The 70,704-nt window shown below is 49.7% G+C and overlaps 2 protein-coding genes and 2 long non-coding RNA genes across 4 annotated transcripts; 2 read left to right on the plus strand and 2 right to left on the minus strand.

The window, feature by feature from the left end:
* The first annotated feature begins 5,143 nt into the window (after nt 1-5,143).
* On the plus strand, nt 5,144-16,951 carry LOC122695093. The gene is made up of 3 exons (XR_006341309.1): nt 5,144-5,237; nt 7,724-7,830; nt 16,822-16,951. It is a non-coding gene; the product is annotated as an uncharacterized LOC122695093 (long non-coding RNA).
* A 9,186-nt stretch (nt 16,952-26,137) lies between these two features.
* On the plus strand, nt 26,138-35,225 carry LOC122695092. The gene is made up of 3 exons (XR_006341308.1): nt 26,138-26,294; nt 31,271-31,276; nt 35,215-35,225. It is a non-coding gene; the product is annotated as an uncharacterized LOC122695092 (long non-coding RNA).
* Nucleotides 35,217-41,473, minus strand: KRT9 (keratin 9). The gene is made up of 8 exons (XM_043904571.1): nt 40,811-41,473; nt 39,084-39,166; nt 38,807-38,963; nt 38,367-38,528; nt 37,548-37,673; nt 37,193-37,416; nt 36,542-36,810; nt 35,217-35,441 (listed from the first exon to the last, which is right to left on the minus strand). The coding sequence occupies exons 1-8, from the start codon at nt 41,471-41,473 to the stop codon at nt 35,422-35,424; spliced, it is 1,704 nt and encodes a 567-aa protein (XP_043760506.1). The 3' UTR covers nt 35,217-35,421.
* Nucleotides 41,474-50,597: 9,124 nt separating this feature from the next.
* Nucleotides 50,598-54,999, minus strand: KRT14 (keratin 14). The gene is made up of 8 exons (XM_043904576.1): nt 54,285-54,999; nt 52,963-53,045; nt 52,270-52,426; nt 51,958-52,119; nt 51,749-51,874; nt 51,430-51,650; nt 51,291-51,337; nt 50,598-50,858 (listed from the first exon to the last, which is right to left on the minus strand). The coding sequence occupies exons 1-8, from the start codon at nt 54,942-54,944 to the stop codon at nt 50,764-50,766; spliced, it is 1,551 nt and encodes a 516-aa protein (XP_043760511.1). The 5' UTR covers nt 54,945-54,999; the 3' UTR covers nt 50,598-50,763.
* Nucleotides 55,000-70,704: the final 15,705 nt, after the last annotated feature.

Below are 70,704 nucleotides of genomic sequence, written 5' to 3' on the forward strand. Positions count from 1 at the left end.
AGCTACAGTCCCAACCACAAACACTGTCCCCCGTCTCGTGGGTTGGGGGTCAAGGTGCTTTCTTCCACTGGTCTGGAGAAAGGGTCATCAGGTTGGGAAAGGCATAGTATCACCTGCCAAGGTCCTAACTTGTCCTCCCTGCTTGGATACACAAGTATCTATTTGGTCAGTCAATGGGTCACACAAGCAAGTTTCAAAGTTCAGCCTCAAAGAAGAGATGGGGCATCTGTTTGTGAATAGAGCAGGAGTCGTAGCTGAAGGAAAGAAAGGAAAAAGATGCAAGACTTCATGAACTTGCCTGTCATGAATTGTTGCCTTGCCTCTATAAATTGTTAACCCTTCCCTAAGCACCATCCCCTTCCCAAGGACCGTCATCACGAGATATTCAGGTACTTTCTCACTGGCTTCTCTGAAAGTGTATCAAGTATCCCCACCTCCATTTTCCAGGCAAGATGCTAGGACACAAAAGTAAACACAAGCCTTTCCTGCCTCTAAGAGGCTGACAGTCTGGCAGGGGATTATAGAGACATTCGTTCTGATGAAATATGGTAGACTGAATACCCACATTAATTTTGCTCCTTCTTAAAACCCTGTTAAGCTGACCATAAAGAAATAGTTTTTTAAAATAGAAGAGATGGAGAAGGAAATGGCAACCCACTCTGTCCTGGGAAATTCCATGGACAGAGGAGGCTGGCGGGTTACAGTCCATGGGGTTGCAAAGAGTCGGACACGACTGAGCAACTAACACTTTCCATTTAAAAAAAAATCCACTGCAAGCCCCAGTTCCACTCTTCCATATATATTCCTAAAGAACCCCTTGTTCATATATTCAGGAAGGTATATAGAAAAATACGCACTGAAGCATTGCTTATAATAAAGGAAAGCCAGAAAAAAACACAGGTGGGGGGACATTGAGTAAACTATGTACCATTCACATTGTGTGAGAAGAAATTAAACAAATGAGTCATGTCAATATTTAGTGATGTGGAGAACCTCAAAGAACCAGCTGTTGGGTAAAATAAAAGCATCAGGAGAGCAATGCATATAACATAATTAATACTGACATACACTTAAAAGAAGACTTCTCTACAGGTACATATGAGTATGCATCTAAGCACATAAACAAGAAGGAAACAAACCAGACTGACATCAAGGATTTCCCTGGAGAGAAGCTGATCGAAGGATAATAGTCAGGGGAACCCAAGCTTGTCTCTGCTATTCTAATTTTTACAACAAGAATGTGTTTACATATTATTTGTTAATTAAAAATGATTAATGGCTAATTAAAAATAATTTCTTAGGAGACACTACATGATGGACTTTTACAACTGGGTATTTGTAATATGGGCTTCCCCAGTGGCTCAGTAGTAAAGAATCCCCCTGCAATGCAGGGGCCACATGATGCATGGGTTCGATCCCTGGCATGGGAAGATCCCCTAGAGGAGGGCATGGCAACCCACTCCAGTATTCTTTCCTGGGAAATCCCATGGACAGAGGAGCCCGGCAGGCTATAGTCCATGGGGTTACAAAGAGTCGGACATGACTGAAACAACTTCACATATATGTATTATAGCAAATCCCTCTTCCCCGCCCTGAACACACACCACCGACCTCTGTGTCCCCACTCATGCATGCTGACATGCTAATCTTGAGTTAGGGAAAGAGAGAGGAAGTTTTGGAAAGGGTAACAGCATATGTGGGGAGAAGAGATCACCCCACAAAAGGTTTCCAGGCTCCTGCCCCTACCCCAGGTCCTTTGCTTTGATTTTCCTTCTTTATGAGGCAAGGGGGTGAAAAGGGAAGAGAAGGCATCAGAACTTTTCCTTCTTTCTTTTTTTGGCTACAATGGGAGGCATGTGGGATCTTAGTTCCCTGAGCAGGAATCGAACCCCTGCCCCTTGCAGTGAAAGCTGGGTGTCTTATCCACTGGACCATCAGGGAAGTCCTAAGACAGAACTTTTTAAAAGGGACTTGGAAAGAGTCTGGGTGCAGGAAGGCTTCTTCAGCTGGGATGACTTGGACCTGGAGGGAGGTCCTCCTGTTTTGGGTACCAGAGGATGGGAAGCCTTAGGGACACCCTGGTGTCATCCTCTGGCAGGGATCTAGGGATTCTCACGATGAGCAGGCAGCCTCCCTGAGTATTGCACGTGATGTGGACAGGTGGGCTGGACCTGGAGTGACCGCCCCCACCTGAGCCTGCAACCAACAGCCACCTTGAGAGCACATGGGAAGCATTTTGGGGGAACTTTCTGAAACAACTGGGGGGTTTCTAGGTGTGCTGGAGCGAGCAGCCACTATGTGCCACCATTCTAGAACTTTTGAGCCAGTAGGCATGTGGATCTCAAACAAATCAGTATAATCAAGTGTGTGGGTGCTGAGAATTGTTCTGGAGAAGGGGTAGTTGGGAGCAAAGGGAGGGAGCCCTCATGTCTGCCTGGGAGTGAGACGCTTCACAGAGGGCACCCCCCTCGAGCAAGAAGCTGAAACACCTGTTGGTGTTTGTCAGGCAGGAGGTCCTGGGAGAGTGGGATCACTGGGGCCAGTGGTCATTTGGTTTGTGGGGACATGCAGGGGAGGGGAAGACCAAGGAAGAGGTCCCAGGTGCTGTAAGCTCAGCCAAGGAGTTGATTTATCCTGAAGATAGTGGAAAGTCACCTTAACCAGGGATGTGATGTGGTCAAATTCATATTTTAGAAATTGCCAAGAGTTCCAAATGTTGAATGGGTTGGTGGGATGAGCGAGGCATGGCCAAGGGTAGGGAGACCAGGTTAGGGCCTGTTGAAATAGTTCCCACTAGAGACAAAGAAGATCCATCATCCTGGAATGATGATGGAGAGTAACGCAGAGACAAGAAATGACTGGCCGTGCTACGAGGAACTCAAGGCCTTGCTCAGGCCAGGTAGCTGATGTCATGGGGACCGAGGCCAACAGTGGGGGCGGGAGCTTCCCCCCAGTCCAGGTCCAGCTCCATCTGCAGCAGCTCATCACTGTCACTTCCCCCAAGTGGGAACCCAGGGAAGGTGGGTCACGGCTGTCTGGGCCAGCATGACCCCTTGGTGTTCCTCTTGGAGTCCCCAGGGGAAGAAAAACCAGCCTGACGGGAACCAGGGCCAAGCATGGGGGAAGGCAGGGAGCGCTGAGTCTTAGGGAACTGTCTGAGGTCCAGGCCAGTGGGGGAGGGAAAGGGTCAGCCTCCCCCCAGGTGCCACATTCCACACTCAGGAAGACAGGACTGGCCTCTCCCTCCCTGTCATCCCCCACAGGGCTGAGTGTACGTGACCAGGTTCAGCTCCTCTCCACACAGGGAGGGCGCTGGCTGGTCACTTAGCCAGCGGTGCTGCTCTCTGCCTCCTCCCTGACCCTGGGCTGCCTGGCCCCCATTTGGAGCCCTGTACCAAACCTCAGCCCGTACCACATGGACTGGGGCCTGGGGAGGGCCAGACACAGGGCAGAGAGAAAGAAAAATGTCCCACGTCTCCTCTGATTTCCCAGAGCCCACCGTGGTCTCCTGGGTGGGTCATCTGCTAAATTCCCTGGGACCAGCATCCTCAAGGGAATCGGTGCTGCCTCCCAAGGGGCAGAGACTCTGGGAGGTGGGATTCTTTCATTTCAGAATCCCTCGGTGAACCCTACATAGCCCTAACTGAGCGCCTCACGGCAACACTCTTGTACAAGAACTGAAACTGACTTCCTCAAAATCAGCTGTGGTTCAGGACACCAGCTATCTCGGCATTTTCAGTGAACAACTGCCATGCACCAGAGACTGACATGTCGGGGCCACATCCCTGCCCTCCAGGAGGGGAGTGGGCCCTTCCTCGGGCCTGGAGCATCCTCCCTTCTCACTGGCCTCCTCACTTTACCTGGATGCCAGTAACTCTGGTTCCTCTTTCAGCACTCAGCCTGGGCATTATCTCCTCTGGGACGTCCACCTGATGCACTCAGGCCAGACCAGTTTTTCTCAGCCACCCCTACCCCTGGCCTCCAGACTCACCCCCTGGACTCACCCCTGGACTCAACCCCATTACATGTCCCAGCTCTGTCTCCGCAGCTAGACAGAGCCTGCTGGCTGCATCTAGCCCCAGGCCGACGCCAGTACAAGTAAATGCTTAATGATTGTTTGCTGGAAAAGATGAAGAAAAGGGAGACCTCTTTTTTTCATTCAACCAATAATTACAGACTACCCTGTAGACTGTGCTTCTAGAACAAAACGGTCAAAAAAAGCTCCCTCCTCTCCTGAACTTTCATTCTGGGTGGGGCAGACAGTGTGATTCTAGGAGCAAGGGCCTCGTGGGAAGAAGCAGAGAAGGGAAGGGGTGAAGGGTGATGGGGGGAGCCATGGGAGGTGGGGAGAGAAGGTCCCCGAGGAGGTGGCATGTGGACAGAGACCTGAGGGAGGCAAAGAAGCCGCCAGATCCCTGGGGACCAGGCAGAATGTACAGCAAGGCCAGAGCCCCTGAGGAAGAATGCCCAGGGTGGAGAGGTGCGTGCTGTGTGCCAAGGGCTGGCATGCAGGAGGCAAGGCCTGGAAAAGGCCAGCAGACAGGCCAGCAGTCTTATCAGGGAGAGGGCTTAATTCTGAACCTAGAGAAGAAAATGGCAACCCACTCCAGTATTCTTGCCTGGAGAATCCCATGGACAGAGGAGGCTGGCGGGCTGCAGTCCATGGGGTCTCAAAGATTTGCACACGACTAGCACTTTCACTGTTTTCTTTTTTTGTTTGTTTTAATTGGAGGCTAATTACTTTACAATATTGTGGTGGGTTTTGCCATACATTCACATGAATCAGCCATGGGTATACATGTGTTCCCCATCCTGACCCTCCCTCCCACCTCCCTCCCCATCCCACCCCTCAGGGTCATCCCAGTGCACCAGCCCTGAGAACCCTGCCTCATGCACTGTTTTCTTTTATTCTGACAGTAAAGGGGTTCTGTTGAGAGGAAACCTGGGATTCCTCTGGCTTTCCAGACCAGGAGTCAAGGTAGGGAGCTGGAGATCTGATAAGATATTCTTACAAAGGCCAGGCAGAGAAGCTGGGGGCTGGTTCCAAGGAAATGTGCAAGGTTGCTGAGAAGTGTTGGGGCGTATCCTGAGGGCAGAGGCAGGAGGTGGGGCTAATGGAGTCACATGGAGAGGGAAGGGAAACCGGGAGGGCACCTAGCTTGGGGCCTGAGCCTGGGATTTCACCGCAGTTGGGGGACTGGTCTGGAGCCTGACTTATCTGATACCCTCTCCAGAAGGTCAGTGGTCACTCACCACCCCCAGAGTAATCCCTGGATCTGCTTTGGAAGAAGTCCTGGTAGAATGAGTTTCTGATTAGGTTCTACTCACCAAGCACCCACTGTGCCCATGTCTACCAGTGCTGATACCCACTGTCGGAAGGGGAAAGACAGGCTGTGTCCACGCTGGTCTTGGCCCCACAAAGCCCACAGTCAGGGCTGGGAGTAGGGACATTCCGGGAAAACCAGAATATGCATTTCCCAAAATTTCAACAGAGCAACAAAGATCGTGTATCAGCTCTATAATCGGGGGTGGAGGGTGTTTCTATTTTTTAATTCTGACTTGCTCCAGGCTCCACCAGTCCCAAGTTGGCAAGTGGGAAACCCAGTAGATTGAGGGAGGGTTGGCCAGGTTAGCCGAGTTCCCGGAAAAACTGCTTCTTACCCAGGGAGGAGGGGTGGTGGAAGGGTGTGTGTTGGGGGTGGGGGGGTACATTCTTGTGAGCAGCTGAATTCAGAGCCACTCTGGAGAAAGAATGCTGAGCCTTGACCCCTCCTGGCTCCTCTGGACTCTTCCTGGCTCTTCCTGGATCCAGCCGGCTACAGGATAAACATTCATTAAACAGAAACCACAAAGAATCCCATAACAAGGTGGGCTGCCAGACAGAAGCTGGGAACGAAGGAGTGCTGGGTTAGCTGGGGGAGAGGCCCTTTGCCCAGAGAGAAAACACCTGAGGCCCCATCCACACACACAGACCAGTAACAGAGGACAAAACCTCACTGGCTCTCTTGGGCGCCTCACTACCATTCTAGGCAGCACTATGGGGTGCCAGCCTCAGCCCTTACCAGGGCACCAGAACACCAGCCTGAGGCCTCCCAGACACCACCAGGGAAAGCTGGGGATCAGCCCTGGAGTCACAGGGCCAGGAAGCCCTCCCAGCACCCCTGCCTGGTCCCCAGCCCCCTCCGGTGGAATGTGTTGGGGTTGGGAAGGCGGTGGGGGCTTCCTTGGCAGGCTTGGTCCAGGATCAGGGCAGGGGCCCATAGGGACCAGAACATCCAGGGAAGATATGAGTCCCAGCTCAGTGAACTGAGGCCCCCAGCACGCTGAAATCAAGACCTTCAGGCACAGAGATCCGTATCTGGGGTTTCAGAAGGAAGGGTTTGAGTCAGGGAAGGGGAGGAGTCAGGAGGCTCCGGAATCCGGAACTTACCACTCCTGCCAGGCCTGCCGTTACCTGCTTCTTCCCGTAATCTTGACCTCTGAGAAATACAGTCAATCTCTGCTACAGGCCTAGTGAAACCCCTACACCAGTGGTACGGGAGGGCAGAAATCTTCTCGTTTCCAAGTCTGACCTGAGAGGTGTCAGCTGAGCAGACCTGCCGCTGACCACACACACTCACACACTCACAATCACACACATACATACACCATCATTCACTTACTGTCACACAGGTGTGTAGACACTGGCTCACTCACATACCCATACATATGCACACATGTACACACTCGAACATGCTCTCATACACTCTCCACGCTCAATCACGTGTTCACACATATACTCACACACGCACACTCACATGCTCACTATCACACTCATTCACTCACTCACCCACATATGGACACACCTTCACACATGCACACATGTGCATATACTCTCCAACTCATATAGTCACATACTCACGTGCTCACACATCCAGACACACTTACACACATGCTCCTCCACCCAAAGCAGCTCTGCTCTCGCTGGTTTTGCACACCCAGCTTCCCATAAAGGTTTGCAGAGGGTTCACCCTCTTCTAAAGCTCAATGACGGGTGCTTTCGCCCAACTCTGTCTATTCGCAGGTCAGGAGAGAAAACAGGAGATGGACTGGGCCTGCCTGAGTTTCCCCAAACTGAGACCAGCAGGCAGTTACCCTGGATCCAGGCTGCCTGCCCCCAGGGAAGAGCTGAGCTCCCGGAAGAGAAAGGGGTAAACACTGCAGGCTCCTGACAAGAGCAGGTGGCAGGCTGGGGACAGAGGAGGGACATGTATGAAGGGCTGATGGAGCTCGGAAGGACAGCAGCCTGAGTGAGACCTGGGATGAGAAGACCCCTGGGTAAACAGAGTGAGGACACCAAGGTGGCAGATGGGTGGAAAGTCCCAGAAAGGAACCTGTAAAAACAGCCCAAATGTACTGAGTCCTTACTGCATGCCTGGTTCTGTTCAAGTATGTAGCAAACACTGACTTTTTTAAGCCATCAGAGCTCCCCTAGGCTGTAGAAACTGTTGTAAACAGCAGTATCCCCATTTTACCCACCAGGAAACAGAGCAACTTGCTTAAGCTTCAAGGTTGGTAAGCGGCAGAACTGTGATTTGAACCCAGGAGGTCTGGACTTGTGCCTCCTGGTCTAACTTCTGTGCCAAAAGAGAATCAGAGGCTGAAGAGCTGGCGAAATTCAGACAAGGAAAAGCCTTTGCAGCTCAGGCTACTAGGTTTGATTTTTTCTTTTTTTTCCCTGCAGAAGCCAACAATGGTTTTTGAGTCAGGAGGTGACACATGCGGTGTTGGATGAGTCAGACCACTGGGAGCCGGGTCCCTGAAGCTGGGAACACAGGGCTGTCATTCCAGGTGAGTGTCCCAGCCCCTCCTTTACTCCTTCACTCTGCTGCCCCCATCACCCTAGCCTCATCCTCATCCTCAGGCCAGCTTTGATCAAGTCACACTGCTCACAAACCTTCAGCCTGTTCACAAACAAAAGCTGTGACTCTCAGAGTAGCTCTTAGATCCCCTGGGACAGCATCACCTGGGAAGCTTGTTTAAAGTACTGATTCCTCCCTCTCCACCCGACTCCTCTGGGTCTTCCCAGTGCACCAGGCCCGAGCACTTGTCTCATGCATCCCACCTGGGCTGGTGATCTGTTTCACCATAGATAGTAAGGTGGGAGGGGGGATCGGGATGGGGAATAAGTGTAAATCTATGGCTGATTCATATCAATGTATGACAAAACCCACTGAAATGTTGTGAAGTAATTAGCCTCCAACTAATAAAAAAATTTAAAAAAATAAAAAAATAAAAAATAAAAAAAATAAAAAATAAAGTACTGATTCCTGGCTTCCGCCCCAGGGTTACTAAATCCAATCTCTACAGGTGAGCCTACATTTCTTTAAATTTTGTTTATTCATCTATCTGGCTGCATCAGGTCTTCGTTGTGGCACACAAGATCTTTGCTGCAGGATCTTTCTTTGCGGTGCATAGACTCTCTAGTTGTGGCGTGAGAGCTCAGTCGTTGTGGCCAGCAGATTTAGTTGCTCAGGAATGTGGGATCTTAGTTCCCCAATCAGGGATTGAACCCATGTCCTCCGAATTACAAGGCAGATTCTTAACCACTGGACCACCCGGAAAGTCCATACATTTTTTTAATAAGTTTCCTTTTTCAGTATGCTCCTCCAGGTGATTCTAAGTCTTGCTGAAGTTTGAGAACCACTAGCCCAAGAGTGAGATCCCTCAAACTCCTGTTTTGAAACCACCTGGGAGATGCAGGAGAGACAAAAATAAATCAGCCCGGAAAAGCCTAGCCATAGGCAATTTACCTGCCAGCAGGGGAAGGCTCTGCTAGCATGACCACCGCTTGGGGTGTGGAGTAAGAGACACAGTTCCAGGCCCAGTTTTGCTGCTCTCTAACTGGATGACCTTGGGAGGCTCTGATGATCAAAGCCTCATTTTGCCCAGCTGTCAAACTGTCAAGAAGTATAAGAATCTGAGATTTACTCTTTTTTGCAATCTAACAAGGTAGCCTGCCACAGTTTTGTGAACTCTGGCAGAAGACATGAGATTCCCAGGTCAGAGACAAAGAACCTCATAACTCACAGTACAACAAGCCACTCAAGCTTCATATTTGCATTGATTCCTCTCGCCCTGCCCCCAACCTCAAGTTCCACGGGAACAACACAAAGCTTAATCCAGCCAGCTGCTACGTATGCAATGGGTTTGCATCACAGCTGAGAAACCCCAAGCTTTGGGAAACCAAGCCTCTCACAATGAACTACAAACAAACCTGTCTGATCTTTCCTCCAACAGAACTAGCATCATTTATACAGAGCAGTTAAATTTTAAAAAAAAAAAAAAAAACTTGCCTCTGCTCAAGAGGGAAGTGCTATCTCTATGTTCCAAGAAAGTTTACTACTTTTTTTAAAAATTGAAGTATAGTAGATTTACAATATTGAGTTAGTTTCAGAGGCACAGCAAAGTGATTCCGTTATACATATTTTGTCAGTTTTTTTCCATTATAAGTTATCACAAGATGTTGAATATAGTTCCCTCTGGGGGTGGGGGGGGGGGGGGGCGTTGTTCAGTCTATCAGTCATGTCTGACTCTTTGCAACCCCAGCCAGCCTCCTCTATCTGTGGATTTTCCCAGCAAGAATACTGGAATGGGTTGCAATTTCCTCCTCCAGGGGATCTTCCAGGCCCAGGGATTGAACCCGTATTTCCTGCATCTCCTGCATTGGCAGGCAGATTCTTTGATCACTGAGTGACCCGGGAAACCCAATAGTTCCCTGTGCCAGTCAGTAAATCCTTACTATTTATCTATTTTATATATGCTGGTATGTATCTGTTAATCCCATCCTCCTAATTTATCTCTCCCTACTCCTGCCCTTTGATAAACATGTTTGTTTTCTGTGAGTCTATTTCTGCTTCATATTTGACATATAAGTGATATCATATAATATTCATCTTTGTATGACTTATTTCACTCAGTATGATGTTTTCTAGGTCCATCCATGTTGCCACAAATGGCAATATTTCACTCTTTTTTTCTACCTATATATATTCATATCTATATTATCCATTCATCTTCTTTATCCATTCATCCATTGATAGATACTTAGGTTGCTTCCATGTTTTGACCATGAGAAATAGTGCTGCTATGAACATTGGGGTGCATGTATCTTTTCAAATTAGAGTTTTTGTCTTTCCAGATATATACCCAGGAGTGGGATTGCTGGATTATATGGCAATTTTATTTTTAGTTTTTTAGGGAACCTCCATACTGTTTTCCACTGTGACTGCATCAATTTACATTCCCACCAAAGGTGCAGGAGGGTTCCCTTTTCTCCACACCCTCTCCAGCATTTATTGTTTATAGACTTTTTGATGATGGCCATTCTAACAGACGTGAGGTGTAGTTTTGATTTGCATTTTTCTAGTAATTAGCAATATTGAGCATCTTCTCATTAAAAGAAGTTTGGTTTCCCAGAGCTTGGGGTTTCACAGCTGTGTGACTGTTGGCCATCTCTATGTCTTCTTTGGAGAAATGTCTATATAGGTCTTCTGCCCATTTTTTGATTGGGTTGTTGGTTTGTTTGATATTGAGTTGTATGAGTTTAATTTGGAAATTAAGCCTTTGTTGGCCACACTGTTTACAAATATTTTCTCCCAGTCCATAAGCTGTCTTCTGTTTTGTTTATGGCTTCCTTTGCTGTGCAAAAGCCTTTAAGTTTGATTAGGTCCCATTTGTTTCTTTTTGTTTTTATCTCTTTTGCCTTGGGAGCCTGACCTAAGAAAACATTGCTACAATTTATGTCAGAGAACATTTTGCCCATATCTTCTTCTAAGGGTTTTATATGTCTTGTCTTATATTTAGGCCTTAAAACCATTTTGAGTTTATTTTTGTTTGAGGGGTGTGAGGGGGTGTTCTAACCTCATTTATTTAAGTGTGGCTATCCAGCTTTCATTGGAAGGTCTGATGCTGAAGCCGAAACTCCAATACTTTGGCCACCTCATGCGAAGAGTTGACTCATTGGAAAAGACCGTGATGCTGGGAGGGATAGGGGGCAGGAGGAGAAGGGGACGACAGAGGATGAGATGGCTGGATGGCATCACCGACTCGATGGACATGTGTTTGAGTAAACTCTGGGAGTTTGTGATGGACAGGGAGGCCTGGCGTGCTGCGATTCATGGGGTCGCAAAGAGTTAGACACGACTGAGCGACTGAACTGAACTGAACTGAACTGATCCAGCTTTCCAAGCACCACTGGCTGAATAGACTGTCTTTTCTCCACAGTATATTCTTGCTTCCTTTGTCAAAGATTAATTGACCATAGGTGTGTGGATGAAAGTTCGTGACTAAAATATCCTTGAAAAAACAGACCAAAACAAAAACTGTCAGTGCTTCCCCGTTGCAGATGAGCACAAATGCAGATGAGATCCATGGAGAACTGTTTGTCAATACTAATGAGAAAATCAAACTTCATTTTGCATGGAAATTATAAACTTTAAATCTGATCATGTGAGTGAAAGTTTCTTGGAAAATGAGGGATAATTATGGAGGAGATAAAATAAGGAGGCAATAACTGGAGTCAAAGGTGTAAACTGATAAGCAGGAAGCCTTTCACTACAGAACTTGTGGGAACAACCAAGGGGAAGTATTTGCAAGCTGTAGCATGAACCCATGCCAACAGCCTGAAGACATTTAAAGAGTTCATACAAATAACCAACTAAGATCAGCAACCCAGGAAGAGAAATGGAGCCAAGTATGTGAGCAAACAGTTCTCAGAAAAGGATACACAAATTGCATTTAGATATATGAAAATATTCAACCTCACTCCTATAAGACAAATACAAATTTAGATTATCATGATTTCTCATTTTTACATGTCAGATTGGTAAAGATGAAAAGAATTGATAAGTTCCTATTTGTTAGGCATATGTGTCTGTGTGTGTGTGCGTGTTTTCACATGCACACACTAGTCGCTCAGGTCCTACTCTTTGCAACCCCATGGACTGTAGCCCACCAGGCTCCTCTGTCTACAGGATTCTCCAGGCAAGAATACTGGAGTGGGTTGGCAGTTCCTTCTTCAGGAGATCTTCCCAAACCAGGGACTGAACCCAAGTCTCCCACACTGCAGGCAGATTCTTTACTGTCTGGGCCACCAGGGAAGCCCTATTAGGCATATGGGGAACTGAAAAATCCACCCATTGTTAGTAGGAGAAAAATCAGTATAAACTCTATAAACGGTGATTTCCAACTTCCATCAAAATTTTAAATATAATCCTTTGACGTGTCAACTTATCTTACAGGTGCTTACCTTTTGAGTATATTTTTGCACACATGCAAAATGACATGACATCCTAGCATATTCATTGCAGTGTTATTTATAATAGTAAAAGGTGGAAACCACTAAATACCCATTATGTGATACCTTGATACAATAGAAACATGTGCAACCATCAGTAAGAATGAGGTAGCTCTATTTGGTACTGATAGAAAGATTTCCCAAATATTTTGTTAGATGAAAAATTAAGATAGCAGAGCAAAGAATATTATTTGCTACCCTTGATATATGTGCTCCAGGGAAGAACTTGGACACACGTCTATTTGTATATGCACAGGACAGCTCCAGAAAAATACACATGAAAGTGACAGCAAGGGAGGCTTCCTGGGAGGGGATCTGGGAGGCTGAAGTCAAAGAATGCAGGAGGACTAACATTTTTCTTGTCTATCTTTCATACTTTTAAGTTTTGTACTGTAAGGGGTTTCCCTGGATAAAACTCTCTGCTCCCAATGCAGGAGGCCCAGGTTCCATCCCTGGTTAGGAAACTAGATCCCACACGCTACAACTAAGACCTGACACTGGGCCAAATAAAATAAGTAAATATTTTAAAAATTAAAAATAAATTGTGTACTATATTTTGCAGGTAGTACTATGGGGTTGCAAAGTTGGACACAACTTAGTGACTGAGCATGTACACACCTCTTCCAAAAACTGCATATAAAGTACATTTGTTTAAAAAAAAATATTAGGCTTTCAGATCTGCTAAGAAATTTGGATGACCTGAGGCCCAAGCCTGGGCCCGGTAGGGCCTCAAGACTGCAGCACCTCTGGACCTCGGTGGCTGCAGGTGGCCACCCTGACCTGTGTCCAGAGCCATGCCCAGAAAGCATCATTCATTGCTTTATCCGTCTGCTGCATGTGTGCTCTGAGCCAGGCCCTGCACCAGCTGCAGAATACAGAGATGAAAGAGACCCAGGGCCATTCCCTGGCCACCTCCCCATATAGTGGGCGAGGTAGAGGTGGGGGGAGGGAAGCTCTGTACAAATACTCCAGGGCAGAGGCTAAGCAGTGCCGTGCAGCAGTTAAAATTAATCAATGACTGGCAGGACAATGACAAGCTGGCCTTTGAAACGAGACACATCTTGATTTAAGCACTACTTATTAGCCCGGTCCAATTGTTCCACCTCCCCAAGCTTCAGTTTCCTCCCCCATAAAATGTGGCCTGGGTTTGATTTACAGATCCACTATTTAAGGCCACATCATCCAAGGCCAGTTACTTGACCTCTCAGAACCTCAGTTTCCTCATCTCTGAAATGGGGTTAACAGCACCCAACTCAGAGTTTGTGGGAGATAAATAAAAATCATATGTAATATAATGAACGGTGCCTGGCACATGCAGAGCCTTCTATAGTTGATGGGATATAACACCAATAAGAGAATGGAAAGGGATATGACCCCCAGCTCTGCGTGGGAGGCTGCTCAGCAGACACAGATTTTTGTCAATGAATGCAGGGTGTTCTGGAGCTGAGAGCAGTTAGGTGCAGCTGGGGAGTACAGCTGGAGGAGAGAAGGAGGGAATCAGTGTGTGGAGGCTGGGAAGGCCACGTAGGGGAGACAAGCCCAGACCTGCACTTCTGCAGGGGAAAGAGTAGTGCTGATTCTAAAGCTCTCAGCCGTGGGGCTGAGAACAGCCACTGAGGGACAATTATAAAGGCCAAATTGGCCACGACTGGTCCCTCAATAAAGCATGGTGCGTGTGTGCGTGCTGTGTCACTTCAGTCGTGTCCAACTCTGTGTGACCCTATGGACCAGACTCCTGCCAGACTCCTCTGTCCATGGGATTCTCCAGGCACGAAAAATGGAGTGGGTTGCCATGCCCTCCTCCAGGGAATCTTCCTGACCCAGGGACTGAACCTCCATCTCCTGCATTGCAGACAGATTCTTTACTGTCTGAGCCACTAGGGAAGCAGTGGAATGAAGGCTTAACAGTGATGCTAACCAGCCCCCAAAGGGCCCACCCCAGCCCCTCCACCCCTCAGGGGCAATCTTTGCCCCTTCAAATCAGAGGTCATCTATGTTTATTTGGAAATGGAGCAGGCACTGGCCTTTCAGCTTTTCCAGGCCTGTTCGCCCTATTTCTGCGATCAGGCACAAGGCACTGGCAGCAGCTGCTTTTGTCCTCACGCCCCTGCCCCTGCTGGGCCATCCTCTCCACTTACAGTGTCCTCACCCTCTGCCATCAGAGATCTAACCCTACCCCTGCTCCAGTGCCCACTGTGACCCTCCAAAGATGTGCAAGTCCTGACCCCCAGGAGCTATGACTATGCATCTCACATGGCAAAGGGGGGTCATGCAGATGTGATTAAGTTAAAGATCTTGAGATGGACAGGGTATCCTGGATCATCTAAATGGGCTCAGTGCAATCACAAGGGTTCTTATAAGAGGGAAGCAAGATGGTCAAAATCAGAGACAGAAGAGGTAACCATGGAAACAGAGGTTGGAGAGATGCACCCTGAAGGAGAAAGGGGCCACGAGCCAAGGAACACAAGCAGCCTCTAAGCTAGAAAAGATAAGGAAACAGATTCTCCCCTAAAACCTCCAGAATGAACACAGTTCTGGTAACACCTTGACTTTAGCCCATAAGACCCATTTCAGACTTCCCACCTGTAGAACTATAAGATATTGAGTTTGTATTAAGATACTAAGTTTGAGGTACCTTTTTCAATAGGAAACCAAAATACCACTTCTTCTTTCAAGCCTCTGGGACCCCTGGCATCCTCCCCACCCCAACTCCTTCCCTCCTCTGAGCCTGTCTGGGGCTTTATCTGACCCTCCCCTGGGCTGTCTTCTCCCCACCTGGTGAGAGGTTGTTGTTGTTCAGTCACTCAATCATATCCAACTCTTTATGACCCTGTGGACTGCTGCATGCCAGGCTTCCCTGTCCTTCACCATCTTCAAGAGTTTGCTCAAACTCATGTCCATTAAGTCAGTGATGCCATCCAACCATCTCATCCTCTGTCATCCCCCTCTCCTCCTGCCTTCAATCTTTCCCAGCATCAGGGTCTTTTCCAGTGAGTCAGCTCTTCACATCAGCTGGCCAAAGTCTTGGAGCTTCAGCTTCAGCATTAGTCCTTCTAATGACTTTTCAGGGTTGATTTCCTTTAGGACTGACTGGTTTGATCTCTTTGCAGTCCAAGGGACTCGCAAGAGTCCTCTCTAGCACCACAACACGAAGGCATCAATTCTTCGGTGCTCAGCCTTTTTTATTGTCCAGCTCTCATATCTGTACATGACTACTGGAAAAACCATATCTTTGACTAGATGGACCTTTGTAGGCAAAGTAATGTCTCTGCTTTTTAATATGCTGTCTAGGTTAGTCATAGCTTTTCTTTCAAGGAGCAAGCGTCTTTTAATTTCATGGCTACAGGCACTGTCCACAGTGATCTTGGAGCCCAAAAAAATAAAGTCTGTTACTGTTTCCATTGTTTCGCCATCTATTTGCCATGAAGTGATGGGGCCAGATGCCATGATCTTCGTGTTGTGAATGCTGAGGTTTAAGCCAGCTTTTTCAACTCTCCTCTTTCACCTTCATCAAGAGGCTCTTCAATTCTTCATTTTCTGCCATAATGGTGGTGTCATCTGCATATCTGAGGTTATTGGTATTTCTCCTGGCAATCTTGATTCCAGCTTGTACGTCATCCAGCCTGGCATTTCACATAATGTACTCTGCATATAAGTTAAATAAGCAGGGTGACAATACACAGCCTTAATGTACTCCTTTCCCAATTTGGAACCAGTCCGTTGTTCCAAGGAACAATAAAAAACTGTTGCTTCTTGATCTGCATACAGGTTTCCCAGGAGGCAGGTCAGGTGGTCTGGTATTCCCATCTCTTTGAGAATTTTCCACAGTTTGTTGTGATCCATATAGTCAAGGGCTTTAGCAGAGTCAATGAAGCAGAAGTAGATGTTTTTCTGAAATTCTCTAGCTTTTTCTGTGATCAAACGGATGTTGGCAATTTGATCTTTGGTTCCTCTGCCTTTTCAAAATCCAGCTTGTAAAATCCAGCTGTTTAAGTCTAGCTTGAAGGATTTTAAGCATTACTTGGCTAGCACATGAAATGAGTGCAATTTTGTGGTAGTTTGAACATTCTTTGTCATTGCCTTTCTTTGGAATTGGAATGAAAACTGACCTTTTCCAGACCTGTGGCCACTGCTGAGTTTTCCAAATTTGCTGGCATATTGAGTGCAGCACTTTCACAGCATCATCTTTTAGGATTTGAAAGAGCTCAGCTGGAATTCCATCACTTCCACTAGCTTAGTTTGTAGTGATGTTTCCTAAGGACCACTCAACTTCACTCTCCAGGATATCTGACTCTAGGTGAGTGATCACACTATCATGGTTATCTGGGCCATTAAGATCTTTTTTATATAGTTCTTCTGGTGAGAGGTAGTTGGGTTCTTATCCCCTCTGTTAGATGGTGAGCTCCTTGAGGGTGGGGCCTGGCTATTAATATTTTTGCCCCCATCATCCTGACGATTCTCCATCCTTCCTTCCATCCTTCCAGATCTGCCCTGAAGGCTGATGTCTGGCTGCTCGGTTGGATCAGCCAATGGGAGGCAGCTGCAGGAGGTGGACAGGAGGGAATAGAGTGGCCAGGCATGCACTCTCCCCACAGGGCAACTGTGGTCACTGTCTCTGCAGAGCAGCCCTCCGGGCCGCAGCCCCACCAGCTCCCATCACACTGCCCCCTCCTCCACTTGTCCCTCCAGCTCCCATGCTGCCGTCTGGTTGCTACGCCATCCCTGCTCCTGTCCAGACCTCCCGAAATAGTTCTTTCTGGAAAATCTATTCAGCTGACCTCAAGAGCCATAATATCCTGTGGGCATCTTGACCTGCGCAGGTGAGGCTGAAGCCCAAGAGCAAAGTCAGTTGCAAGGGGCCTGGTGCTCTTGTGGACACTGACTCTGTCTGTCTGTCTTAGATGGTGACCCCACCTGGGAGGAGAGGCCCACAGAGCATCTTCCTCCACGCTCAGCCATACAGGCAGGAAGAAAAGCTTTAGCCAGGGGGGATAGCAGAAGGGGGTGGGCAGCTGGGGGAGGAAAGCAGCCTGACCCTCACCCCCGTCAGGTTTCCAGATCCCACTCCCCCCATCCTCCCACACTTCAAAAGGTCCCAGGCCACATTTCTCCTTGTGCTCCAGCCCTGCTCTGGGGAGCTGGTGGGGTGGGGCAGGCGTGGTGCCATGGCCCAGCCTCCTTCCGCAGGGTGGCCTTGTACCTGGTGCCCCTAGGCCTGGCCGGGCCCAGCACTCCTGCCCCTTCACTGTCCAGCATCTGAACTGCTAAGTGACTCACCCCGCATCCCTCACACCCTGCCCGGCCCCTGACCCCTCCAGCCCTGGCCTTTCTCAGCTCCATCTCTGCACTGGCTCCAGCAGTCAGAGTGACACTGGCCCACGCTCTGCACCCCAGAGTCCAGGGAAGGTTGCTCCTGCCTCACAGAAACACAATAGGGCTCTGATGTCCCAGCCTGGGCAATCCCTCAGCCCCTCTGTTTCCCAGTCTGTGTACCAGAGACACTGATCCTACCTACCGCGGCCCACCCCCCCCCCGCCCCGCTCCCCACCGACCCCAGGCTACGCAGAGGTTCAAAGAGAAGAGGGGACTGCAAGGCGAAGCAGAGGCTGGCATCTGAGCCGCCAGAAAAGGAGGAGGTGTCCACCCTGGAGCCAGCCATTGGTTTCCTACCTAGCAGGCTGCCTGCCACCGGGCTGACTTAACAAACTCCGAGGGAGAACAGCATGTATATTATCTATAGTGAAACAGATCACCAGCCCAGGTGGGATGCATAAGACAAGTGCTCGGGCCTGGTGCACTGGGAAGACCCAGAGGAATCGGGTGGAGAGGGAGGTGGGAGGGGGGATCGGGATGGGGAATACATGTAACTCCATGGCTGATTCATGTCAATGTATGACAAAACCCACTGCAATGTTGTGAAGTAATTAGCCTCCAACTAATAAAAATAAATGAAAAAAACAAAAAACTCCGGGGGCCTGCCGCTCTCTTTGTCCTCAGGAGGCTGAGCTGGCTCCGCCTGCGCCGACGCCCAGGACCAGGCCAACTCGGTGTCACAGCGCCCCCTGGAGGCCGCATGGGGACTCGCCGCCCCGTCACCAGATAAGGCCCTCCGCTTTCTGCATCCCTGCGCTTGGTTCGGAGAGGGGAGGGAAGGTCTGTCTGAGCAAGGGCAGGCCCGACTCTCCAGGCTACTCCCTGGCCTCCCTATGGAGAGCAAACGGGCACTGAGCTGAGAATAGCACAGGAAGAAGAGCCGCAGAAGGGCTGGAAATCCGAAGACCACGGTTTTAGCTGTGGGACCCTGGGCTTGCCCTCTATGCCTCTCTGGACAACGAAGGAGTCGGAGAGGCCATCTAAGGAAAGGTACCTCTCCTCCCAGTTCTGAAGCTGTAATTTGTCTGACGCTCAGTTTCCTCGGCTTCCCTGGTGGCTCAGACGGTAGAGTCTTCCTGCGATGCCGTAGAGCCCGGTTCGATCCCTGGATCGGGAAGATCCCCTGGAGAAGGAAATGGCAACCCACGCCAGTATTCTTGCCCGGAACATCCCATAGACGGAGGAGCGTGGTAGGCTACAGTCCATGGGGTCACAAAGAGTCGGACACGACTGAGTGACTTCACTTTCTTTCCTTTCCTTTCGGTTTCCAAGAACAAAATGGCCACAAGGGGCCGCTACAGCCTCGGCTGTAAAGGAAGGTGGCGCTGATGACGCCGCCTGCACTTTCGCAGGTGAACTACACGCCCCACCACGCCCCGGTGGGCGGTCAGCCCCGCCATCCTCCTCCCAGTACCACCCCTGATGGAGTCACGTGTGTGTGCTCAGTCGTGTCTGACTCTTTGCGGCCCCATGGACTGTAGCCGGCCACGCTCCTCTATCCATGAAATTTTCCAGGCAAGAATACTGGAGATTTCCTACTGCAGGGAATCTACTCAACCCAGGGATCGAACCCGCGGTCTCTTACGTCTGCTTCGTCTCCTGCATTGCAGGCGGATTCTTTTACAGCCGAGCCACCTAGAAAACCCAGCTGAAATCACAGTGTAACCCAAATATTTACAACCTTACCAGAATACGACCGTCCCCTCGGTTCCTAGTTCTATTGGGTGTGGACCTTAGTAGGACTCTTAGGAGATGAAACTACAGAAAGCCGGGCAAACTAGAAGCGTATCTTCAGTGGGACTGGATTTCTTGCAAGGGGCTGAGACAAATTCCCAAAAGGAGATCCTATCAGCGACGGAATCCCATGTATGTGGGCTCAAATCCAGGAGGGCAGAGAGTCCCCAAGTAGCTGTTGGTCCTTAAACAAGCCACTAAACGTCTCCGAACTTTGATCTCCTCCCACAGCCACCTGATAGGAGGAAACACTGTAGGTGTGGGGGGTTAATATTTGAAGGGGGGCACCACCAAGCTCCCCTGACCCCCAGCAGTTGCCTTGCACAAATAGAAAATGTGGGCGTAGGCAAGGGGTTCAGAGCAGCCCCTGAGATCACTCTAGTAATCTAACATCAGAACGTTCCTCAGCCTAAATGTCCTGCACTGTCGGTGGGAATGTAAATTGATGCAGCCACTATGGAGACCATAGTATGGAAATTACTCAAAAATCTTGAAGTAGAGTTGCCATATGAGCCAGTAGTCCTACTTCTGGGCGTATATCTGGACAAGCTGTAACTGAAAAGACACACGCACCCACCCCAGTTTTCTCTTCAGCACTGTTTACAATAGCCAAAACATGCAAACAACCTAAATGGCCCTTGACAGAGGGATGGATAAAGAAGATGTGGTACATACATACACTGGAATACCACTCAACCTTAAAAATGAACAAAATCATGCCATTTGCAACAACATGAATGGACCTAGACATTATTATACTAAGTGAAGTTGTACAAAGACATATATCATATGATACCACATATATGAAATCTAAAATAGGGCACAAATGAACTACGAAATAGAAACAAACTCACAGACATTGAGAACAGACTTGTGGTTACCAAGGAGGAAGGGGCAGGGGAGAGCTGAAATGGGCGTTTTGGATTAGCCAATGCAAATGGTTATATATAGAACGGATACACAATGATGTATATATGGATATATTGTATAGCTCAGGAAACTATATTCAGTATCCCATAATAAACCATAATAGAAAAGAATTTTTTTTAATGTTTCCACAGGCTAAACCCAGGAGTCTTCATGGATCACCCTTCCCTAACATGGCTTTCAAAATCCTCTGTGATCCAGCCCAGCCTACTTCTCCACCTTCATCCCTCATCACTCTCTCCCTCCCACCATTCCAATCTTCTTCTGGCTTCTTGAATGTGCCAGGCTGGCCCTTCTCTCCAGGCCTCTATCTGTGCCCTCCCCTCCACCCATTCCACCACCACCAGCACTTCCACTTTGCCCTCTCTCACCCGTGTCTCCCTCATCCTCTCCCTGATCATTCCCTACATCTACATCGAGAGCCCGTGCTCTGAGTTCCCCAGACTGTATTCTTCCCCCATCACAGGTTTCTGTTTACCTGTGTGTCCCCAGTGGATGGTGAGGCCCATGGGATTGGGCTCAGTACTCATAGAAATTTGCTAACTGCATGGGTGACCTGGGGCGGGGATTGAGGGCACAGTGTGGATTTACCAGTGAGAGCAGCTTTGGACACAGCCTCTCGTGTTTTCCTTTACCCTTAGTCCCAAAAGCTTCACTCCACCTCACTGGGTCTTGGAGGCTCTGAATACTCCTTGTTCATTCCCATAAAGTCTTCCCTGGGCCTCCCAACCCCTCCTCTGAAAATTCCGAAGCATCTCAGACATAACCAAGAGGAGAAGGGAAAAGGAAGAAAGCCAAGAGAAGAGAAAAGATGCTTTTTTGTTCATGTTTGGACGTAGAAGAAAACTTAGAACAAGTTTCCCCTGCAGCTGACCGGGAACCTTGACACTGGAGAGAGAGCAAGAGATGAAAGGCCCCCACAGGGAGGCGAAAGCTTGAGGAATGCAGATTTTCTTTGAGACTGATGAGTTTCAGAATCATAAATCAGTGCAGCCAGAGGGTCCCCTGCCCTGGCCCCCATTTTTCCATCAGTCACACTTCCACATGTGTTCAGCAAGCACAGACCTCAGCCTCTCCACAGAGAGGGGGCTGGTTTAGAAGTCAGTACAGCTGGTTCTCACCTATATGAACCACTCTCATGTGAGAATTGGTGGGAAGTCTTCCCTGCCACTTTGGAGCCAGGCCAGACCTTGTTACTTATATGCTAAGTGACCGTGGGCAAGGTGGTGAACCTCTAAGACTCAGGATCTTGAGACAGCAAAACCTTCCTCAAATCGTGGTGGGAATTCATGAAATAACATACTTAACCTGCCTGGGAGAGTGCTGGGACCTAGCAGAAGCTCGACCAATGAGTGTCACTTCATTTTGTTTGTTTTTAGCAGTAGTAGTTCTATGGTTCTTGTAGCACATGTTGCAAGAGAGAAGGTCCCCAGCTCGGGGGCTTACTTTGTGTGATGGTGAATACATCAGTGAAAAGAAGGAAAACAGGGTGTGATGAACTGACACAGACATCTGTTGGAACAACGACAAGGCTCTGCCTTGACAGTTGCTGGAAGGAGAGATATTCTGGGAGGTGGTGGTAGAGACAGGGAATCTTCGGACCATTCCCCAGGCTCCTCATCTGCAGACTGAAGTGGAGATACAACTGTTTTCCCTCATCCCGTCTGCCATAGGGCTGGAGTTTCTCAGAAACTCTGAGATGACTTGTGTCCCTCTTCAGTGGGGGCCCCTCCTAGAAGCTCTCTGCCCAGCTGAGGAAGGTGGCTTGGAGGACCCCAACCACCCCATCAGCATTCTTTAGAGATCACCTGCTCTTCCTACCCTGGACTCAGCAGATTGATCAGGGAGTTCTGGATACTGTCACCTCCTCTTGGAAACTCACAAAGCACTCTAAGAAAGCAAAGACTTTATTTTTTATTTATTTATTTTTAGAAAGCAAAGACTTTAAAAAGTCCTGCAAATACAGAAAACCATTTGACTTGTTTACTTACATGTTTCCCACTGGATTTGATCTCAAGAGTTTTGGTTGGGGGGGGGGGGGGCATATTTTATATTTGTTAACACCCCGGGGGAAAAATACAATAGAGAGGCCCAAAGAATTTAGGAAGGGATTACTATTAGGAATCATTATGAAGCAGATGCTTTGAGCAAGCTCACCCCAACACACATACATACTTTTTGCACTTCAAACAATGCTATCTGCAATGGATTTTGAATTGTCTTTGTTTCCTTTGTATTTATCTAAGGTATCTGCCAGGGCTGACAGAAGTTCCCTTGGAAAACCCCAGCATGTCATGTCAAAGGGAACCGAAGGAAGGGATTTGGTTTGGTTCATGTTTAGACCTGAAAGAAAGAAGATGGTATGGCCCTGAGGCTGACAGAGTGGCAGCAAAGCAGATGGATATAAGACCCCAGGAGCATAGAAAATTCAGAGAGATTATGAATCATGGGTTTCCCTGGTTCAGAAAGTCCATGGAGACCACTCACCCAGTGCCCTCATTCCTTCCTTGTCACTCTGTTACCAAAATGCAAGTCCATGTGACCAACACACACTGAGGTCAAACAATGCCAAAAACGTCAGAGTTTGGAACAGAAAAAGGTTTATTACAGGTCCTTGCAAGGAGATGGGTGGCTAATGCCTTAAAAACCCCAAAATCCCTGAAAGTTTTCAGAAAAGCCCTTTTATAGGAAAGACGAGGAGGGGTGGGGTTAGGTGTTGTAGACTTCTTGGTGTCAGATCCTTTGTTGTTGAAGTCAGGTCACAGTTAGGCAACAGTGTCCACGTAAGTCTCTGCCAAGCAAATGTTTTTCTCTGTCCTCACAAGAAAGAGCAAGGTCCCACGGCACAACTCTTTCCCTCTGAGGTCAAGGTTCTGGCTAAGAGGAAGTAGATCTCCGTGGACAACTCCCTCAGGGCCAGGTCCCCAGACCCTACCCAGCTGGCATCACCGAGGGAGCCAGGCGCCCAGCCCACCCAACCCTCAGGCTCCTCGGGCTGCCCAAACAAGGGTGGAGCAGGTCCCACAGACTGTGACCCAGAGTGACAGCCACTGCTCCTAGGTCACAGAGACACAGAAGGGGAAGACGTTCACCACTGCCTCAAAGCCTGAGCTAAGGCCAGTGGGTGGCCTTGGTGAGGACTCTGGAGCCTGCGGGACAGAGCCCTCAGCCAATTCCCTGGGCCCCCCGGCTCACCCGCTGGCCCAGGACTCAGTGAGCTGGAGGGCCCCAGGGAGAAGGCCGGGATCTGCCTCTCACCTCACTCTCCCCCTGATGACCACTATTCCATGGACCTTTGGCTGAATCCCCTACTAAGGTGGTCCTTCACTAATCGTTGCTCACTTGGGGGCGGGACCTACTGCAGGCCCAACCAATAGCTGAGCAGGACCACTAGTGGTCCTGTGGTAACCGCTGCCTAGGAGGGGGCTTGGGGGAGTTGGGGTGATAACCATCGCCTGGTAGGGGGAGGCGGTAATGGAACACAGCAATGTCCATGTGCAAAAGGCTACACCCAGCTACACTCTATTACACCTCCAATTGTTCTACACACTGAGGGCCTGTAGTGGGGAAACAGAAGCCCAGAGACAAGAAATAGCTGAGACAAGGACTCACTGTTCTTTTGTGGATGCTTGCTTCCTAAGACGAGGATTTCCAAAGCTTTCCTGCTCATGGGAGGTGTCCATCTCTGCACTTAGTAGGTGCCTTGAGATCATTTTAGGCAGCATGAGATTGTAATAGGGCACAGCTATGGGCAACTTTTAGCACACAACCTTTGCTGACTACTGTAACCACTCCCACCCCATTACCAACCCAGATCCTTATGTCATCTCTCTACACTTCAGCTTCCCATCTGTGATGTTGAGCGGCTGTGGGTAATAAAATAGATGATGCACATAAAGGCCTGCCACAGAAGAGGTCCAGCTGCAATCAAGATGAGGATATGAGGATATGAGGATGGGGTGGAGAAAGAGGACGACAAAGACCAGGAGAATTATAGTTGTTACCAATGGCGCACAAGCTTGGAGAGAGAGGAAGGGACCCAACTCAGGCATGGCTGTAAGCTGGGGGTGGGTTCTCACCAATGATGGGTGTAACAGGTGCACATATGGAGAAGTTGAAGCCATGACACAACACAGCTGGAGTGTTCACTCAGAGAAAGCAGATGCCAAGGTTTGAAGTGTGATGCTCCCCAACTCTAGTTCAGCTTTTGAGCAGATTGGAGAGCATTTATCTTCTTGCTAGATTGATTCTCTACTAGGAGGACTTTATTTGGAACAAATATGGTGGGCAGCATCAAAGATGGCAGCAGTTCTTAGCCAATAGGGCCTCAACCCCCACACAGGACTAGTGAAAGGTGAGTGCAGAGAGGGCATGGGCTTCTCTGGGGCCCTCAGGATACAGTTCAGCCTCATCCCCTTCACCAAACAAGCCTTCTTCCTCTCTCACCCCTGTGCATACGTGCTAAGTCGCTTCAGTCCTGTCCGACTCTTGGCCACACTGTGGACTATAGCTGCCAGGTTCCTCTGCCCATGGGATTCTCCAGGAAAGAACACTGGACTGAGTTGCCACGCCCTCCTCCAGGGGATCTTCCCAACCCGGGGATCAAACCGTCATCTCCTATGTATTCTGCATTGACAGACGGGTTCTTTACCACTAGCACCACCTGAGAAGCCCACCCCTATCTTCCACCAGCCCACCCCTCTCTCTCTAGCCCCAGAAAGCAGGTTCCATTTCCTCCATCAAACCACACTCAGTGTCACCTCCGGGCCTTGACACATGCAGTTGCCCCTAGCCAGAAGACCGGCCTCCCTTCAGTAAACATACACACACACGCACATGCACACACACACACACCACCCCCATCAACTTTCACCTGGATAAATCCAACCAGTCCTGCAGGTCTTGGCCCAGCAGTTGCTCCATGCAATGTTCTCTGACTCCTGAGACTGGATTAGGACTCCTGCTGTGTGTCCCAATGCCCCCAGGCTTCCCAGAGTGGGGTTCAGCACCCCAGGTTGTGCTGCTGTTACTTGTTGATCTCCCCTGAAAGACTCTGGGACAAAGCCTGGGTCCCTATTGCAGCCCCAGCAACTGACACATGCCTGGCACAGCCCTGGATGAGTGCATGTTGTGAATGAAGGGGTCAATGACTTGGTAAATGTAGACAGGGGCTCTGCATGAGCAGGAGGCTTGGAGGAGCCAGCTTCCTCTCCACGTCTACCCCACCTTTGATTCTCAGACTTGACTCTTTCTTACAGGTTTTGTGTTTTCTTGATTCACCTTCCTGAGGTTCCTCTCTCTCTCTTGATGAAAGTTCCTCTGGCAATACTCCATGTGTCTCTTTCATGCTAAAGGGAACAGATGAGAGAGGTCATGGTTGACTGGGTCTGGCCTGAGTTAAGATGAGAAGGGCAGGTCCCTGGGACTAGGTGTGCTGGTGACAGCAAAGATGGACAGATCGAGAGACTCCTGGATGAGAGATTCCCCAAAGCTCAGGAAGATCAAAGCCACCTGAAGAAGTATGAGTATCAGAACCAGACAGCTTTGGGACAGAGGGGTCCTTAGGAACTATCTGGTCCAAAGCCTTCATCTTCCTTTAGTGCCGTTCACTCATTCATTCCTTCAACAAGCTCAGACAAAGTGCCTTCTGGGTGAAATTGAGGCCAGATGTCACAGAGCTTGCTTAACTAAGTATTTGCACAATCATCTCAACATAGCTTTTTTCCACTCTCCAAAAGCCCATCTCTGGGATGTGAGGGCGATCTGGTTGCGACATCTGTCACTCCATTGATCGCCAGGGTTGATTCGGCTCATCTGGCTGGCTAGGCGGGTGTCCCCTTCCTCCCTCACTGCTCCATGTGCGTCCCTCCCGAAGCTGCGCACTCGGTCGAAGAGGACGACCATCCCCGATAGAGGAGGACCGGTCTTCGGTCAAGGGTATACGAGTAGCTGCACTCCCCTGCTAGAACCTCCAAACAAGCTCTCAAAAGCCCATCTCTGACCTTAGAAAGTGCTAGAATAAACCATAATGGAAAAGAATATCATAAAGAATATATGTATGTATAACAGAATCACTTTGCTGTACAGCGGAAATTAACCTTGTAAATCAACTGTACTTCAATAAAATTAAAAAAAAAATTTTAAGTGCTGGAAAGTGTTAGAGGCCACATAGGCTAGGAGGGCAGCATTTGGAGCCAGGCCAACATTAGTGTGTGTGATTCGGGCTACTTACTTCCCTCTCTGAACCTGTTTCGAGACTTCCCTGCTGGTGCAATAGTTAAGACGCCATGCTCCCAACGCAGTGGGCATTGGTTCAACCCCTGGTCTGGGAACTAAACTCCTGTGTGCCACACAGTGCAACCAAAATAAATGAGTAAAATAGATATTATGAACCTCAGTTTCCTCATCTGTACTTGGAAGCAGCAATATCTACCTCTCACAGCTGTCGTGAGAAATAATAAGATGAGACAGACCTTCTCTGTCCCACGCCTGCTAAAGGAAGCCTCTCTGTCTGCCATTGTCGGATCAGGGGGCCTGCATGCTTTCTCAACCCCTGTCCCCTCCCATCACAGACTATACTCACCACATTGTTCAGCAATGACCAATCTGCTTATCTGCCCCAGCACTAGACTGCGAGCCCCAGGGAGAAACAGACCTTATCTTTTTTGTTCACAATTTTATTGACTTCCAATCCCTGACACAGAAAAAGCACCAATAAATATTTGTTGAATGAATGAACAGGTGAATGAATGATCTGAAGAAGGGATTAAAACAGATGGAGGCTCCAGCTAGAGATTTTCAGAGGTGGAACCTCCCCATTCACACACCTTTCCTCTCTGTCTTTTAACCTCACACTGTACTGTTTTTGCTGAGTTTTATTTATTGCTGATGGCTCATTCCCTTGAAATTTTTTTTGGCCATGCCATGCAGCTTGTGGGATCTTAGTTCCCCGACCAGGGATCAAATCCCGACCCTCAGCCGTGATGTGCAGAGTCCTAGCCACTGGACCACCAGGGAATTTCCTGAACTCTGCTTTTGGTTTCAAGAGAATCCCCTCAGATAGCCCCAGTGGTTCTTGATCTAGTAGGAGTTACCGAGAAGGGAACTGATTTTGCTCCTGTTGGGGCCTGAGATAGAGAGAGAGCCTCAGGGCCACAAGAGGGCCAGCAGCAGCCTCAACACGTTGGAGAGACCTGAAAGGGAGGGAAACTCAGAAAGATCAAAGCGCTCGGTGTTTATGAGTGTTGGGTAATAGGTGTTGGAGCCAAAAGGATTCTCAGAGACAATCCAGCTGTCACTCTCATTCCTCCACTATCAGCTCAGTTACCCACACCTCCCATTAGCTGGCACAGAGGCGGGGCCTTCCAGGGGCTAGGGGGAAAACTGAGAAACCAGGAAAGAATCCACATGAGTGAAGTGACCCATCTTCTTCCCAGCTCTTTGTAGAGTCACTGATTCCTACACAGGGCGGTTCTTTTTTATTGGTTGAACAGGATTTTTATTACAGCACTTGGGGTTTCTATAGTCAAGGTGAGCAGGAGCTATTCTTCGTTGCGATGCACAGACTCTGCACTCACGGGCTTCAGTAGTTGCAGCTCATGGTGCGGCATGTGGGATCTTCCCAGACCAGGGATCAAACTCATGTCCCCTGCATTGGCAGACAGATTCTTATCCACTGTACCACCAGGGAAGTCGATACACAGGGCACTTCTGACAAGCCTCTGCCTAGGTAGTTGTCTCTGTATTCAGTGCAAGTTCAGTCCCTCAGTCGTGTCTGACTCTTTGCAACCCCATGGACAGGCTCCTCTGTTGATAGGAGTTTCCAGACAAGAATACCAGAGTGAGTTGCATTTCCTCCTCCAGGGGATCTTCCCAACCCAGGGGTCAAGCCTGTGTCCCCTGCATTGGCAGGTGAATTCTTTATCACTGAGCCACCAGGGAAGCCCCTATATTCATTGAGGACTCAGTAATTGTTTGAGGACAGAGGAGGTAGGAAAAAGAGCACCTGTTTTGAAGCCAGGCCAAACTGAATTCCAGTCTTTACTGGGTCATTGATAAGGTGTGTTACCTCAGACATGTTACTTAACCTCTCTTCATCTGTAAAATGGACATGATCATCTCCACTTTGTTGAATCACATCTCCTATATTCAAACCCTGGCTCCATCATTAAGAAGCTGTGTTATCTTTCAGGCACATCATTTAATCCCTCTCAGCAAGTCTGTTCATGTATGGAATAAAATGTGAGCAAAAACGTGAGGATTGAATAAGGAAGTATATATAAACGGTTTACCATAGTGCCTAGCAATAGGAACTTCTCAGTGAATGTTCGTCCCTGCCCCTTCCTCTTGTGGACAATTGTTCTTGCTCTTGGTCACTCAGCTCCTCTGAAAGGGCATTCTCCAGCTAGTGGCTGAGCCCCCCATTGTGCGTGAGTGCTAAGTCACTTCAGTCATGTCTGACTCTTCTCAACCTCAGGGACTGTAGCCCCTCAGGCTCTTCTGTTCATGGAATTCTCCAGGCAAGAATACTGGAGTGGGTTACCATGCCCTCCTCCAAGGGATTTTCCCAACCCAGGGATTAAACTCAGGTCTCCCACATTGCAGCAGATTCTTTGCCATCTGTGCCACCAGGGAAGCCCAAGAATACTGGAGTGGGTAGCCTATCCTTTCTTCAGGGGATCTTCCCAACCCAGGAATCAAACTGGGGTCTCCTGCATTGCAGACAATTTCTTTACCAGCTGAGCTACCAGGGAAGCCCATAGCCCCTGATAGAGGGCAGGGGATGAGGAAGTAGAGAACTCTGGGCCCTGGTTGGACTGGGCTTAGGAGAGGACTGAGGGGAGAGGGAGAAGGGAGAGGGAGAACCGGTTTATTTGTCTTGCTGGGAAGATCACGAAGGAGGTGCTGCTGTTCTCCTGAGAATCAGATCATTTGTGGGGAGGGCTAGGCCTTCTGAGAGGCACCCCGTGGGTCTCACTGGGTGAAACTCCTCTTCCAGCAACCCTAGCTGGAAAGAAGGTGGCATCCGTTCTTTCTGAGGGGGATTTAAGAATGTGTCTCCTGAATGCACACTTCAAGGCCAGATTTCCCTGGGGCTGGGGAGGAGCAAAGGGATTTTATCAGTGTCTGCACCTTGCCACGGCAAAGAATCCACCCAAAATGCAGGAGACCTGGGTTGGACCCCTGGGTCGGGAAGACCCCCCTGGAGAAGGGAATGGCATCCACTCCAGTATTCTTGCCTGGGAAATCCCATGGACAGAGGAGCCTGGAGGGCTACAGTCCATGGGGTATGGCAAAGAGTTGAACACGACTGAGTGACTAACACTGAGGGATCGAACCTGCATCTCTTATGCCTCCTGCATTGGCAGGTGGGTTCTTTACCACTAGCGCCACCTGGGAAACCCCGCTCCTCATTGTAGAAGAAATTAGCCTGCCATCCTGCCTCGCTGATGGAGCACAGACGTGACATGACCGGGATCTCCCAACCAAACACATCACAAAAGCCTGCAGCTGGGAGTTCATGTCCTAAGGCAGCGGTGCTCCATGGAACCTCTCTGGCAGGAGTGGCTACAGAAACATCCAGCTTCCAGAAGCAGCAACACCAGGAATGTAGCGGTAGCATCAAGTGGAATGTACCGCCAAGTCTTTGCCTGAAATTGGTGGCAGGAGTGGGATTCCTCCAGCTGTGCAGCCTTCAAGACTTGTTCTCTGGGAGTTCCTCCTGAAGATGCTATAACTTACCTAACATCCCTTAACAAACTGGCTTCAATGGGAGCATTTCAATCTTTGCTGGTAAAAGCACTGATTGATACAGAATTTATTAAAAGGGGTGATTGTGGGCCAAAGACACCTAAGAAATCTACTTGGGGGGCCTTTCTTAGCCTGCTTGGGCTGCCACAAAATACCACAGAATGGGTAGTGTAAACAACAGAAATTTATTTTCTCACAGTTCTGGAGGATAGAAGAAGTGCAGATTTTGTGTTGCAAGGTGCAACACCAAAGGTGTCGCAGGTTTGGTTTCTTCTGAGTCTTCTCTCCTTGGCTTGAAGATAGCTGCCTTCTTGCTGTATCCACATACAGTCTTTCTCTGAGGAAGCACAACCCTGGTGTCTCTCTGTGTATTCAAACTTCCTCTTCTTACAAGCACACCAATCCTTCTAAGACTGACTGAATTAGGGCTGCCCTAATGGTCCCACCTTAACTTACTCATGTCCTCAAAGGCCCTATCTCCAGATACACTCACGTTCTGAAGTACTAGGGTTTAAGGCTTCAACCTATGAACGTGTTGTTTTTTGGTCGCTCAGTCGTGTCCGACTCTTTGTGACTCCATGGACTGTAGCCCACCAGGCTCCTCTGTCCATGGGATTTCCCAAGCAAAAATACTGGAGTGGGTTGCCAGTTCCTACTCCAGGGGATCTTCCCGACCCAGGGATAGAACCCATGTCTCCCACACTGTAGGCAAATTCTTTACTGCTGAGCCACCTGAGAAGCCCATGTATGAACTTGGGAGGACACAATTCAGCTGATAACATTGTCTAAGAGACCTTGTAAATCCAGCATGTCCAAAACTGACTCATCTTTCACACCCATGGCCTCCACTCACAGACTTCCCATCTCAGTGGTTGACAATCCCTCTCCTCCAGTTCTTTGGACAACAGACTCAGAAACTTCCTTGATGCCTCTCTTTCTACAAGAATCCTGATGGTATTACTTCAATGACCCCCAGAGCCAACTGCCTCTGACCATCTCTACTCCAAGTACTTTGGTCTCTCACTAGGATTACCTCCCTCCAAACCAGTCTCTCTGTTTCTACACCTGGTGCCTCAGCCTCTTACTAAACAATAACCAAAGGGATCCTTTTAAAATTTAACTTAGATGGGGCTGTTTCTCTGGTGAAAGTCCTGTGTGCTAGACATCCATGTCAATGCTAGCTGCTGTAACAACCTTAAAAATCTCTCTATATTGGGACTTCCCTGGTGGTCCAGTGGTGAAGACTCTGAGTTTCCACTGCAGGTGGAACAGGTTCAATCCCTGATTGGGGAACAAAGATCCCACCAATAAAATTTTTCTAATAAAAAAATTTTTTTAAAAAATCTCCCTGGCTTAACATAATGAAATTTTTTAATGTGCTCAAAAAAGGACTGGTGTGGTGTTTCCTGTTGGGGATGGGAAGGATCCCCCTCCAAGCAGTGAACTCGGGCATGCAGGCTCCCTCCATCCTCTGTCACCTGCCGTCTGGGAGTCCTTCACTCCCAGCTGTGCCTTCAGTGGCTCCCTACGTCACTGGGCATAAAAGCCAGGTTCCTTAGAGGGCCCCACAGAGCTCTAAGTGATGCAGCCACTTCTTACTTACCTCTCTATCCTCATCTTCTACCACTTATTTCCTCGCTCACCCTGCTCTAACTACATTGGCCTCCTTCCTCATCTTTGAACATATGAAACACCTTCCCAACCTTAGGACCTTTACACGCCCAAGCCCTGTGCCTAGATTGATCTCCCACCACGTACTTACCTGACTGCCTCCCTCACTTCGCCAGGTCATTGCTTACATTCCACCTGCTCAATGGGCCTGACTTTGGCCACCCTATTTAAGGTTGCAACCCTCCTCACTCCACCACAACCCTCCAATCCCCAAACCATTCCTAACTTCTATTTGTATTTATCATCTTAAAATATATTATGACAATTTATTTATGACAGTATTTTCCCTCCCTCATCTGTATTGTAAGTTCCATGTTGGAAGAAATATTTGTCCTTTTTTCATTGAACAGTGTCTCACATGTAAGGAATTTAGTATCTATTTACCCAATAAATGTGGTTGCGTGAATGATATGAGAATCAGAATGGTTATATGGCTTAGACAGGCCTGAGAGCAGCGAAAATCCAACTATTGTTAAAACACAGGACTCTAGAAGCCCATGTGTTCATTGATAAAGTGGGGGTTGTCAATTTTCTTCTAACTGTACTGGAGAACTTATAGAAAGAGTAATATACTCAGATTCCTAAGATCCAAACTCTGTGGATAGTCAGGAACTGGAGATTTCCATGAATATACTGAAAAGATCTCTTATTTCTTGTACTTACAAGACTGAAGTAGCTAATAGTTCACCTTAAGGTTGGTTTCTCCAAGTTGCCAAACCACAGCATCAACTGAAAATCACAGTCTTATCAAGACTCTTATGTAAACTTTAGACCATTGATCAGTAAAGAAGGGCACCCACAGACTTGGAAATCTGGAGATTCAAAATCATTAGAAGCCTGGAGGCACAGACTCTAGACTGAGCCTCTAGGAATGGCTCCCACATTAACACCACGTAATCAGCCCCCAAAGGAACTCTTGGTCTGCTACAGTAAGTGCCCTAGAACCATATTGTAATGGGTAGATCTATGCCAACAAAAAAATGCTTCCTCCAGATCTCTCTCCACTCAACTCATGTCCTACAGAATAGCATCTGATCATAAAAACTCAAATTACACCTAGATTCATACCTTTAAGGGATTCTGGGAAAGGTAGGTTAAAGATTGTTGTGATGCTCGGGCTTCTCATTGTGGTGTCTTGTTTTGGAGCATGGGTTGTAGGCGTGTGGGCTTCAGTAGTTTCAGCACATGGGCTACAGAGCGCAGGCTCAGTAGTTGTGGCGCATGGACTTAGTTGCTCAGCAGCTTGTAGAATCTTCCCAGACCAGGAATCAAATCTGTCCCCTGCATCGGCAGGCAGATTCTCATCTACTATGCCACCAGCGGATAAGAATTCCAAACTCTCTGCTTTTTAAGAGCTTATATGATTACGTCTGGGGCTTCCCCGCTTGCTCAGCAGGTAAAGAATCTACCTGCAATGCAGGAGATGTGGATTTGATCCCTGGGTTGGGAAGATTCCCTGGAGGAGAGCATGGCAACCCACTCCAGTATTCTTACCTGGAGAATCCCATGGACAGAGGAACCTGGTGGGCTACAGCCCACAGGGTCACTAAGAGTCAGACACAACTGAATCAACTTAGCTCACATGCATGCACATGACTATGTCCAGCTGTGTCTAATCTCTCTATCTTAAGGCCAAAACAGTAGAGACTTCTCCAAAATCCCTTCACAGCAGCCCTTAGGTTTGAATTGTTGGTTGAATAGCTGGGATCATCTTTGAATTCGGCCAACTGTAGGGTCTATGCTTCCTCCCCTTGAATCTAGGCAAGACTGTGAGTACAGCAGACGTGACACCACGTGACTTTCTGTGCTGTTCTCCGTTGCTCAGTCCTGTCTGACTCTTTGCAACCCCATGGACTATAGCCCACCAGGCTCCTCTGCCCATGGGATTTTCCAGGCAAGATACTGGAGACGGTAGCCATTTCCTACTCCAGAGGATCTTCCCAAGCCAGTTTCTAACCCTCATCTCGTGCATCTCCTGCATTGGCAGGCAGATTCTTTACAACTACCACCACCTGGGAAGCCCAGTCTAAGCAATGAAGCAAAACAGCTTCTTCCTGGTTCTTTCTTGCTTAGGACATATATCTTGGGAGCTCCAAGCCAGCGTGCAAGAAGTCTGTCTCCTCTGAGGCTGCTCTGCTCCAAGGATCACACTAGGAGTCTCCATACAGAGATGTCGAGGAGCCTCTGCAGGGCCAGCCCCCAGGTTTGAGTCTTTTCAGCTCAGGGGCCAAACATGAGTGAGCAGGACTTCAGATGCTTCTAGCCCAAACCTATGAGCCAGGATAACACCCAACGAAGCAGAAGTGTGCTGTTCGCACCAAGCCCCAAATCAACATTGTTCTTTTAAGGCTCTAAGCTTCAGGGAGGTTTGATACACAGCTGTGGCATCTGGAACACAGGCTGAGGGCTCTGTCTGTCCCTAGTCAGAATCCCTGGAGAACATTGCCAGCTGCTGTCTTATGGAATAGTCCTCACTTTGCCTTGGAGTGCTTGATCTGTGCCTTTATGTTTCACCATCTGTGAAAACTTCTGAAGCAAAATCCACCTCATTTTTGTCTTGTTTCCCTCTCTAGCTAACTTATTATCTGCTGAGAGACTGTGGCAGATGTTTTGCAAAAACTTGCCCCAAGGACTTCCTTGGTAGTCCAGTGGGTAAGACTCCACATTCCCAAAAGAGGTTCAATCCCTGGTCAGAGAGCTAGACCCCACATGCTGCAACTAAAGATCCTGCATGCTGCAACAAAGATCGAAAATCCTGCATGCCACCATTAAGACCCGGTGAGGCCAAAAAAATTAATTAATAAACATTTTTAAAAACTGGCCCACCATTGCCCTCCCTCTACCCATACTCTTGCCATGTGATTTTCCAGCTTCTCTCATCAAGAGGAGTCTATTTCCCCTGCTTTTGAATCTGACTTGCTTTGGCCAATAGGATGCAGCCTAAGTGACCACTCAGAGCCTAAGCCTCAAGAGGCCTTGCACACCTCTGTGCATTCCCTTGGAACACTTGCTTGAGCCAGCTGGCTGGAAGAAGAGAGTCATGTGACCCTTTCACTCCCAACCAGCATGCAGCCAAGCCCCAGTGGCAGAGCTACCTAGCCGACTTGGGGCTGACCACAGATGCTTAAAGGAAAATAGAATTCCCCGTCCAAACTCTCAACTGGAAAAGCACGGGCTGAGTAAATGATTGTGATTTTAAGCCACCAGATTATGGGTTGCTTTGTTGCAAGTAGAAGTTAGCTGATAGAAAAGCTAACCAATACTCTACAGACGGATTCCATTGATTCTCCCTTCATCTCCTTTCTGCCCCTTATCAATCCCAAGGAACAAATGAGTCAAAGTCCAGGTTTGATTTGCAACAGGAAAGCTTTATTAGGAAATTGAGATAAGGCAGGGAGTGGGGTCATCCCCAAACCAGACAGAGGGAGAGAGGTCTCCCCAACCCTCCCAGAGGAGGGAGCCAATGGACAGCCAGAGGCACACATGCCAAGTGAGCCCCGTCCCAAATGGGTCTCAGGGCTTGTTGCCAGCTATTCCCAGTGTTGCAATGCAATGAGCAGGCTTTATCCAGAGTCTGCCCATCTGGGGGATGCTCAGCTGGGGTGGGGCTGGGAAAGTTTGCAAGGGCTCTAGTATCGTGTCTGGTGGCCTGTGGAGAGACAGAAGAGCGGTGAGAGTGAGAAGAAAGGACTTAGAACAAGAGACAGAGAGACTGGGACTTGGAGGAAAATGGGCAAATGGGGAACAAGGAGACTGGAGCTCAAAGAGCTGGAGAACCCTGAGATGGAAGGACCCTCCAGTCCTAGTGGCCCCCATCCACTTCCCAAAGCTCTGCTGTAACAACTGGCAGGTGCTCCCCCATTTCTGAGGATGGGGGCCCAGGAGGCAGTCCCGCCCTCCATGCAGCAGCTTTTGTTAGCAAACCCCTTGCATGTCGAGGGGAAGATGGCCCCAGCCTCTGCCCATAGATGCACATCCATGGCCCTGCAGTGCCACCCAACACACAAAACCACCCTCCAGAGAAGGGCAGATCCCAGGCACCTCTGAGCTGAGCATTGCCAGTCAGGTTACCCAGCCTTTTGCTATAGTTTCATACTAGATTTTTGTTTTACAAGATTCAACATGTACAAGGGGAATCTCTCTGACCTAGAGACCACTTCATCTGTTTGACTCTTTCTTGCCCTTAGACTATTATCTTTGATAATATGCTCCTTTGGACAGTTTTGTCATATAACTGGATTGTACAACCCAACCACTGACTACAACCCTTGAGACTCTTTTCTGCCTGAACCGTTGCTGACCCAGGTGTCTGCATCCTCGTGATGATGAAAAGTACTGGCCATGGAGCCCCACAGAGCTGATCCCTCATTTATGAGTTGTTTGACCTTGAGCAAGAGATAAGGAACCTCATTTTCCTTATCTCTAAAATGGGGATAATAACAATACCCACCTCAGAGGGTATGGAGAGAAATAGACAAAATAATACTCCACTTCCAGCTCATCTCCTAGGCTATTGAGACTTAAGTCACATGTAGATGTGATCCCAACCTCACTTAAGACTCTGTCCAAACTAATGATCAGATCAGAAACAAGGGCAAGTCTATGGCACTCACTGGAGATCTCCCTAAAGTCTCGCTCTGTTTAGAATATGTATTCCCCAGAGAGGCTCAAAGATGTTTTAAAGGGGTGGTACCTTGGCAGCTGACACCTGCGCCTCCCCCACCCCACAGCCTTAGAGTTATCCTTCACCTTGTGGGTCACAGCTGCCAGATTTTGAGGAATAGGACTGGGACTGGGATGTCCTTCCACTTCCTCCTCCAGATCCACTTCCTTCTTCACAGCTGCCACCACTTCCTCCTCCAGAGCTACTTCCTCCACCAGCGCTGCCCCCACTTCCTCCCCCACAACTGCCTCCACTTCCTCCCCTGGATCCTCTTCCATAACTGCTTCCACTTCCACCTTGACATCCACTTCTTTTGCCATCTCCAAAGCCAGTCTGTCCACCTCCGTGAGATTCACTGAAAAGCAAAGAAAGCACAGAGATAAAACAGGTGACCCCACATATTTATATACACAAGGATGAACCTGGAGAGAAGACCTAAATGTGAGTCCTCCTAAGTCTTCCTCCGGCAAGGCAGAGGACAGAGGCTGGGCTGGCACCACACCTGGGAAGAGAGGGACTTCGTCTCCCTGGAGCAGGGAGCGGTCCCTTCTCTCATTGTTACCATCCTCCTTTCTCAAAGCCCAAAGGCCCTGAGCTTCCCCCTTGGGAAGAAGAAATCCTCAGCCCATCAGACCCTTGTGTACAAGAACTCTCCCAGCTGCTCTATCCAGAAGAACAGAAATAGCATCAGGGATTTAGAACTTCCTAGGAGTGCCACAAAACCCCGAGACACATACAAATCCGCCTGGCCGCCCTCAAGGAGGCTGCAGTAGGTCTTGATTTCCTGCTCCAGCCGCATCTTGGTGCTGAGTAGAAGGCTGTATTCCTGATTCTGGCACTCAATCTCTGCCCGAATGTCAGTGAGCTGGCCCTCCAGGATACTGATCTGCCCCTGGATCTGCTGCAATTGGCCAGAGTAGCGGTTCTCCGTTTCTTCCAAGGACTTCTCCAGGGCCGATTTCTAGGGGCAGAGGAGGCACTGAGAAGGCTGCTACCTCATAGCTGGGCTCCCCTTCCTGTCCCTGGGGATTATGTGCAGCTCCCTGTGGCCCCCCGCCCCCCAGGCAGAGGATCCAGAGGCTGGCTACCAACCATGCTGAGCTGAGACTGCAGCTCGATCTCCAACTCTTGGATGGTGTGCCGAAGCTTGGTCACCTCCTTGTTGCTGGACTCCACCTCTTGGCTACAGGTCGTCACTTCCTGCTCAATCTGTCTCATCTGAAACACAAACGCTCATTGAGCAGCTCCCCAAATGGGGAAGGTTCTTCCCCACCGGTCAGCACCTTCACCTTCAGGACCAAGACTGAGCCAAAGCCAAAAACAAGTCATCTTGAGTTCCGGGCCCCTCCAGCCAGCCACGTTGTCAGTTTCTCTCAATGTTCTGTTTCTGTTTCTCTGTCAGTATGTCTCAGCAGGCTTTAAGACTCTTCACACTTTGTCCTTAAACCACCTTTTAACTTCATTTCAAAGTGCCACCCAAACACATGCATACACATGTACACACTACAAATCATGTCCTCGTGTGTCCACCTCTACACTAGGGGCTGGAGACCCAGGAGGAAGGGAGTCATCAAGGAGCTCAGTGGAGCGCTGGGAGCACACTGGATACCTCCACTAGAGCCTGGAAGCACACGGCCTTGTGTAAGCTCCTCATGCTCTGCCTTCGTTCACACATGTCACAAACTCTGAGCTTCTCCAGAGCAATGATCCTGCGTGGCTCATCTCTGTGACATCAGCACTTCCCATGAAACCTGGCCCTGGGAAACTACTCGATAATTACACTTGTGGGCAGTGAATGCATGGGAAGGAGGATGACTGAGAAGCCCAAGTAGACTCAGAGATGGAGGGGTGGATGGAAAGGACAGGTAGACGGAGGGAGAGAAGGTTGAATCAGTGTCCCGCACTGCTCACCTGAGTCTCGTATTGCTGTTCAATGTCGCTTCGGTTCTTGGCACTGAGCTTCTCATAGTCCTCGCGCATTTCATTGAGGATCTTAGTGAGATCCACACCAGGAGTAGCATTCATCTCCACACTGACATCCCCGGTGCTCTGCCCACACAACTGGCTCATCTCCTACCGGGAAGAAGGGGATATGAGGTCAGGGTGGGATGGGATCCTCTCCATCACCTTTCAGCCCTCTCCCTCTGCTCCTCCTGGGTGCAAAAATGGGATGGGACACAGTTGAGAAGTCAAACCCAACCACCACCATAGGTTGGGCATGCATGTCCTCTTCGAGAGTAATGGAGGGGGTGTCTTCCATGCAATGGCCCAAAGCTCCCATGCATCCCCAATTATCCCTGAACTTCTATTTCCCCATCTCCCCAACAAGCCACAAGTAGCCAAGACCCTACTTCCTCATGATTCTTCTTGAGGGCCACCAGCTCCTCCTGCAGAGATTCATACTGCATCTCCAGGTCAGACTTCTGCATGGTTAGATCATCCAGCACCTTTCGCAGGCCATTGATATCAGCCTCCACTGCTTGTCGCAGGCTCTGCTCCATCTCAAACCTGCAGACCAGTCAGGGGTAGGGCATGAGCCAGAGGTCACCAGCCCCCACAGGGACCTCCAGAGTACTAGGGGCTGGAGGAAGGATGGATGACAGGAGAAGGAGGAGAAGTAGGACTCACTTCATCCTGAAGTCATCCATGGTCATGCGACTGTTGTCAATGTCCACTAAAATCTTGTTGTTTTCCACCGTGATCTTTACAATCTAAAAAAGAGGAGACAGCACAGAACCCAGGCACCCCTGCTATGACCCTCTTCTGGGAGGCAAAAGCCTAGGCAAAGCCATAGGAGATGAGGAGCCCATCCAGGAAGATGCCCAAGAGGCAGGAGGGGCTTCCAAAAGCTGGTATGTGGCACAGACTCCTCACAGCCTTCGGCAAGGATGTTCAGTGTAGCCTTCATTCATTCATTTAACAAATATCTCAATATCTACTTCAAAGAACACTGTGAGAGAGGTCAATGAGATACAACCAAGCTCAAGGAGCTTGGTTGACTGCCAATACCAGAATATCCTAGAAGAGTTCAAGGAAAAGACAGTTGATTTATGGTTACAGGAGATTAAGAAATGCTTCAGGGAGAAGGTGGCAATTGAATTGATCTCTGAAGGATGACTAAGGAAGAGGTTTGGGATAGAATAAACAAGGCATCCAGAGGCTGTTCATCAGAAGGTGTGAAGGCAAGGGAAACAGGTGGGAACAGCAAATTAGCTAGATTACGAGCTCCTCAAGGGCAGAGACCACACCTGAGACATTACTATGCTTGCCCAGAGCAACAGTACTCAGCCTCTAAGTTGAGTGGATAGACGGACATATGGATGGATGGATGGACGGATGGGTGGATAGATGGATTGATGGATGGATAGTGATGTCCACCCTCAGAGTTCTAGATCTTCTCCACGTTTTGACCAGCTAGAATGCATATCTGGGTCCAACCAAACTGGAAAAATCAAGACAGCTCCCTAGAAGAGCCCAGAAAAAGTAGGAAGGGAGAGATAAGATGTCTAGTTTTCTTTACTAGAAAGCTTTGAACTCTCAGGGGCTAAGAGAAGAGACAGGCACAAATGGCCCTCTCTCATGTGCCATACAGCCTGCCTGTTTTGGACAGCAGCACTCTTATCTCTTTTGTTTCCCCCAAGATTACAGAAATTTTAAATCAACAGGTGCCTGAGAGCTAGTCTGCCCACTCTGTTTATTAAATGGATAGGAGAATAGGCCTGGAGAGGACATCAGGCTTCCCAAGGTCACACAGTGAATTGGCAGCAGACCCAGGAACAAGTTGCCCCGTTGCTATGCTCCCTCCACGCTACTTCTGCATGCCCCACATGAGACAGGTCAAGAACTGTTTCTGATAAAAATTCAAGTTTCCATGGAATCTAAAATATAATACTATGAAGCAGAAACAGGATCACAGACATAGAAAACAGACCCAGTGATTGTCAAGGGGGAGGGGGGTGAGGGAGGGATGGAGCGGGAGGCTGGGGTTAGCAGATGTAAGCTTTTATATATAGAAAGGATAAACAAAAAGGTCTTAACTGGGTAGCACAAACTATATTCAATAGCCTATGATAAACCATGAAGGAAAAGAATATTTTAAAAAGGAATGTACATATGTATATATAACTGAATCCCTTTGCCATAGAGCAGTAATTAACACAACATTGTAAATCAGCTATATCTCAGTTAAAAAATTCTTTTTGAAGTTAAAATTTGCAAAAGATGGATTCTCTGGCTATCGTGTAAGTTAGAGTCCCACATCTTGCCTTTGTGAGGGAAATAAAGCATGTGAGTGAGCGACTGTACATATAGGTGTGAGAGACAGACAGACAGAGTTTTGAGTTTTCCCGGCCTACCTGGTTCTTCAGATCTTCGATGGTATCATAATAGCCAGAGTAATCCTTCTTGACATTCTTGGGCCCCTGCCTGTCATACCAGTCTCGGATCTTAGTCTCCAGGTCAGCATTTTCCTTCTCTAGTTCCTGCACCTTATCCAAGTAGGAGGCCAGCCGGCTGTTAAGTTCCTGCATGGTGGTCTTCTCATCAGCAGGCAGGATGCCAGCATCTCCACCTCCAACAGCACCTCCAAAGCCCCCAAGTCCCCCAAAGCCTCCAACAGCACCACTGATGCCACCCCCAAAGCCCCCAAGCCCCCCAAAGCCTCCAACAGCACCACCGATGCCACCCCCAAAGCCCCCGGATCCCCCAAAGCCTCCAACACCAGCACCAAAGCCACCCCCACAGCTCCTGGAACCTCCACCAAGGCCACCAGTAAAACTCCCAACACTAGAACCACCCCCAGACCCTCTGCCATAACTGGAGCTGAAACTGCCACCGCCTCCCTTCCCACAGGCCCCAGAGGTCCCCACGCCATAGCTATTGGTAGAGCTGAACCGGCTCCCCCCTCCTCCAGCTCCCGAGGAGCTGAAGCGGCTTGAGGAGGATCTAGAGCTGCCCCCATAACCCCCGCCGCCACTCCTGCGGCTCCTGCTGGACGAGGAGAACTGTCTGCAACTCATGGCGCTGCCCAAGGATGAAAGCAGTCGTAGGAGTGCTGTGGGCTCTGGAGCCAGCATGCAGAGCTGCCACTGAGGCTGCCTACTTATATCCCCGGTGGATGGTGGCACGCCTGGGTGTGCCTGCTGTCAGCCCCAGTCGCCCCCAGACAGACTCCAAAGGAGGTCTGGGATTCGGGAGGTGGCCGGGCTGCCCCAAGCCACCCCAGGCTCAGCGTCCTTTGGTGACTGCCTGAAGGCAGCCCAGCCTTTCTCCATTGTGTGGGGTAATTTGATGACTGTTTGGCTGTCAGGGGCACCATAAATCAGTTCTGCTGCCAAGGGGGTGACCTAGATCCTGGAGTTTGGTCTCCACTGGCCTAACAGCAGTTCTGAGACTTGGTCCCTCTGTGATAGAAATCCCCAGAACAGTCACCTCCGTGAATGATGATCATTATGGTCTGCACCTCTCTCTGCTCCCACTTGGCGCCCACTGTGCATGAGCTGGGGCCGGGGTACCCAGGAGTTATTATAGAGGATGGAGGAGCTACCTGTGTGGGTAGAAAGTCCCAGGCCTCAAGGAGCCCCAAGCTGATGGGGAGCCCAGTCCTTGCTCTCAGGGTCTCCAGTCTGATGGAAGAGATGAGTGGCATGGCAGAAACACTGAGACAGTAACAAAGCAATGTGCCCCCAGCACTTGGAAGCGGCGAGCAGAGCTCACACGAAGGACTCGGGAGAACAGACTGAATTAACTAAGCAGTGTTGATACAACCTGACCTTCGAGCAAGAAGGCAAGTGGCTCAAGTGTCCCAGTCCTTCAGCAGGGACAGCAATGGATATGAAATTGACCAGTATAGGTGTCCAGCCTATACTGAGCCCTGGGAAGGATACTGAGATGTAGGACTTATCCTGCCCTTCTGGAATGTACAAGCCCCTGTCCCTGGCAGAAAGTCAGAGTATATTCTGGTGAGCAGGGCCAGAAGAGCGTAGGAGAGAAGGCGGCGGGCTCTGGGACCAGACTACCTGAGCTCAACCCCAGCTCCGCACTCACTAGCTGTGTGACTTTGGAAAGTTACTTGACTACTCTGTGTCTCCATTCCCTCTTCTATAAAATGATGACATTAATATAGCCCATCTCCTAGTAAGAGACACAGGCCTAAAAATGTTAGACTGCCTCTTCTCATTCAGCTCCCCCAAGTCCCTACCCACTCCGACCCCACCTGGACCTTTGCCACCAACTCCTGGCACTTCTCAGGCCTTCTGACTCCTTCTCCACACAAGAAGCAGAGTGGACTTTCCAACCCTTGTCTGACCATCACTGACCTCCCTTCACCCGCAAGATAATGTTCACATTCCTGGTTTTCAATGCCCATCCTGATCTTTCATTCTAGCCCCATCTCTCCTGCTTCCCCAGGACCCCTAACTAAACTATACAATGCTCCCACACACCCTGCATGCTTTGGAGAATGCTCATCTTGCAGATTCCTCCAACTGAGGTGTTCCTCCCTGTCTTTTCCACCCAGAAAACTCCTGCTCGTCTTTGGTGACCCATCTGTGTGCCGTCTCCTCTGTGAAGCCTTCCTGGGTTCTCTCCATCTGGTTTACACTTTGCTCCATTACAGTGTCCACAACGTATCTCTGTGCCCCGCCATCCCCGCCCCACGTGGGTAATATAAACTCCTCTATGCCTCCGTTGCTCATCTTGAACTTGATCCTGTGTCTAGCACCGGGTCTGGTCCAAGTAGGATCCCAACAAATTGAATGAAGGGAAGATAACCAGCTCCAGGTAGGAGACGCTAAAAGCTTAAAGAAGAGCTAAACATAAGAAGAGAGAGGCTAGCGTCATCAACAATGACCTCTAGAAGAGACAATGACCTCTGTGCTGCAGCTAAAAAGGCTTTCAGAAACGACCAGTGTTTCCTGAGATGCTTTTAGATAATGTATGGAGGCTGTGTTGAATAATATAGTAAATCATTTGGTGAAAAAAAAAAAGATTTCCTTTCTCCATTTTCCAAACTTTTGTTCAGTCAAGGAGAAAACCTCAGACCCTAAGCCCTCTTCAATATCCTCCCCTCTTGACAATCACACTGTTTCATAAAACAAAAACCAGCCTTAGACCCAGAACTTTTAGGAAGCAACAGTATCTAGTTAGACATTAAGTATTTATTTGTATCATTTCCTTTTATTTCTGGTAGGTGATTCTGATTTTCATTTTTTGGTAGTAATACAGACTTTCCTTCATAATATGAATGTGGGCTAAGTGGCTTCAGTCATGTCTGACTCTTTGCAACCCTAGGGACCATAGCCTGCCAGGCTATGGTCCTCTATCCATGTAATTCTCCAGGCAAGAATACTGGAGTGGGTAGCCATGCCCTTCTCCAGGGTATCTTCCTGACCAGGGATCAAACCCAGGTCTCCTGCATTGCAGGTGGATCCCTTACCACATGCCTGGAGACCTGGGAAGACCGTATCCCAGGCCTGGGCCTGCTTCTATCGTCCTTTCTTCCTCCTCCCCCATCCCCATGCAGATGCTGCCACTCCATGGTGGAAGCCTCAGGTCCCAGGTGACCTAGCTGGATGGAGGAGAGTTTGGGCAGAAGCAGGGGGAGCAGTCGAGGGGACAGTCGATAGCATAGTGCCTCTGGGGCACTGCATGTCCATTCTCTGCAAATCCAGTCATGTTGGGGGATTCTAAGGACCTAGGCCTGTCTCTATCGGGGTAGCTGAGACCAGCCTGGCTGACCAGATGCTCCCAGCTGGGGCACCTCTGCTCAGCTGACTCAGTGAGAAATGGCCTCTTTCCAGCCCTAGTCCCAAGCCCACCAATCCCTGCCCTCAGCCACCTCCTCGATTTCCTGCCCTCCAGACATGCCCTGACTCTCGTTCAGCTCAGAATAACAGGTCCCCATCCTTAGACTCCCACTGCAGCTGCCCAGGGAGACTGCCCCTGGGGACCACTGCACAGCCGGCCCTCTCCCCACAGCCCCCTCCCAGGGCCAGCAAGATGAGGACTTGATGGTTTATTTGCTCTGGATTGCCTGTCTAACTTGAGTCTCCCTTGACTTTTGAACTTACATGGCAGATTCTCTGCCCGCATGGAGGAAACCCTGGCCACTGCCTGCTCCCCTCTCTTTGTTGAGAGCTAACAGGGCCGGGGTCTTCCTCCCACATCTGGCCATCCCCGCACATCAGCTCCAGTATCTACTTTTCTCCCCCAGCCTGCCTCTGTTCTCAGTCCTGGCTCTCCCCACTGGGGCTCGGAGGGGCAGCGGGCTGGAGAGAGAAGGAGATGCCTCCCAGTCCAGCATCCCTATCCCCAGGGCCTTGGCCTCAGTTTCCCCATGAGAAGCTGCTCTGAGCAGAGTTGTCAGGGGCCAGAAAGATGGTGTGTGTGAGGCCTTTATCTGAAGGGGCCTCTCCATGAATGCCCACCACTCCCCATGTGCAGCTCTGCTCCCCACATCTGCCAATCCTCTCCACATCTGGCCCTGCCTCCAGTACAAAGAGGAGCTTGCAATGCTGGACACCTCCTATGGCCCAGAAATGAGGTCCTACTCCTCGGCACCTAGGGACCATCCTTCACCTTCTCCCGAGCTCTCTGAGCGGCCCAGGGAACCAGAGCGGGCCAGGTAGGATCAGAGATGAAGAAGGCTGGCAGAGCCCTGGCCTGAGCAAGCCATTTCTCCAAGACCATATGACATGGCTCACTCCTGTACCCTCTCAGGGCTCAGGGGCTGCCTTCTGGGTTCACCTTCAACACCCACCATGGGAAACCTCCAAAGCGTGAACAGGGAGCAGTGCACGGGCAGCTCAGGACACCCTGGCGCCCGAGACCCAGGCAGAGTCAGCTGCCTCTGCAGCCCCCTGGGCAAGGCTGCAGCCAAGCCCACAGGGAAGCCAGCAGCCATGGTGCCCCCCTTGCCCCCGGCACTCCAAGCAGAGCGTGGAGCGGAGGGGCTTCGAGGACTCGGGCAGACAAAGGCACAGAGAAGAACCACACAGTCCCAGCTACGAGGTGTCCCCAAAGGCAGAGGGGATGGGGACTTAGGGGACGAGGTCAGCCTTCTTCTGACCACAGGGACCCCCCTGCTTGCCTGCGACCAGCTGCTCACACCTCCCACTTGCTCCCCCCAACTTGCTGTCTGTCACGGGGCCCAGGTGGGGCCCCAGGAGGGCCCTGAGTCACAGGTAGCTGGCTGCGGGGGGAAGGAGGGCAGGCGTGGTGCGTGGGCCCGCCCCTCCATTAGCCACCTAAGCAGGGCCAGGGCGCCTGCATCTCTGTCAACGCTCAGTCTTTACTCACACGTTAGGCGCCTGCCACCACCCCATCCAGCCAGACTCCCCCTTCTCCAAGACCAGCGGGCATGGACAAGAGCAGGGGATGCGATAGGCTCCTCCCCTGAGCCTGGACACCCCAGGCTTGTGTCTGCAAGGACACGCCCAGCAGAAGAATTTTAAGGACACTGGCTTTGGAGCCGGACAGTTCTGAGTCTTCCACTTACTTGGGGAAACAGTCTCCCTTCTCCGGACCTCAACTTCCTCTCTGTGAGTTTGGATTCATCCTTTACTGAGCCTACGCTGTGTCAGATGTCCTACTGGGTGCTGGGGATGAGGTGATGAAGTCAGACAGAGCCCCTACCTCCTTAGGCAGCTATGGGCTAAAACAGACTCTCGAGAATAAATGTGCCATGCAAAACTGGGCTGAGTACTGTCAGTAGGAAAATGGGGTACACATAATGGCAGTGTGGCCCAGTTGGGGAGACTGGGGAGCATCTCCCTGAGGAAGAAACCCTTGAGTGAAGGGTGAGTGCAAGTGAGCCAGCAAAAGAGCGTCCTGGGGGTGGGGATGGCCTGAGAGGGGGCAGAGCATGTGCAAATGTCCTGAGGTGGGAAGAAGAAAAGCAACTGCAAGGACAGAAGACCAGTGTGGACAAAAAGTGGTGAGCTGTCAAGCAAAGGATTTGGATGGTAAAAAAAAAATACTTCTGACTTCCCCAGGCTGCTGTGAGGCTCAAGTACTAATCTTGTAAAGCTCTGGGTGTGAATCTAGCACCCAGAGGGACATTTCCTGACTGTCAGTGGCAATGTGTCCACCCCCGACTTCCCCTTGGACTATGTGGATAACGAGTTCTCAGTCTTCTGACTCATAAGTCCATCCTCCTAGTCTGCTGAGTCCCCTTTCATCTGTGCTAAGTGGGGCTGGGAGAAGGGCACACAAAGGTTGGAGGAGTGTGGTTTCCTCTATGAAAGCACCTCCAGCCCTCCAGGTAAGACTCCCGTTGCTCTGCTTGCCCTGTTCGTATTTAACCGTCAGAGTCATTTTATAAGGTAGGTACTAATTTTACAGTCGTTTTACAAGTGAGCAAACTAAGGCTCAGAGAGGGTATGTAACATGGTTCCAGTCACAGAGCTAAACCCGGAGGTGGAGCAGGTTTGTCCTGCAGTGAGTGGGAGCTAAGATGAGCTAAGATGCGCCCGGGGCTCCCTCTCTCCACCCCCAGCCTCCTCATTTTGTCTCTCTCCTTGTTCAGTCTGTCTCAGTTCATCCTTAGGTTTCCCCACACCTAAAACAGTAAGCTTCAGTAAATACCTATGATTGAGTGAATGAACAAGTGAGCCTCTCTACCTATTCCTAGCCCAGGGCCTTCACTGTCTTGTCTTTTTCTGTTTTCCTTTTTCTCTGACTCTTCTCTCTCTCTCTCTTCCCACACACCATGCTCTCTTTCTCTGTCTATACGCATGTCTGTTTCTCTCCATCTCTCTGTGTCTCTTTTCACTCCGTCTTCATCAGAATACCTCAAAGGAAAAAGGCTTTCTTTCCCAGTCCTGCCCTACAGCTGCTAGCACTGTGCCGGGAAGCCCATCGGGAAAGTGCTGGCCCAGCAAAGGGCAGCTCTCGGATTGGTGCTTGCTCCGTGTCTGTCTGAATCTGGGCATTGCCCTGGAAGTCCCGCGTAGCCCCTGTCCCCTTTGTGGCAGCATCCAATCTCAGTGAGGATCAGGTCAGAACCTTGGGACCACTAGCCTCCTGGGCTTCAGGCTTCCTTAGAGCTGCCTCCTCCAACACCAGCCTGTAGAACTAGTTAGCTACGTTATCCAAACCAGATTATCTGTGGCTGTGAGGATGAGCCCTTCACATGATCAAATAACCACAGGGAGATAAGCCTCTTGTTGCCTGTAGTGGCTCCTGGACATGTTTGAGGTCTTTTCACAACAAAAAGAGCCCCCCAGGGACTTCCTTGGCGGCCCAGTGGTTGAGGATCTGCCTTCCAATGGAGGGGACACAGGTTTGATCCCTTTCGGAGAACTGTTAATAGAATCACACATGCTGAGGAGAAACTGGATCCATGTGCCACAATTAGAGAAAAACACATGTGCCACAACTAACATCCGATGCAGCCAAATAAGTAAATAAATATTTAGGAGAAAATAGCCCCCCCATCCTAAAGGGGACCCAGAATTTCCCAAAATGGACCTTTTCCAATTAAAAAAAAAAAAAACCTGGAGTCAGCTAGGAGAAATAAATATTGGTGCCACTGGGCTCTCAGCTTCATCCTGAGAGACACAAAACAGAATAGGAATGAGTACAAGCCTCGGGGAGCAGGGCTGGGCTCGGCCACTCACAGTCCTGTGACCTGGAGCAAGCTGCTGTGCCCCAAAAAGGAGGAGGCTGGAGGAGCCGGCTTTGCAGCCCTTCCCACACCGCCCTTCTGTGTTCTGAGGACAGAGAGATGTCCACTCCTTCCTAATTGTTCTGGGGGAAGTGGAGGCAGAGAGGCCTGGCGGCCCGGGACTCTAAGAGGCAGTTCCTGCTGCCTCCACTAGACTGCGCTATGGAGTCGCTCGCCAAGTTCCCCATCATCTAGACCTAGGGTGGCGGTGGGGCAGGCGGTCTTGCCTTCCTCAGAGTAAATGGCCCAGGTTTTCAGCTGGGTACCTGTGGTGTCAGGGCCTGTGGACGAGAGCACTGGTCAGCAGCTGGGCTCAAGGTGTTGGCTGCACTTTTCCCAGTGGGGTGTGATGGGGTTGAGGGGTGCACATCAGAGGAGAGTGGGCTCCATGTGGGCCTCTGGGATGGATACCGAGGGTGGGGCGGCCTCAAAGTCCACTGCTTGACTTCCTCCCCTTACACTTCTGAGCTTGCTCTCTGTCAGGCAGCCCCCTGTTGCAGCTTTAACTCAAGCAAACCTGATTCCCTCCAAAGAGTAATGGCAGCCCCTACAGAGAAGAAGCTAGCCCCACCACAGCCAAGTCTAAGAAATCTCACATTTCTATATTGCTTGAAAGCAGACCTTCCTTGGGAGTGGAAACTAATCCAGCACCACCTCCGGGCCAGCGATGTCCCAAGAATCTTCACACAGTCCTCGCCCGTGACTGCAGATATGTTTTGCTCTCTGTCCTCCTGATGTGGACCACTCCCCCGACTCCATGCCAATTGAGCCCGTTGCCCAGCTGGGAACACAGATCTTCAAGGTCCAACCTCCCCAGGGGTGTCACCCAGCCCCTCCCCACCAGGGCCCTGTCACTTTTAGGGCCACAAAACCACCTCTTCTCAGTCTCCAAGGAAGAGCCTTGAAACCTTCCTCCTCCCTGAATCGTCCCCTCATACCTCCAAAACTCTGTCGCTCACCTCCAGAATGGCCCACCCTCACCCAGAGATCACCCCAGATCAACCCTTTTTAGAGCAACACTCAGGTAAAAAGACATCCTGGAGCTTATGGCCTCTCTTTCCTGAGGTGAAGATGAGGTCAAAGAAACCAACATTACCTCATTCCTTTTCCTAATAACTCGCGCTCTTACACTTCCATTTTATAGAGCCCCAACTATGTGCCAACCACGATGCTAAACTCGTTCCTGCATGAGATCATTTAATCCTACATGGACTTAACACAGTGAGGGTTTTCGTTCCCCATTTTGCAAGAAAGGGTCTTGCCCAGATTCTAGTCGGTGTAGGAGCTGCGACTCCAGCTCAGGATGTCTGATTCTAGCCATGGCTTTTAGCTCTCTTGCCTTCAAGGACTGCCTTTAACCCAAGTCCCACCCTGACTCCCCCTTGAAGCTTCATTCATGCAGCCAAATGAATGAGCTGTTGAAACTGACACAATGACTAGTTAACTTTTTCCTACCTTGGGGCAATGAGCCCTACCCACCTCTGGAATCTCCACTACTCACTCAGGTAAGGTCCCCCCCTTCCTCCTTCTTCTCCAGCCCTCCAAAAAGAGAGGAAAAAAGACAATCCCCCTCAGAGGAGGCTCCTGCAACCCTGCCTCTTGAAGCACATTCAGTCACTCGATTCCCAAGAAAACTCTAAGAAGCAGAGTTCACCATGCTTCTTGGAGCATGGAGCTAATTCAAAAGAGACCCAGGGTTCAAAATCAGTCCATCTGTTCCCAAAGCCTCTAAAAATACCCTCATTATGGAAAAGAGTCACCATGCACAAGTTCACACAGCCATGCTCTGAGCTGGCAAGGTGCCGGGCACTGTGGTAAAGGTCTGACATGTGAATTTTCACAACAAAGTCCTGGGGTAGGTACTCTCATTGTGCCCAACTTACTGATGTGAAAACTGAAGCCTGGAGACACTAATCCACTTGTTGTTTATCAACTAAAGGCAAGCAGGATGAAGACCCAGCTCTGGAGGCAAGAACAGGTGGAATGGAGGGAGACAAAACTCTCAGTAAAACATGAGAGACTTACTGGGTTCATGGACCTCCACTGATGAGCTTTAGGGGAACTGTGAATCTCATAAATTATATGCAAATGTACGTATGCTTACTGGGGGTGGGAAGAGATCTATAGTTTTCAACATACACTCAAAGAAATCCCTAAAGACCAAAATGTTAAGAATCCCTAACCTAGCATAGTGCCTGGCATGCAAAAGGCACTCAATAATATCTGTGGAATTAATGAATAAGTAAATGGAGGGATGAGTAAATGAATGAATGTTCCAGGAGACGCCACATATGACCTGGTACACACATTATCTTCTGCGGTGGTGAAAGCAATCCTGGGACCTGAGCCCAATCTTCCCCCAAGTTCTTTCTCCCAGTCCCAGAGGCCACAGCCAGGTGCTCTGAGAGCTCCCAAGAGATGCCTCCCCCGTATTCTCCCCACCTCCACTCCTGACAATGACCAGGCAGAGACAAGAGTTGTGCAACTCAGATAATGAAGCTTTATTGATTGCTGGAAGGGGCAAGGGTGAAACAGGGCTCACGAGTCAAGTGCTTGGGGGAGGAGGGGACAGGAGAAGGGATCCCCCAGGGAAATCTGTGTCCGCTTGGGGGGCTTTCTAGGCGTGAGCAGTGCAGAGAAGCCTTAGTTCTTGGTGCGAACGATCTGCTCGTGTGTGGACACCACCTTGCCGTCGTGCACGTCCACGACTTTGGTGCGAACCTGGCGACTGGAGGATACTAGGGAAGAGAGAAGAGAGAGCGTTACTGGGTGGTGGGTGGCAATAGAGAAATCAGGAGCACAGAGGCCAAGGAGCCCAGGGCACTTAAATGAACCATCTCCCTACTGCCCTGTCCCCTGATTACCACCTCACCCACTGCTTTTGCCCTGGCACTGATATTATCAACAAATTTCTTTTAGACTAGAGCTCCCTAAGGTCAGGGAGTCTGTGTCCTCAGACTGGAGTGTCCTAATAACTGAGATCAAAATGGTTCTGTCCAGATACGCCCAAGTGGACCGGCCTTGGTGGGAAGACCATGTGGGGCTCTGTCCATGGTGCTAACCATGGGACCCTAGCTCAACTCCTCCAGAAGCCCATATCTAACATCCTAGACCTGCTGGGAGACAGGCGGTGGTCCTGAGTTCAGACTGGAGGAGGAGGAAGGCCTTACCATCTCTGGATGACTGGGAGCCAGAGGAGAACTGGGAAGAGGAGAGGCTGCGAAGACAGAAAAGGGCAAAGATCATTAGACACCGCGGTGGAGGAGTGAGTGATCACTGGGGGACAGGACAGGAGTTCCAGGCACTCACTGGGCGTCCTCGCCCTCCAGCAGGCGGCGGTAGGTGGCGATCTCCTGCTCCAGCCGGGTCTTCACGTCCAGCAGGATCTTGTACTCCTGGTTCTGCTGCTCCATCTCGCAGCGCAGCTGGGCCAGCTGCTCTTCCACGCTGCCGATCATCTCCTGGATCTGGGCCAGCTGCATGCAGTAGCGGCCTTTGGTCTCCTCCAGGCTGTTCTCCAGAGATGCTTTCTGTGAGGGAAAGAAAGAAGATCAGGAATCAGGGCGGGTGGTCATTCCCTCCCAGCGGGACCCTGCGCGCACACCCCCAGGCCCGGCCGCGCCCCTACCATGCTGAGCTGGGACTGCAGCTCGATCTCCAGGTTTTGCAAGGTGCGCCGGAGCTCTGAGATCTCGCTCTTGCCGCTCTGCACCAGCTCGCTGTTGGTAGCCACCTCGCGGTTCAGTTCCTCTGTCTGCAGAAAAGAAAGCACCGTTTGCACGGGAAGTTCCAGGGAGAAGGTGTTCCTGGGTCCCTTCCACTCCGAATGCTGCCCACCTTGCTGAAGAACCAGTCCTCGGCATCCTTGCGGTTCTTCTCCGCCATCTTCTCATACTGGTCGCGCATCTCGTTCAGGATGCGGCTCAGGTCCACGCCGGGGGCGGCGTCCATCTCCACGTTGACGTCTCCGCCCACCTGGCCTCGCAGGGAGTTCATTTCCTAACACAACAGATAAACAATCCGTTATGGAGGCCGATTAGAATTCCCCGGTCGGAGGTGTTCCTGGACTGAATGTTGTCTTCAGCCATCTGAATTGCATCTCTTCCCTCCCAGCTAACCCTCTAAGCATTTTTTCCATTTAGCTCTCACCTCCTCGTGGTTCTTCCGGAGGTAGGCCAGCTCCTCCTTGAGGCTCTCGATCTGCATCTCCAGGTCGGCCCTGGCCAGGGTCAGCTCATCCAGCACCCTGCGAAGGCCGTTGATGTCGGCCTCCACGCTCAAGCGCAGGTTTAGCTCCGTCTCATACCTGGAATGACCCAAGAGAAATGAGACACCCACCCCAGTCACACTGGTGGCTCTGTTCTCTTCCCCCTTCTGTCCATAGCTGGCCTTCTTGAGTGGTTTATGGAGCCAGTCTTGATTGGCATGGATAGACATAATGCCCATTATTCCTCAGATATGAACATCTGGGGAGGGGGACAATGACAGGAATAAGATAGTTCATTGTGTTGTAGAATTCATGGAAGGGAGGTGCCATATTTGGAAGCCTCCAAATATGACTACCTCTTGCACTTCAGGGGCAAGTTGGGAAGTGGGGAGTGCCTCTCCCTAAAGCAGTGGCTTCCTAATCTGACTGTGAATCAGAATCACCCAGGCAGCCTATTAAAAATAACTGAATCAGAATACCAAGGGTGGGGCCCAAGAGTCTTGTATTTTTACAAGCGCCCCAAGGGGTTTGCACACAGCCATCCTGACACTGGCACGCTCTGTTCAGGGAACACTGCTCCCAAAATGCCCCACCCAGGGGAGACCGGGTGCTCTGAACCACCACCGCAAACTCACTTGGTGCGGAAGTCATCAGCAGCCAGACGGGCATTGTCAATCTGCAGCACAACATTAGCATTGTCCACAGTGGCTGCGAGGATCTGCAGATGGAAAGGGCACAGGTCATTGGTGGAAAGGATAGTGCTAGCTAGACCTGACTTCAGCCTGCATCAGGCCTTTACCTTCATACTTTTCTTGAATTCACACTACTCCTCACAAGACTTTGCCATGGCAGCCTAAAGGATAATCCCCATTGGTCCAGCCTTGACTCAGGACTTTGCTGGCTCATGGTCATCAGAATGGATAGAAAGAGCCTTGGCTTTAAAATAAATAGCCCTTGAGTTTTGGTCCTGCTTCTACCACTGACTTGTTGCAAAACCTGAAATGGGTCTCAGAGCCTCAAGTTCCCTGCCACTGAGGAGGATGACCAGGCTCTCCAGACCCCCTTCCTGACCTGAATTCTCCTCTCTCTGCACAAGCCAGGCCTGCCAGGACTCTGTAGGCACATGCACTCCTTCTCAAGCCCTCAGAGCACAAGATCTTAAGTGGGGCTTTCCCACAAACTGAGATCCACCTGGCACAGAGGATTCAAAACAGAAGAAGCAAATGGGGGTGGGGGGAGGGTCGCTGGGGATAGACTGAACTCTGGATTGGCTAGAGTTCCCTCCCTCATCATCTGATTTCCCTAATCCCCTCAAAGCATCAGAGCCAGACACCAAGATCAGCAGACTCCTGGGGTGATATGGGAGCAAGGAACAAGAGTCAGATGACACAAGTCCCCCCAGCTCCCCTCCTGTGCAGGGCACGTGAGGTGGGCCACTGCTGATTGTCTCTGTGGGTTTTCCATGCCCTGTTGGCTGTGGGGAGGGGCTGCCTGTGCCAAGACTCATGGAGGCAGCCGCCACAGCCCAGACTAATGAGCTAGTGAGCGGTTTGGATGTCTAGCCTGGTCCCGTTACAGCCTCGCTCCTCCCCTGGGCTGGAGAACAGATTGCTGCCTCCCAAGCTGGCAGGTGGGGCACAAGGGCTCTAGCCTTGGCTCTGCCATTAATTTGCTATGTGACCTTGGGCAGACAGCCCAAAGCTTCAACATCTTCTCCTGTAACTTGTAAAGGTAGGAACCCCTGGTGTCTCATGGGTCTCAAGTCCAGAGAGGTATGAGCCAGGTGGGGAAAGGGAGACCATCTTCTCATAGACCAGCTCTGTTGGGGGCATCTAGAGCCAGAAGAAGGGGCTGGAGGCTAGCCTGTCTAAGAATTCAAAGCAATCAATGCTCTGAGCCTCCATTGCTCCTGAGTGAGGTGGCTAGAACGGCACCTCCCGCCGCCTGGCCCACACACCTTGTTCCTCAGGTCCTCGATGGTCTTGAAGTAGGGGCTGTAGTCCTTGGTCTCAGCGGGCCGCTGCCTCTGGTACCAGTCACGGATCTTCACCTCCAGGTCAGCGTTGGCCTCTTCCAGGGCACGCACCTTGTCCAGGTAGGAGGCCAGGCGGTCATTCAGGTTCTGCATGGTCACCTTCTCACTGCCTGCCAGGAGCCCATCACCACCGCCAAAGCCACCTCCAAAACCACCACCCAAGCCACCACCGAAGCCACCACCAAAGCCAGCACCAAGGCCACCGCCGTATCCTCCACTGAAGCCGCTGCCCAGGGCCCCGCCAAAGCTGCTGCTGCTGCTGAAACCACCGCCATAGCCACCCCCCAGCCCGCAGGCACCCCCGGAGGAGTAGCGGGAGGAGGAGACGGACAGGCCTCCATAGGCGCTGGGGGCCCGGCAGGAGCCTCCAGCCAGGACGGAGGACATGCGGCTAGAGCCACCACCGATGCCCCCGGAGCCCTTGATGGAGCTGGAGGAGGTGTACTGGCGGCTGCAGGTGGTCATGGTGCCAAGGAGAGAGATGAATGAGCAAGTGAGCGAGTCGGCAGGGAAGAGAAAGGTGCTGAGGTGAGTTAGAAGGATGCCTGGTTTTATACTCCTGGGTAGGGGCGGGCCTGGCATTTTCCATTCCCCTTGGCTTTCATCACTCAGAGGCCAGTGCCAACTCCCAGGCAGATCCCTCCTCTCTTCCACCTCATCATGTCTGTCATATTTTACTGGAAACTCATTGTTCAGGGTGTTTGGGGTTTCTTGTCCCGCCAGGTGTGATTCACAGGAGGAGGTGTGGGCCTGCAGGCTACACTTTCCCTTCGGACCCTGGGAGCACGCGTGCTGGGCTCAGCAAGACGGTGGGAGTGGGGCCTGAGTGCACCATACGCCTGGTGACCTGTTAGTTCCTCATTAACTCAGCCTCTGCCGTCCACCTGGGGGAAGCCCACCACTCCAGGTGGCACCTGGCTGGAGGAACAGCAGCATGGCAAAGTCACAGGGGGCACAGAGATGCCGCTCAGCATTACCATCTATACAATGAGACGAGGCTTTGGGACCCTCCCAGGTCTGACTTTCTGGGCTGTGCCAAGGGGCCTGTCACACTCCTGAAATGTGCCCTGCCAGTAGTCAAGTGGCTCAGGCTTCCACCCCAATGCCCCAGGTAAAGAGAAATCCAGGCAGCTCTCCTCAGCCCCGGGCACAGACCCTAAGGTCCTCCACACACCTGTGGATATGCCCATGGCATTGGCTGCTTAGTCTGGCCGAGGGCAGGTGGGGGTCACGGAAGACTTCGGGAAAGAGCATGGAGTCAGGTGAGTCCTGACTCTGCTGTTTACTCCTGTGTGACCTAGGCCCTGACGCTCCTCCGAGTCTCGGTTTGCTCATCTGTAAAGTGGGCGTAAATACCACCTGCTCAGTCTGGCCACTGACTCTCGGCGGCCACTCTGCCTACTGCAGAGTCAGCTCTGAGAAGACAACGTGACAATGGATGGGAGAGGGTTTTGTAAGTCGAGTGGGGCACAGAGTCTGGGTAGCATTGTTGTAGCCAAGTCTGGGCCCCAGAAGGAGTGTAGCAACACCCCTGGAACAGGAATGGGTGCACCAGGGCACTCAGACCGCCAGGGCAGCCCCATGGAAGGGTCTGGTTCAGGCACCATTGTCTGAGCCCCTTGTAGGGTTTTGATGGGTAGAGAAGCGCAGGCATCAGAAAGTGGAGTCAAGGGTCCCCAACTACTGAGGCCCCAAGGGTCAGGAGACTTTTCCAGGGGTCCATCAAGCTCTGCCTCATATGTCTGTATATCGGGACCTCAGCCATCTCCCAGACAACCTCCAAGGGCACCCCTGCAGCCTCACCCTGCCCTCCCACCGCCCCTCAGCCCCACAGACCCCGGCAGGCATGTTGGGAGGAATGCGGTCATGTCTGAGGCTGCCTGACACGTCCCATCTCCCCGGACAGGCCCCAACAACCCCTGCTGGAGGCTCCAGGACTCCTCCTGGATCAACTGCTCCTGGAATGGAAGCAGAGCCTCCCTCTGCCCCCTCCCCAACCGCCACCAAAGCAGAAGTCAGGGAGCCGCCCTCCCCACCCCCACCTGCCGCCACTGGGGCTTAGAAGACAATGCTGAGACAGACACTTGAGGCTGTGGGCTCCCCAAATCTGCCACGCTGAGGACGCTCGAGGATGTGAGTAAGCGAGGGCCCTGCCCCACCCCAACCTCCCCTGACAGACACTGCTAATCTCCTTCCAGAGAATGGTCCCCCACCCCGGCCCAGCCCTACAATTTCCTCAGTGAGAGGCAGCAGGGATTTGGGCTGAAGGAGGAGATCCCTTTGTTAGAAGATGTTGCTGTTGGCTGTGTGGTGGAGGGGTGGGGGTGCTCTCCAGAGAAACGTGAAACATTCGGAGGGACCCAGGGAGCACCAGTGGGTGCAGAGGCCAGCGCCCGCTTCCTCTGTGGTGCCCACCACCCTGTCTCTCTCCACCGCTGGGAACCACGGACAGAATCCCTGGAGCATGGGACACAGGAAGAGCTCTTCTTCCCTCTCACTTGATTCAGTGGAACCCACAAGAGGCTCCCTCCTTGCCCCTCGCCAAAGGGGAATCCAAAAGACAAAGAAGGTGGGGAACCCATGACGCATACATTCATGCACGCAGTCCAGGAAGAGATCTTTGCCAGTCCGCTCCCAACCTCCAGGGGCCCTGGAATCCCAGCATCAGAAACAGTTCTGACCATCTCCCCGACCCAGAACTAGACGCTGGCTCAGATCCTAAGGCCACCCCCCTGCCCCCTGGAGACAGGGATCTAGGTGCAAATAGCCCAGCCTGGTGTTCCTGACATTTTGAAGAGGGGCAGCTTTCTGGAGCAGCAGGGGTTAATGTGATGGGTTAGGGGGAGGCATCATCTGTTGGAACTGAAGTACCCCCCACCTCTGGACTCCCAGGCCGGTTTTCTGTGGCATGTGGCCATTACCTGACCCTCCTCCAGCCTTCCAAGGGGAAGAAGAGGTGGCGGTAAAGGAGGGCGGTGCCTCTTGCGGTTGGTGAGTCTCCCAGCACCAGCCTGCTGAGGGGAGACCGATGCCAATCCAAACTGGTGAAGGGGCAGGGCCCGGCAGCCCCCCCACAGAACCAGCATTGTGTGCTGAGGACCCAGCGGCTCCTAAGGAAGGAGACCTCGGGACAGCCCAGTCTGAGGCAGGAGACACAGCCCTTGCTTGCCCTTAGAGCCCCAGTCTCATTGAAGAGACAGTCTCTGCCCTTTGGAAACCCCCAGCCTGAGAGGGAAGAGAGGACTCACATCTGAATTACTGAAGCTATGAATAAATATCAGAAAAGTGCAGTTCATGTGTATTCGTTTCCTGGGGCTGCAGTAACACATTATCACAAACCTCGTGGTTAAAAACAACTGAAAGTCTTCTCTCACAGTTTTGGAGGCCGGAAGTCTACAATTAAGGGGCCACACTCCGTGTGGAAGTGCTGAGGGGGATCCTGCCTTCCCTCTTCCAGTCTCTGTCTGCTCCTTGCACTCCTTGGTTTATGGCAACGCAACTCCAGTCTCTGCCCTGTCTTCACATAGCCATCATCTGTCTGTGTCTGTGTGTCCTTTTCTATCTAAGGACACTCATTGGATTTAGTGCCTACCCTAGGCTTCTCTGGTGGCTCAGAAGGTTAAGAGTCTGCCTGCAGTGCAGGAGACCCGAGTTTGATCCCTGGGTCAGGAAGATCCTCTGGAGAAGGAAATGGTAACCCGCTACAGTATGTTTGCCTGAAGAAGTCCATGGGCAGAGGAGCCTGGTGGGCTATAGTCCGTGAGGCCCCAAAACAGTCAGACATGACTGAGCAACTAACACTCTCATTAATCCAGTATGATCTCCTCTCAGTTCTTACATGTGCAAAGAGCTTATTTCCAAATCAGTTCACATTCTGAGGTTCCAGGTCCACACAAAGTTCAGAGGGACACTATTCCACCCACTACACGTGTAACAGACCCGAAACTCTCCATGTTGCAGAGGCAGTGGTGAAAACTTGTCAGAGAGATGGTTGTGATAAAATGTGGGCAGGGCCAATCTGGAAGGCTTCTGGGAGCAGCTTTAACTCAACATATAAAGGTGCCAGGCAGTGAGCAGCAGGGTAGTACCGAATTCTCAGGTCTCTGATCCACGCTTCCCATCACCCAGTTTCTCTGAATCCTTCACAAATAGACAACTGCTCTGGGACAGAGCTCTTTTATGACTTTTTATTTTGAGATTATCTTGAATTTTCATTAAAAGTTGCAAAAAGTGTACAGAATCTACAGAATGCTGGGTGTCCCCTTCACCCAGCTTCCCCTAATACGAACAGATCACATAAACATTATACAATGATCAAAACCAGTACACTAACATTGACCCAATAATTTTAATTATCCATGGACTTTTCTTGAATTTCACCAGTTTCTCCAGCAATGACCCTTTTTTGTTGCAGGATCCATTCCAGGATTCTGCTCACTAGTTGTCATGTGTCCTGCAGCCTGTTCTGTCATTCCTTGTCTTTTAAGACCTTAACACTTTTAAAGAGTACCGGTCAGTTATTTTTATAAAATATCCCTCAGTTTTGTTTTTTCTGATAATTTCTCAACATCAGATTGAGGCGATGCATTTTGACAAGAAGACCACAGATGTGTCATTATGACCTTCTCGGTGCATGATCTCAGGCATCCAAGACGTGAATTGATGTGTCTTGGGGCTGATGACATTAACCTTGCTCACTGGCTAAAGTGGGTTTGCTAGGCTTCTCCACTACAGTATTGTTTTTCTCACTGAAACTAATAAATACTTTGAGGAAGATACTTCAAGACTATGCAATTTATCCTGTTTCTTTTTAAACTTTCACCCACTGATTTTTTAATCCATCAGCACAGGGAAAGAGCTTTTGACATCCACTGACTCAAGAGCCTCATTTATCCAGACTTGAGGGACTGTGGCTTTTAGGAGACACTTGGAGGGTTGTCCAGGCCCAAGAAAGAACTCTTTCCTCCTCTCTTGTCTAGCCCATAGCTAACCTGGGCCCCCTCAAACCCTCTGTGCCCTAAGGTATTCCCATGCCTCTTCCTTTGAAGAGATACCAAGTCTAATCATTGATGTCTAGATGCTTTTCTTAGACTTCCCCCCACCCCCACCGCCTCACACTAGCCATGGGGGAAAGATAGGGACAGTCAGGGTCCTCCTCATGTCCCAGGTAGGAAGTCTGAGGTCCAGAGAAGCTCACAGTCAAGTGATCAGTTGGAGCCCTCCTTGTGATTCTCAGATCACCTCCCACCGGGAGGGTCTGCCCAGAGCTGGGCTTCTCCTCTCCTCCTGGCAGAGTCCAGGTCACCTGCCCTTCCTCCCTCATCTCTCCACACCCTCCCCTGCCCACGCTCCTTCACTTTGCCCACCCCCTCTCCTCACCAAGTCCCAGCTAAACTGTGTACAGCAAGGGTTATGTCTGCTAGAGCTGAGGACTGTCACTTCTAGGAATGACAAGCTAGAACCTGAACTGATCTAGACCTCAGCATCTGTCGCCAGAAAGGCAGGGCTGGCACAGGGGCCAGATGCAGGCAGGCTGGCAGGCAGGATTGCAGGTGTAGGAGGCAATCAGGAGCCTGGAGCTCCCGGCTCCCCTTTCCCCTTGAAAGCTCTGCCACCCGCTGGTTTCCCAGGCCAGCCTGCCCATCTGGGCCAAGCGTCCCAGGAGAATCTGGGTTGACGCTACCAATGGGGTGATTCAAGTGTCTCTGTGTCCGCAGGCCTGCCTGTGCCTGCCAGCTGCAAGAGTTGATAAATCTGAGACTGACCATCCCACTTTATAGATGCAGAAGTTTCAGAGGTTGAGGAAATTCTCAAGGGTTCCCAGCAAGGAAGCTGCTCAGCCAAGATTCAATCCCAGCTTGCCTGGACTGTAAGTTTCACTTTTCAAAGACAAGTCCTCTCCTGCCAGAGAGTCTGAGAGGGAAAGGGCCTCAGGTGTCATCTAGTCTCTTAACTTTGCAGATGGGGAAACTGAAGTCCAGAGAGGGGAAAGATTGGGTCCAAAGTCACACAGCAGAACCCACTTTGAAAGTACCAAGTGTTTAACAGCTGTTACCCAGGAATCTGAGCTAGGCAGGTTGAGAATGTGTGGCATGAAAAGAGCTGTGTCTGCACCCCAGAATCACATTCGGGTTGTTAAGAACATGAATGGTTAGGTGGTCAAAGGACAGCAACAGAAGGATTCACTAACCTTCCATTAGCTCCTCGTTCAAAAAAAAAAAAAAAAAAACAAGGCTGATATTCTCTAGTCAATTACCTGTGATGCCCAATGCAAACAGAGCTCCATCCCAACAGCCCAGTTGCCCCACAGACCCTTACATTCCCCGCCATCTCCCAGCCTCTGCCTGAATTTCTGCTTCTGTCTTCTTTCTGCCCAAAGCCCTCATGCTTTTTAAGGCCAAGCGTCAATCTGACAGGCAAATTTAAGACATGATTTCTGTAGACTGAGGAGCATAAAGCAAATGTTCAGTGAAAGGGAGGTAAAAGAGAGAGGAGAACAAGGAAGGAAGAGAGGAAAGGGAAGATGGTAAGGAAATGTGGCAGGAAGAATAGATGGATGGATGGATGGATGGGCAGGTGAGTGGGTAGATGGATATACAAAAGACAATGGATGGATAAAGCAAATGTTCAGTGAAAGGGAGGTAAAAGAGAGAGGAGAACAAGGAAGGAAGAGAGGAAAGGGAAGATGGTAAGGAAATGTGGCAGGAAGAATAGATGGATGGACGGATGGATGGATGGATTGGCAGGTGAGTGGGTAGATGGATATACAAAAGACAATGGATGGATAGATAGAGTAAGGTGGATGAATGGTGAGTGGGTAGGTGGGTTGTCAAGGGGGATGAAGGGTTGATGGAACACAGAGAAAGGGAAGTCATCCCACCCATCCCAGGATGGGTAAGCATCCTAGAGGAATTCTTGACTTAGCTGTGCCTTAACGACGAATAGATGCTAAACAAGCTAAGAAAGTGAGGGAAGACATCCTGTTTGCTCGGGGAAGCACCTGAGCAAAGACACAGAGGCGTGAGACGTGGTTCTGATGGAGAATGCAAGCTCTTAAGCACCGCTGGAGCGTGCCGCTGAAGGCTGGATCTGCCTGGGAGAACTGAGAACAGGGGCTGAGGGACAGAGGCTGCGCTGAGGTGCTCTGAGGCTCTGGAGGTGCTGAAGTGTCCTAAGCAGGGCAGTGACACTGTCCGGTGTGTTTTCAAGGGCCACTCTGGCATCCGTGAGACACGCCTTGGGAGAGGGGGCAGCAAAGGGGAAAGGGGGAAGGAAGACGCCACTCGCCCTTATCCAGATAAAGGATGGGTCGGCGGACCCCTCCTCTCCCAGGAAGTCTCACTCCATCACCTCGTATCACCCGGCTTTCCCTGTCTCAGCCCTCCCAGTGTGTCTGTGATCTGTGCTCCTTGTAGCTTCCTACAGTGCCTTAGGGGGCCACAAATTTTCTCTCTCCCCGAGCAGTGTTCAGTTTGTTAATTTACTGTTAATTACTCTAGACTGCCAGGGGAGACACAGCCTTTGCCCTTGGGGACGCCCAATCTGACGGAGCTTAGAGCTTACTCTGCTTCCTAGGCTGAGGGGAGCCCAAAGCTGAGGAACCACCAGGGGGGGTGGGTAGCACGTGGAAGCCTTCTTGGAAAGGTTTGACTCAGGTTTGAAGGAAGGAAGATCCCTGAATGGGTGGAGTGGGAGACGGCATTCCCAGGCAGGGGCGTGGCTGTGGGAACTCCAGTGCCAGCAAAGTCAGCACCTGGGAATCACAATAGCTGCGTCAGGAGCCTTGAGCAACAGGTTGGGAGAGGGTAAGGCAGAGGGCGAGAAAGGAAGGGGTCCCGGGCAGTTCCAGCATGGAGGGTGGAAGGAAGAAGCAGTTTCCATCAGTCAGAAGTGGGGGACCAGATTCAACGCCACGCAGCCCATGCCTAGGCTGAGACACCGAGGGGCCAGGGAGGGAGCAGGGCCTTCCAAGTTAGTCAGACCTGGGGTTCCAGTGTAGGATCCCCCACTGACCAGCCATGTGACCTTGGTCAAGTCACTGCAGCCCTCTGAGCCTGCTTCCTATCAAATGGGTTTAATAACCTCCTTGCAGATTTATTGAGAGAAGTTGACAATTCATGGCGAGCAGCCAGCATGGCGTTTGGCACAGTGAACATGTTTAGCTTAAAAACTTCCCTTAAATTAAGCCCTAGAGGTTGATCAGGGGCTTCCCAGGTGACTCAATGGCACAGAATCCACCTGCCAATGCAGGAGACGCAAGAGACTTGGGTTCGATCCCTGGATCGGGAAGATTCCCCTGGAGTAGGAAATGGCAACCAGCTCCAGTGTTCTTGCCTGAAAAGTCCCATGAACAGAGGAGCCTGGCGGGCTACAGTCCATGGGGTCGCAAAGAGTCAGACACGACTGAGCGAATGCACACAGCACATAGAGGTTAATCAGTGGTGGGCAGGAGGTGAGCACAGATGGAAATCGGGTATCAAAATTCAGGCAAAGGCAGAGCAAAGAACAAAGAGGAGTCCAAGATAGAGCTGGGGCATCAGAGTGACAGGAAGAGAGAGGCCTCAGGAGAGATGCTGAGGCCAGCGGGCCGGGGTGATGAGCTGGTGAGTCTGTGAGGGCCTGGCCAGGGCGGAGTCTCTAGGAACCGGCAGACCCAGAAACCCTGCTGAGAAAGAGTCAGCAGGATGGCTTGGGTGTGAGGGGAGAAGGCAGAGCCTACATTTTGAGGTTGGAGGCCCAACAACATCTCCCCCCTCCCCGTGGCGTCCCCTATCCCAGTCCAGGAGTGAGGGGACCAGGGAAGCAACAGCTCAGGGGTTCCAACGAGACCCCAAGACCAAGGAAGTCCCACCAGTCACTTGGCATCACCCAGTACCTGGTTCTCCTCCCAACCCTAGCTGTCGGTGCAATGAGGGTAATATCTATCCGGCTGCACAGACACACACACACACACACACTCACACACATCCATTTCTATGTCACTCACTTCCAAAAGAGGGAATGGACAACTTGTGAGAAAAGACACATGTGTAACACACCAAAGGAAACCATTTGTTGTTGTTGTTTAGTCACTAAATCCTGTCCAACTCTTTGTGACCCCAAGGACTGCAGCACACCAGCTTCCCTGTCCTTCATTATCTCCAGGAGTTTGCTCAAATTCGTGTCCATTGAGGCAGAAACCATAAACAAAATATAAAGGAAACCATAGACAAAACAGATGGACAACCCACAGGCTGGGAGAAAATATTTGTCAATGATGCAACTGACAGGGGTTCATTTCCAAAATATACAGACAGATCATACAGCTCAATATCAAAAAAAAAAAAAAATGAGCAGAAGATCTAAATAGAAATTTCTTCAAAGAGGACATACAGATGGCCAATAACATATGAAAAGATGCTCAGTGTCACTAATTATTAGAGAAATGCAAATCAAAACTACATTGAGGTATCACCTCACACCAGTCAGAATGGCCATCATCAAAAATGAAATGAAATGGCCATCTACAAATGAAAAAGGAATGCATTTGAGTCAGTTCTAATGAGGTGGATGAACCTAGAACCTATTATACAGAGTGAAGTGAGTCAGAAAGAGAAAGATAAATACTGTATTCTAACGCATATATACAGAATCTAGAAAAATGGTACTTAAGAAATTATTTAACAGGGCAACAATGGAGAAACAGACATAGAGAACAGACATAGGGACATGGGGAGAGGGGAGGAGAGGGTGAGATGCATGGGAAGAATAACATGGAAACTTGTATTACCTTATGTAAAATAGATAGCCAATAGGAATTTGCTGTACGGCTCAGGAAACTCAAACAGGGGCTCTGGATCAACCTAGAGGGTGGGATGGGGAGGGAGATGGGAGGGAGGTTCAAAAGGAAGGGGCTGTATGTATTCCTATGGCTGATTCATGTTGAGATTTGATAGAAAACAGCAAAATTCTGTAAAGCAATTATCCTTCAATAAAAAGTACATAAATTTTTTTCAAAAGTCTACAAATAGTAAATACTGGAGAGGGTGTGGAGAAAAGGGAACCCTCCTACACCATTAATAGGAATGTAAATTAATGCAGCCACTATGGAAAGTAATATGGAAGTTCCTTTAAAAACTAAAAATAGTTGGTTTGCATAATGCATAATTATGCTGCACATAATCCAGCAATCCTACTCCTGGGCATATATCCAGAAAAGACAAAAACTGTAATTTGAAAAGATACATGCACCCCAATGCTCACAGCAGCATTATTTACAACAGACAGGACATGGAAGCAACCTAAGAGTCCATCAACAGACGAATGGATAAAAAAGATGTGGTGTATATGTATGCAATGAATACTACTCAGTCATAAAAAAGAATGAAGTAATGCTATTTGCAGCAACATGGCTGGGACTTCACATATTAAGTGAAATAAATCAAGCAGAGAAAGACAAATATCATATGTCTCTTACATGTGGAATCTAAAATATTATACAAATGAACCTATTTACAAAACAGAAACACATTCCCAGACATAGAAAACAAACTTATAGTTACCAAAGAAGGGCTTCACTGGTGGCTGCAGCAGTAAGGAATCTGCCTGAAATGCAGGAGACCCGGGTCTGATCCCTGGGTTGGGAAGACCCTCTGGAGAAGGGAAAGGCTACCCACTCCAGTATTCTTGCCTGCAGAATTCCATGGACAGAGGAGCCTGCAGGCTATAGCCCATGGGGTCACAAAGAGTCAGACAGGACTGAGCGACTAACACTTTCTTTTCACTACCAAAAGGAAAGGGGAGGTGGAGGGATAAATTAGGAGTATGGGAGTATGGGATTAACATAACAGACACACTACTATATATAAAATAAATAAGCAGCAAGGATTTACTATAGCACAGGGAACTATATTCAGTATCTTGGAATAACCTATAACAGAAATGAATCTGAAATATACATATATGTATATATACATACATGTATAATTGCATCTACTCTGCCGTATATCTAAATATTGTAAATCAACTGTAGTTTAATTTAAAAAAGAAAAATCCTGTAACAGAAAACTTATCTTTTAAAAAAAAAATAGTCATGTATAATAAAGCTAAAAATGTCCATCAAAGAAAAATAAATCAAGAATCAGAGAATGGAGTGTATTGATGAATGTGTTTTGGTTGCAAAAGACAGAAATTCAATTTGAATTAGTTTCAAAAGAGACAATTCATTGATTCCTCATTCTCTCTCTGACATACACACACACACACATACACACACACACACACACACACACACACACACACACGGCTGGAACCACTGCTGAAGGCAGACCTAAATTCATCTTTCAGCCTCTTGGCTATAGAGGATCAACTCAAATTTGGGGGTGGGGGTGGGAAACAAGGGAAGGCCATCTTCATGGCCTGATGTGACCAGTAGCCAGAATCCTACATGACCAACCCAGTAGGCATATTTGCCCCACTGCCTCACCCCTCAAGAAGCAAAGATCTAGGATCAGAAGAATTAAGGGGCACAGGTTTGGTCCCAACCTTTACGATCTAAGCAGCCACTCCAGTTTGTGTCTACTGCAAAAGGGAAGTGGTGGTAACGAAAGGCAAGAGGCTGCTATACCTAACATCTAGGTTTCCCAGCAGACGAGACAAAAAGGGAAACAGGATGAAATATGGAAGTCTCACTAAGAAGGAGGCACATCTGACTGTAAAGAGAGAGAAACACTTCTGAGGTCTAAGAAGAACCTGTCTTCGTAGAATCTGAAAGGCACTAAGAGCTTTCATTCACTGAGCCCTGTACTAGGCACCACCACCAATGTTATGTAATCCTAACCCTCTCGGGGAAGGTATTGCTGTGTCCTCATTAACAGACTTTGAGGAGTGAATGCAGGGAAGCGCCCCTAGGCCTGTCCCCAGGCACTGAGCCCCTCCCAGCAGCCGATGAATGTGCGGGTGTCCCAAAGGTGCCAAAATGCTCCATAAAGCCAAACCTTGGCAGCATCACGGCCTACCTCCTGCTGCCACCAAGCCCCAGCCGCTTCTCCTAGGCATTTACTGGCCAGATTCATCAACACCGGAGATTTCTGTTTGATGGTTAAATCTTTTCATATTTTAGCCCCTAAAAAGAAGTCTTTCTCTTTTTTTAATTTTTTTTATTTTTTGGCCACACCACTCGGCACGTGGAAACCTAGTTCCCTGACCAAGGATCAAACCGTCCTCCCTGATTTTGAAGCACGGAGTCCACCACTGGACCACCAGGGAATTCCCAAAAGAAATCTTTCTTTATATTCACACTGCAAAAGTCAAATGTATGTAACTATATGTGGTTTACGGCCCCGTGAGGTTAATGCCATTAAGCCCCATTTAGTAGAGAAGGAAATGGCAACCCACTCCAGTATTCTCACCTGGAGAATCCCATGGACAGAGGAGCCTGGCAGGCTACACTCCATGAGGTCGCAAGAGTTAGACGTGACTTAGAGACCAAACCACCACCACCACCACTATAGTGGTTTAAAGACCTTTAAAATTGTGAGATATTCCAGCAAAATGGCTCAAGAAAAAAATAAGTATGTGTCTTAGTCCATTTCAGTTGCTATGACAAAATTCCACAGACTAGGTAGCTTATAAACAGCGGAAATTTATTTCTCACTTCTGAAGGCTGGGAGGTCCAAGTTCAAGGTGTCAGCCTAGTTGCATTCTGAGCATCAGAGACTTTTGCCTGAGGGCCTTCTCTGGGCACAAGAGCCCATTCTGCCAGCCCACAGAGCAGGCCAAAGTGCTAGGGGATTAACAAACCCCCCCTGCCTGAGCGCACTCCAACCTGAGACTGTTGGAAAGTGAAAGTGGTTCAGTCGTGTCCAACTCTTTGTGACCCCATGGAATTCTATATAGTCCATGAAATTCTCCAGGCCAGAATACTGAAATAAGTAGCCTTTCCCTTCTCCAGGGGATCTTCCCAAGCCAGGGATCGATCCCAGGTCTCCTGCATTGCAAGCAGATTCTTTACCAGCTGAGCCACAAGGGAAGCCAATGGAATGGGGTATTAAATACCCCAGCTCCCTCGTCCTTTGGGAAAAAGGAGGTGTTCAGTGGGAGTTCCCTGGTGGGATTAAGCCCCAGTTGTCTGCTGTGTTCACATGATTGATAACACACTCCTTATTAGCTTCCATCCCCTCCCTGTCTCACTTCCCACTTCCTAACAGTGTTTCATGAGACTTCACCCCAAATTCTTCTTGCCTCTGAAATTTTTGTCTAAGGATCTGCTTCTAAAACCCAAACTGAGGCACCTGGGTTTTTGAGTTTTAACTATATAAGCCAGTGGTGTGCTGTTAAATGTTCACCCACCAGATATCCAGGGGAGAGGGGAAATATTTATATTATTTGCATAAAATGTTGTCTAATTTGTGTATATATTATTTTGTATAATTTTACTAACATGTAATTATATAACTTCACAATATATTGTATAACACGTCCATGCTCAGTTGTGTCCAACTCTTTGCAACCCTGTAGACTCTAGTCCACCAGGCTCCCCTGTCCATGGGATTCTCCAGGCAAGAATACTAGAGTGGGTTGTCATATCCTCCTCCAGGGGATCTTCCCGCCCCAGGGATTGAACCCGTGTCTCCTGCATCTCCTGCATTCGCAGGCAATTCTTTACCACTTAAGCCACCTGGGAAGCCTATGAATACGTATTTATTAAATAATATAGCATATATAATGTATGTATGCATACTCAGTTGTTCAATCATGTCTGACTCTTTGGACCCCATGGACTGTAGTCTGCCAGGCTCCTCTGTACATGGGATTCTCCAGGCAAGAATACTGGATCCGGTTGCCCTGCAGAGGGAGATACCCTCACCCTCCCTCAGAGGATCTTCCTGATCAAGGGATTGAACCGCATCTCCTGTGTCTCCTGCATTGCAGGCAGATTCTTACCACTGAGATACCAGGGAAGACCATCATATAATGCATAGAGCATACATTAGCATCTTATAGTAACATCACTGACTCAGTGGACATAAATTTGGGCAAACTCCAGGAGATAGTAGAGGACAGAGGAACCTGGCATACTACAATCCATGGGATAGCAAAGAGCAACTGAACAATAGCAAATGTATCATATAGTACGTAATATGTTACAAATTGGATATAATATATAATTTCATAACATAAAATAACAGGATTTCCTGGTGGCTCAGTGGTAAAGAATCTGCCTGCAATGCCACCTGCAATGCAGGAGACACAGGTTCAATCCCTGGTTCGGGAAGATCCCCTGGCAAAGGAAATGGCAATCCACTCCAATACTTTTTACTGGGAAATCCCATGGACAGAGGAGCCTGGCAGGCTACAGTCCATGGGGTCTCAAAGAGTCAGACACAACTGAAGCAACTTAGCACACATGCACACATAATGTTATTATATAGCCATATATGTTAGACATTAGATATTATTATAGTAATTACATATTATATTAACTAATGTATTTGTGATATTATATACAATGCATTTATATTATAAATATATGATAATAATATATTGTATATTACATATTTATATATATGAATTTTATAATTATAAATTATATAAATATGTGACTATGTGTATAAATTAAATACTAATAATTACATAAAGGATTTCTATGTATGTGTACATGCTCTTTGCGCCCCCATGGACTGTAACCCACCAGGCTTCTCATCCATGGAATTTTCCAGACAAGAATACTGGAAAAGGTTGCCATTTCCTTCTCCAGGGGATCTTCCCAACCCAGGGGCCTAACCTGCGTCTCATTTACCCACTAGCGCCACCTGGGAAGCCCAATATAAGGGGTGACTAGATTGAGGGCAGGAGGAGAAGGGAACAACAGAGAATGAGATGATTGGATGGCATCACCAACTCGATGGACATGAGTTTGGGTAAACTCCGGGAGTTGATGATGGACAGGGAGGCCTGGCGTGCTGCAATTCATGGGGTCGCAAAGAGTCGGACACGACTGAGCAACTGAACTGAACTGAACTGAGCACACAATTTGGGGACTTACCTGGTGTCTCAGCTGGTAAAGAATCTGCCTGCAATGAGAGAGACTTGGGTTCCATCCCTGGGTTGGGAAGATCCCCTGAAGGGAACATCCCCCTGAGAAAAGAACGGCTACTCACTTCAGTATTCTGGCCTGCAGAACTCCAAAGAGTCGGACACAACTGAATGGCTTTCACTTTCACTTTTCAGCCCACAATTTACAAATAATGAGACAAACTCTTAAACTGTAGTTTCGCAGAGTCAAATGATTCCCACAGAATGCTTTCATCTATTTTGCCAAATTCTTGCAATCTCTGGTTGCTCCTGATAAGCAAGTGTTGTTCTGACATGAATGTTTACATCAAGGGAGTAAGATAAAAGTCAAACAACAAAGACCTAAGCTCTAACTTCAGTCGTTCAGCACTGATGTGGATGACTCTCTGCTAAGTGAAATATTAATAGCAAATTTCAAATACTGAAAAGATATTTTCTTATATTTTTTGCTATTCACAGGCAATAACTACAGACATGACACACTTTTCAGATTAATCTGCATTTTAACTTTTTTTTTCTTGAAATGTTAAAGCCTATACTTCCCTAAGTCTTTGCAATCACTGCTGCTGCTGCTGCTGCTGCTAAGTCACTTCAGTCGTGTCCGATTCTATGAGACCCCATAGACGGCAGCCCACTGGGCTCCCCTGTCCCTGGGATTCTCCAGGCAAGAACACTGGAGTGGGTTGCCATTTCCTTCTCCAATGCATGAAAGTGAAAAGTGAAAGTGAAGTCGCCCAGTTGTGTCTGACTCTTAGCAACCCCATGGACTGCAGCCCACCAGGCTCACAACAAATCAAGACCCAATTTGTAGCGTGGGCCATTTGCATGGTGTAAATGCCCCATCGCCTTACCTAAAGGAGAGGGGGAGGGAAGGTATCAACCAAGGCCAGGATACCCAGGGGCGCTTGGCCACACTGGCGAAGCAGGTAACATGGGGGATGGGGAGGACGGGGGTGAGATTGGAGAGGGGAGGGAGGATCATGAGGGAGGACATGCATGTATAATTACGGCTGATCTGCGGTATAGTATAGCAGAAACCGGGCCTCCCAGTTGGTGCTAGCGGTAAAGATCCTGCCTGCCAATGTAGGAGGCGTAAGAAACGCTGGCTCAGTTCCTGGATTGGAAAGATTCCCCTGGAGGAGGGCATGGCAACCCACTCCAGCATTCTCGACTGCAGAATTCCACGAACAGAAGAGCCTGGCGAGCTACAGTCCGTGGGGTAGCAAAGAATCGGACACGACTGAAGTGACTGAGCATGCAAGCCTGCACAGCAGAAAACAACACAAAC

Source organism: Cervus elaphus, chromosome 5, assembly GCF_910594005.1.
Source record: "Cervus elaphus chromosome 5, mCerEla1.1, whole genome shotgun sequence".
Taxonomy (NCBI): domain Eukaryota; kingdom Metazoa; phylum Chordata; class Mammalia; order Artiodactyla; family Cervidae; genus Cervus; species Cervus elaphus.

Bases quoted from the DNA above. Each gene is read 5' to 3' on its own strand.
- KRT9 (XM_043904571.1), bottom strand. From the start codon at position 41,473: ATGAGTTGCAGACAGTTCTCCTCGTCCAGCAGGAGCCGCAGGAGTGGC. The intron at 39,167-40,810 runs GTAGGCCGGGAA...CCTCTTTTTTAG, and splicing joins TCGAAGATCTGAAGAACCAG to ATTGTAAAGATCACGGTGGA. The intron at 35,442-36,541 runs GTGAAGGATAAC...GTCTCTCCACAG, and splicing joins TGGCAGCTGTGACCCACAAG to GCCACCAGACACGATACTAG.
- KRT14 (XM_043904576.1), bottom strand. From the start codon at position 54,944: ATGCCAGGCCCGCCCCTACCCAGGAGTATAAAACCAGGCATCCTTCTA. The intron at 52,427-52,962 runs GTGAGTTTGCGG...GGGTCATTCCAG, and splicing joins GCTGATGACTTCCGCACCAA to GTATGAGACGGAGCTAAACC. The intron at 51,338-51,429 runs GTGAGTGCCTGG...CTGTCTTCGCAG, and splicing joins CTGGAGGGCGAGGACGCCCA to CCTCTCCTCTTCCCAGTTCT.